Genomic DNA, 56,670 nt, shown 5'->3' with positions numbered 1-56,670 from the left:
AAATTCAGGACGACAGCAGTGACTGAATAATAACACTAATGACATTTTTAAACTGGCGACCAGTCAGAGCTCCCCTTGACTATTTTTTTTTTTTGCACACAGTTTTTAGAAGTTGGAAACACACGTGACACTGTTTCCCCTTCCCTTAGCTTGTATTTACAACGTCACGGCTTATTCCATGAATCTCTGTCTCTCTCAACACGCTCTCGTCTGATCAGCTCCAAACTCGCTGGGTACGTTGAGCTCCAGGAAGTCCACTGAGTTTGTTTTTTCCACACGGCTACGAATGACCTGCCTGCTTTGAACGGGCAAAACAGTAAAACCTAGCAAGTGTCCAATCATTATACACAAACTACAAGTTGAATAACTATCCGGAGTGATGTTAACATTGTGTGAATGAATGCAGATCATCAGGTAGATAAGAGCTCCTAAGTGCAATCAATGCCTTTGAAATAAAGATGTCAAAGCCTCGGTAAAACGGAGAACACTAATTATCTCTTAAAATTGCCACTGGCTGTGCAGCCAACTGTCATTTCACTAAATCTGATGTTTTGTATTTTTCCTATCAGTAAAACATATGAATAAATAATATCCTTGTCTTCCACTCACTGTGCTTTAACAGACGACGTGGTTTTTTTTCTCCCCCCCAAGAGAAGATAAAGACGCATGATCTCCCTCTAATAAATAAAATGGATTTCTTTATTCTCTGTCAGTATAATCATGTATTTGTAATTGTGTGACATACACACTAGAAATAGAGCAACTCAATTAATTCACCAGTTTACACTAATGTGGAGCTGCAGCATGTTATGCCACTAAAGTAATGAGTGAATGATTTAGACAGCTCTAATTATTTCCCCCACCGTAAGATACAAACATCTCAATTCTATATCAGTGATACAGCGTTCCCATGAATAGTGCTTTCCTCGGGAGTCTTCGATTGTTATTGTACAGGATGGCCTTATTCCTGTTTAAGGCCTAAAGCCCAAGCTGGGACACAGTCTCCTCTTTAAATCAGCTTTGGAATCTCATAGACTGCGCTGATTTCCTTGTAGGCCTTTGTGCTCTTAATAAGTGATCATCCTCCTTCAATGCCCCGTGGATTAAACGGGGCAGGCCAGTTCACTCCTCGCTCTCGCTCCTTCTCTTTGCTTCACAACGAATCCACCTTTGTAGCCAATAAAAGACTAACTAGAAAAGAGTGAAGCGACGGGAGAATCAATCTACTGGAAGTCTCCCCGCAGTTGTCTCATCATTTCTGGTGTCGCGTGTCATCTCGGATTGGAGCACGGAAAAGCAGCAAGACTCGGTGTGAGCGAGGTTCTCTCGGCGTTCAGAGACTTCAGAGGGGTTTTCAGGAGAAGTGCGAGGTAAGTTATGATTAGTGAGTTAAGTGCAGCACCAATCCAAACATTAAAAAAAACATAAGAATCCATTATAATTCATCCTGTGCCACCAAAATTCCTCATTCATTCTTCAGATTCTCCAGCTATAACATGTATTGCATTGTTATCATTTTACCTTCAAACATCACAGGCCAAAATTGTGAAAATAATGTTATAGCGGTTGAGTTAATGCAATTATTCATTTAGATACATTTATAAGAGTTTGTACACATTAGAATAACTAATCGGTCCAATATTATCTTTGTTTACATGCTTTTATTCCCCTGTGTGCTTGTGTCTGTGTTTGTATTTTTGGATTTAAAAAGGATCCGCTTCTCAATTATTAGCAGTTTACAAAAGTCTTTAAGGGCAAAATGACTTGATTTGTCCTTACAATACAATTCATCCATTACTGAAGTTTTGGATCGTGATCTGGCTGGCATTAAAGCACTTCCTTTCCGTCTGCTTGGTTTCTGCGATGTGACTACTCCATATCAGGGGATGAAGCTGTCTGTTCAGGTGATTGACACAAGCCCACATTAAGAGGTGGTTTTGGAAATTAGTCCGTGGAGACCCTTTGGAGCTGAGCTGAGAAGGAGGGCTGTCTCTGAGAGGAGCCGTGCCTTTTTAACCCCACTCATTGGTATGCCGATGCGCGAGTGGCAAGCTGCTCTCTAAATGGCTGAGGCATCCTGGCTGGTACCCCCTCGACACGTTCCTGCACAGACAGACCCCGTGGAGAGCTGCCAACAATATGCAGCACAGAATCCTCAAATTACAATGGGCCCAATTAATAATCACATAGTTATTTCATATCTTCTATCTTATCGAGCACTCAGCAGAACAAAGCGTCCATCGGAAATTTATATCCCCCATCCTTTTTCCTAACATGGCCACACTTTACCTCAACACTGTGAACTTTGTGTTTTCTTTCCCTCTTCATGCAAAAATGTTGGAATTTTTTTTTTTTTTTAATGATGTGGTAGCTTGACCATTCGTTCACCCTCCTTTTAATTCACTATTATGGGCAGATGTGTAAAAAATACATAATAATAGGGCCACTAAGGGATGGTCATGAAATTTGAATGAGTCTGTCTTGGTGAAACACACCATGAAATGAGATGTACTGTATACCTAAATCATTCAGGCATTGATTTAGAGCCAGTTTCTGACCAGTTAAGACCTTTGCTATATATGCATTAACATTTTTGGTTTGGAAAGTGTGGCCAGAGGAAGCAACACGTCCATCTCCATCTGCATTTTCCATATAGTGCACATTTTCCCATGAAAATATTGAATGAACCAGACACGGAGGTTCACCGCAATGTGACAGATACACACACACACACAAGCACACGCCATCATCGTAATCACAATTTGTGTTTCATGTTTTCTTACATCGCACCTCGCGGTAACAGAGTCAGAGCGCTTCTCTCACTGTCACGTGTCTGTAACGGTTTCCAGTTTTTGACATGTTCATTTAAAAAGTTGTTAATCAGATGTAAATATGCACAGTGGCTTCCCAGGGGCTGCCTTTGAAATGCAAATATGGGCGGCAACAAAAGGTGGGATGGGTATAGTGTAGGTTCTGGTGGTGTAATACTGTTCATGTCTGATTAAAATATGAAAGACATCATTCTAACACCTTTTATTAATGGGCTGTGATTTGGGTGTTTTGTGAGGAAATAGATCTATCTATCTATCTATCTATCTATCTATCTATCTATCTATCCATCTATCCATCCATCCATCCATCCATCCATCCATCCATCCATCCATCCACTGAACATTAATAGTGGATCTTACAGCATATGCCGCTGAGAAGCGTTTGAAACTGGATGGGACATTAGTGGGAGGACTTAAGTGATTGTATGAAGGCAATTTATGAAAAGTGCCGCATTACGTGTTATGCATTATATTAACCTATCGCTTGTATGATCTCTCTATATGGGTTCATAAATTCTATTTGAGGGAATAAATATACCCTCCTAGAAATGTTTTTACACTCGCGCGCGGTGAACTCGGCTGCGGGGGGAAAAGCCTTTAAAGTGTGGGTATATCTCTGATTCTTTAGCGAGGTGAAGGATGAATGTTAAGTTTACAGTGTGGGTTTGATGGTATCAGTGTCATTCTTCTACAGAGAGAGAGAGAGAGAGAGAGAGAGAGAGAGAGAGAGAGAGAGAGAGAGAGAGAGAGAGAGAGAGAGAGAGAGGGTTTTCTCTCCTAACAAGCAGCAGCGCCGACTTCCCGTTTTTCAAAACTCTCCACAAAGTCAGCACAGCAGCAATCAGCGTGGACTGAACCTGAGTGTGCTTTTTTTTTTTTTTTTTACTTTTATAACTCCACTCTCATTAAAACTCAATCTCAACCAAAACCTATTACCATTTAACACTGACTGCTCATTATGGTATACACGTTGTAAACTACAGGGTATGCAATTTAACTGCGATGCGTACGCTCTCCAAACAACCACATAAATAAAATGAGCACATAATACACACGCGATAATTATACACATAATAGATGCAGCAAGATAGCATGTAACATGTACACATATAGTTGAAATTTTACTTTTAGTTTTTTGTTTAATTTTAAACAAAAAGAAATGCACTCAAAATCAATAATTATGTGAACACAAAGTGTGCTTTAACTGCACCAATTGAGTTTTTGTATTAGAGCTGCTGCATAACAACACTGCACCAGTCTCTGGTTCTGCTGCATCCACTTATAAAGTCCATCTCTAATATCACTTTGGTATTGGGGTGTATAATAATAATAATAATGATAATCTCTACTTCCACCAAAGCCACACTGGCATTTTCATTTCAGCATGTAGAAAATGATTATATGTGGCAAAAATGTTTTGCATAGTAATAACCAGACAGAGATTATGTGGTCAGGTGGATCTAGCACTGCACCCTGCCACTGGTCAGCCAAAACTTTGCTGATGATTTGCATCTCACACTCATGTCTACACATTTCCAATTTCAGGAGTAAAATTGGGATTCCTGAGTGTCTGAAGTGCCATTTTCTGACTCTATGGAGTGGAAAATAGGATTGAATTCCTGTTGAACACCTCTTCATTAACTAACCGGCAAATGCCAGCCACAAAAAGTGTCATGTATCAAAGAACTTTGACAACTGCATTTCCATGCTTTTCCCCAAACATCGCAGGGCATATTTCACAGATACTGTATGTTAATGTTTTGTTAAAAAAAAAAGAAAAAAGCCTGAAGCTTGAAAAAGCCAAGTTTTATGCAATTATTCACAGGTAAACGCAGTTTTGTTCTAAACACAATGACCCCGGCCAATCCCTCTCGAGAGGTGTTTCGGCTCCACATGTGTGCAGCCACTTAACCAGACTCACAGACATTAGCCACCCATGACTTAACTGCCAATCCACATTCAACACCCACTGTACTCACCCATTTAACGTTTACAGGTCAAAATTAAAAAAAAAGGCAGTGATAGAAATGTTCTTCTTCATTGGAAGTGACAAAAATGATTAGGTCAGCCTGCGGTGTAATAGCATTTTAATTAGAGCCTTACACTTTGATCAAGTGTGAATGTGAATCAATGCAGGACTAATAAATCAATATTTTAATTATTAGTCCTTGTAATGAACATTTTTTTGTCAAATTCTCCTGTATCCTGCTGCCACACTGGCCTCCACTGTAATCATTAACAAGAACTGTGAGGTTTACCGGGTTAAATGTGCCGTCATTCCACGAGTATTTGCTTTGTAAATCAACTATTTGCTTCTTCTTTTTACTTGTAAAACATTTTTAACTCAGGTGACAGACTGAAAATGACACAGAAGTGGGGACCTACAGGTGAGAAAAAGTACAGCTATGTCACATTTAAATTATATTCTCGGAAATGGCTCGAGGATTGCAAAGTGTTTTGGAAATTTCGTTTAAAAAAATAATAATTTCTCGGTGTGAATCCCATTTTGGACGGAGCCCTTTTACCCCTGTGTCTACGACGGCTTCTCTGGGAACTCAGACTTCCCTTCACAACCCAAAGACAGACAGGATGAGGAAGGCCCTGACCTGTCCAGACTGTGACCTGCCTCTCACACAGTGTCAGCTGGGATTAGCTCCAGCCAACGGATGGATGGATGGATGGATAAATAAATGTCACGCCTTACTATTGTGCAGCTCATTGTACAACCATTCACCCACAAATGAAAATCATCATAAGCTGCTGTATTTAAATTATTTTTTGTCATGTCAACAAGTCAAGAATTGCCAGAAATGGGCAGTCCGATGTTTCTGAACTCTGCACAGAGATGCCTACATCTACTAAACCAAAAGCCCTATAAAGGAGACACGATGATAAATTCAAATAGGCACTGGGTCAAAGGTTTGCATGTGATTACCCAACCAAAGGTAGTTCAAATGCAAAAAAGAGGAAAAGGGTTAATTGTAATGAGCACCAAAGACTAGCCTCTGCAGTTGCTATGGTAGCCAGTACATAGGGGTGTTTCTGCCCATTCTCTGGTACGACTTAGCAATCATTTCATGTAGACCGACATAGAACTATTTTCCTTCCTGTAGATGTCACTCTCTTCTTTAACTGTTCATTCATGTTTGTTGTGGTGAGAAAACCACAGTTTACACTGTTGATTCTCAAGCAAGCACAACATGACACTGAGTTAAGCAAATAAACTCACACACAACACTCAATGGGTTCTGGTTGCACAAATCTCATATAATTAGAAAATGTGGAATAAACAACACTTGACACGACTGCAGATACTTAGTGATGGTTTCCTCATAATAGTTTCCTTCAGGTACAAAAATATTGACTGATGTGAGACGTTAAAATAAAGTAATATCAACTGAAAAGTTCTGCTTATGGGCAACAGCTGCCCAACTTTGTCACAGTATCACAGCACTGCATGGGACAATGCAACATCCCATCAGGTCAGTCGGGGTTTTGAGCCATTCAGCTTTCCAAAATAAAAGTGAGGACGTCTGTTTGCCACCAAGGCCAAACAATCCAACACACACCTACCTGCCTAGCTTTTTTTTTTTTTTTTTATAATAGAAATGTAAAAGTAAAAAGAAAGTAGCAAATCTGCACCTAATTGTGTCGAGCTCTCCATACCACAAAAAAGTCTCATTTCTTTTACATTAAGACACAGTTGGTTGGAAATGCATTAGAGTTTGGTACAAATCAGCTTTTCGCCAACACAAATCTAACGTTTTATCACAATAACTATGGTGAGCGACTAATGACAGAACTGTGAGCAGATGTCAAGGGTGAATTTGCAGATGAGCTAACATACTTTATTACTATTACTATTATACCACACAATAACTGCAGGTATTATTTCATGTATGGTCCCTATGTTCAATTTCGGTGAAAAGCATTTTATTAAAGCATCCTCTTTGTTGGCAAACCAGCATGTTCGTTCGTGTTCTGAGTTTTACCGTCACATTATAATTTCTGCTTTCTGAAGGACAGTCGTGGTATTTTTCAGCCTTTTAGAAAACAGTAAGCTGTTGTGGAAAAAAACATGACTGAAAATGTCTCTTATCACTTAACGCTAAGAGATTACGGCAAAGTAATTTTAGTGAAGTCAAGTCTCCACTTTCTCCACTAGATTTCTCCACTTACATTTACTTCTCTTTTATTTACATTTCTGCAGGAAGCCAATCACTGCACAGTTATATTGCAATGGAAATCACCTTCCTTTGGTTATTGAAATGGTTGTGGGGGGGGGATGGGGGGGGCTATTAGCAGTGCTATGAAGTGGAAGAACAAGCAAGGTTAATGAGCAAGAGCAGACAGAGCAGTGCTGACACGAGTGAAAGAAGAAGGCAAACAGAGGTTAAAAGGAAAAGCTTTTGTTTTGGGTGATTTAAAGGAGGACAGCACCTGGCAGAGAGAAAAGTCACCACTTTACCGACAGCACGAGATGAAATGTATACTTTAATATCCACGGTACAGATCGCTCTGGTAACATAACATTTGCCTGTGGGGTGTGCTATCTAAATGAAAGATTACACAACACTTCTGTGAATGTCAAGCTACATTTTAACCACAACTGGAAAAACTGTGTGGGGCTCATCTCCACTGAGGCAGAACTAAAATCTGGAAATAATCAGCTAGTGGGGAACATAAGAAATTCTCAAGAAAACACTTTAACGCCACTGGAGCCCAGTGCTCCTCGAGATTGGATTCAGGTACCTAATCCCAGGCGGCAGCTACCCCACCACCACCACCTCCCATCCCCTTGCTTTTCTTTCATATGGTGGAGCTGAGCAGCCATGGGGTGTCAAAGGGGACAGAGGGACTGCTGAGGCTGACACCTGCTGGGCACTATAAATATAAAAAAAAAAACCTGGAGCTGCCACTATTAGTTTGTACAGTAGTTCTCTCTCTCTCTCTCTCTCTCTCAGGCTGAGGTCTACTCTAATGCAGACTGAAGGTATCTGCCGTCACCAAACCATTAAATAAGCAAAGCATCCAAATGACTCAACGGTTTCTACCCAACAGCAAAGATCTTGTCCTCGAACCACAAAGGAAATCTGTCACTGTAAGATAAGACATTTACCGAATATCCCATAAATGTAACATTTAACAGTGGTTGCAGCAAAGGAAAGTGTTCATTATACTTTAACATTAACAACAAAGCGCATGTGTTGCGTTTCAAATATCAAAGGTGTGGGTAAAGGTTATTCTAGTTGCTGTGCTTTTAACACAATCTAAAATGTGACCAACGATTACAGCGGCTCAGCCGACGAATCGCAAACACCAAATGTGATAATTGTATCAACACGACAAGCTGTAAAGTAGAGATCACAGTAATTCCTCTGAAATCCCAAGGTAATAGGTTGTGATTGAACGAACTCATAGCGTGGGATTTCTGCTTATAGAGGCCAATATGTTCCAAAAGAAAAGAATGGCTTCAATGCATGTTGCCTGCAATCTTTGTATATGACCTGGTCAAATTCCTTCAGGTAATGCAATTTGCTGCACATGTTCCAATAAACACGGGAATGCTGGTAAAAACTCAGCATCCCAGCAGATGTCACATAGATGGACGGTTTTGTTTGAGGATGGAGACGTGAACCACACACTGCGGACAAACAGCTGAATGGCCACACGTGACCCTTTCAATAACCTGCTCTATTTGTGAAGTTCTCCAGGAAACTGCGGCGATTCTTCTTTTTGTTGTTGTTTGGAATTTTTCGTTTGGGATTTTTTTTTTGGTGTGTACCGCTGATTATTGTCTGTTAGCTTTCTGGGTTTTTCCCTCAACTCCCCTCTGTGGCTCGGTTGTATCCTCCACCACCAGTGGACGTGTTCTTTACAGATAATCTCCTCTGGATTTCCAATTTGCAGCGCTCTGACTGTTTACAGGCGGCGGCAGCAGCAGCAGCAGCAGCAGCAGCAGTGCTTTAGCAGGGCTGTCAAAGCCCAACTGCCCCCACCACTGTCTGCAAGTGTGACACCTCCATTCCATGCTCATGTCAGTTTATAGAAGGGGAAAAAAAAGTGGATTAATGTCAGTTTCTGGGAGACTCACAAAGCAAATGTAGCTTTGAACATGAGAGTGATTCTTGTTGAGATGGTCGTCTGCGGCATCTGTTGAGGGGCCAGGAAAATAGAAGGATGGGGTGGGTGAATGGAGGGAGAAAAAGAGAGAGAGAGAGGGAGGGAGGGGGGGGTGTTGGACATGCAGGACGAAGACATTGGGAGTGTCATCAGAAATAGCCTGGTTAGAGGCCGAGGCTTAATCACATGTACGCAGCATCAGAGCGGACACCTTGATGTGTTTTGGAGACATGATGCCTGGGTGTGAGTGTGTGTGTGTGTGTGTGTGTGTGTGTGTGTGTGTGTGTGTGTTGTGAGGGACCCTCCCCCCATGGCCTACCCCTCCCCTTGATTTTCCCAAGAGACACCCTGTTGAGAAAACGACAGGGCAGCAAAAATGTACAAAACCAGCGCTCTGCTGGCTTCCTCCTTTCTCTGCTTTCAGAGAAAAAGCCCAAACCCTGTCAATAGCATAAGAACACACACACCGATAAGTCACCTTGTTCACTGTCAGGCAAATAATTTCAGTTTGAATACACACAAACATAACGTGTGTATTTGTTTTCTTGTTAAAAAGCGATCCGGTCATATAACAAAACACTAAGAGAATGAGGGTATTGCATTTTGTAGAGGTTGTAGTAGTTATAGTAGTAGCAAACATCCCACAATCACCATAAAAACTAATTTTTCTCTGTATAAATGAACATATAAACAATTTCAATATACGATACACATTACAAAGAGTGTAGGAAAATAACAGGGAATAATTGCACCACTGCTTCTAAAATGCACAAGTGAGTAGGGCTACAACGAATGATTATTAATCAAATACTAAATTAATTGCCAACTATACTGAATTATTAATACTGAATACATTTTCTATGTGGACAAAACAAGACAAGACATGTGAGGACATGGTCATTTTGAGGGTTGGGGGGAAACCATTTTTAGCATAGACTAAACAACTCATAAATGAATCGACGGATTAATCAATTATGGAAAATAATAGTTAGCTGCGGCCCTAAAATGCAGGATCTCCTGGTACAAAAGGTCATTTCATTCCAAACAGATTATTCCACAAACATACTGACATTAAAAAACAAAGGAAATACCGTATGTATCATATTATCCGGTGATGTAAATCGTGCATTCACACCAGTGATATTGAAAGGTGGGATTTTCAATTATGATCAACTGATAAGGTTAAAACAATTTTATTTTTTTTTATTGTAAATTCATGTGGGCCTACTACTCTATGCCAGTATACATGTCAATTCATTGATCCAAATGTATTGATTGGGACCATAAATATCACCAGACTTGTAAAGGATTAGAAAATGCCTGAGACCCGAGGTTCAGTGACAGTGGAGGTGAAATGTGCCAATAAATATGTATTAGACTTTGCCGCTGTCTAACAGGTCATACAGTATGTGCACTTGTGTTTAGGCCCCCCCCCCCCCCCTCCCCGATAGTGAAGCACATGGGCAGACTATTTATATCCTCCCGCACAGTCGGGGTGATGTCGGTGACAGCTGTATAAAGATAACTATTCATTTCTAATTGATTAAAAGGACGTCTTCGTCTCACGCGCAACACTCTGATGTGTATTTTTGTGTTGGATTTGTTGTGCTGTTCATAATTAAAAGACTGCAGAGCATGTGTGCCAATAAAAATGACATGTGAAATGGGATAATAATTATCCACTGTACACGTATTAGTTCTTCCTCGCTGTCTTCAGTCAGACATTGTTACATTATCAAGCCGCTTGTTCTCAGATTCAAATGATCTGTTTTCACCAACACCGGGGTCCTTGAACATCCCACCATGCCTCACCATTAGGACGGGTACTGCATGTTCTGCAGCTATTCTTCACTTCATATTCTTCAAAATACAGACGCTGTATAATAAGTTTTATAATAATTATTTCAAAGCAGAACTAAGAGCGGCAGACTCCCCCCTGCATAATAATCACCACACACTATATGAAACCATTAGAAGTGGTCGATTTAAAGTTGTGACAGTTCAAGGCAACAGGGAGCCATAAGATATTCAGAATGGTCCAGAGCAAGGTCAGTGTTTTAGTACCTCTCCATGTCTATGCAGTGAAGCAGACAAGGATGCAGCACATTTCATTTGGGACTGCCGGGGGAAGACAATGCAGAGCCATGACTTGTCTAGACGCCTGGTACTTGTCCTTAGCACGATGGCTCAGTAACCACCCCGCGCTGAAATAAATCTGCGACCCAGTCTGTGTCTGTATCAAAGAATCAGCACATTTCTTTGCACCTGAACTGAGCAATGCAGTTCATCTGCTTTGTAATGCATGCACTTTACATCACGATATGTAATATTGGCTCGGTCTCGCCTGATTGACCTGCATTCCAGAGCCAGCCCCGCACCGCGCTCACCACACCTGGGGCCCAGAGCTGGCATGTGGCTGTCACCGGCCATCGCCACACCATGCGATTGATGACAGCTATTCACTGATGAAGCTGTATTCATCATTCCTGTCCAGGGCTGCACTGACCAGATGGACCCTGAACATCCATCCTCTGTCAGGGACACATCTGTTCCCGTTGTTGCTTAGAGTACTAACAAGTCACCTGCTCCCTGAAAGGCTGGTGTCAGCCACAGAGAGATGGACGCGGCTACATGCTGCCTGTTAGAGACAGAGAAAGATCCACAACAAAACAACTGGATCTTTGTTCCACAGTTGGAGGGGTCTTTGCTCAGCATGACTGCACAAGTGAGGTGCCTACTTCTTATTGTCATTGGAAGGAAATCCCGCCATTTCACTGTTTATTCCACATTACCAAATTACCATTTTTACCTCCGTGCGTTCACATTATGAAATTAAAAAGGTTTTGTGCTATAAATAAAGTGGATCTTCTTCCTAATTCCTCCGTTTTGTTGTCCGACAGGTGAAAATGATGTATAAACAAAAAAATGTTTAGTAGAAAATAGTTTGATAGGTTTAATCTTGAACATTGCCAGTCCTGGTTTGCCATTTAATTTCAACAAAGTAAAACATTTTTTTCTTTCACTTCAGAGATCCTGTTTTAATTCAATCCACAGACGTTTGAAATACTAGGCATAATAAAAAACAAAAAAAACACTGCGTCTGTCTACTTAACCAGTTGTCAAAAGGAGAAAGAAATACCAGTGGCTGCTTTGACTGTGCTATGAATATAGTGAAGGAAGAGGAGCTATCATTCTGTCAGGTCTTCCTGCTGTTTCTGATCATGTAACCTCCTGCCGGCATATAGCTTCCTATTGCAAACTCCACACCGTGGAAAGAGTGATTTGGGTAAGGGCACCATGCAAGGGTTCAGTGGTCATCGGAGCTGTTTCTTTTTCTCTTGTTATGAAAGGTTGCACATTTGCTGCACCTATAGCCTGTGTGTGTGTGTGTGTGTGTGTTCATGAATGCAGACTGTACATGCTCCCAGTCTCTCAGGATCCTTTGCAGAAGTGGTTTGGAGGCCTATTTAGCAGGTCTGAGTCCATTACACTCCCTGCGAGGAGAGTGATTGTGCCTGAGGAAGCCCCATGAAGTTCTTCATTGTCTTAAGACTCAATTGTAATCACCTTACTCAGTGTGACTGACAGAGGAGCTCTCTGGAGTGATTGAAAGTATTGATCTTTCAGCGGGTCTCTCTGGACAACTTTGAGATGCACAATCACAGCTCTCACTTTACAAAAAAAAAAAAAAAAAAAAATCTCTTCATCTGCCTTAATCATCTGATCGATAATTAGCGTCAGGACAGCGGGGGCTTTGGTCACGTGCTCGCTTAGGTTGCTTTCAGCCGCCTGCTGCCTCGCCTCTGTTTCCCACCAGAAAGGAAACTGCTGAGTAAAGCTGATCTGGTGGACTGGGGCAGTGAGGGCAGGGTGGCCCAAACAGCAGTGACTTTCATATTCATAAGCTCCATCCAGTCAACTCTGTCCATCCCCCCCATCCCCCCTCCTCCCCCCTCCACCGCCGTGCAAGATCGGCAAGATTTCTGTCACCTTCAGCGATGGCAAGCAGCCAGATTCTCTTGGTACCAACATTCATTCTCACAGCATCCTGTTGTAGCAGCATGAACTTGTTAATCTTGTGATAATTGCTGCTTTAGGGAAATATCACAACTCAGGTGGTGGGAGAATGGAGGGTGTACTTGAACACAGCATGCCGTGTTAACAACCATCTTTCTACATCTAAGTAGCCTCCATGTGAACACAATGGAGTCAATATTTGATCTTTTTTCATATATATATATATATATATACATATATATATACACATATATATATACACACATATATGTATATATATATATATGTATATATACACATATATATATGTGTGTATATATATATATATATATGTGTATATATACACATATATATATACACATATATATATACACACACACATATATATGTATATATATATATATATATATATATGTATATATATATATATATATATATATATATATATATATATATATATATATATATATATATGTATATATATATTTATTATGGACAGCCAGTGTTTTTTGTTGTCAGGACATTTGTTTAGAGGCTATAGAGCAGTGCAGCTATCTGGCCCAGTTACTGTAGCTCACTCGGCTTACAGCGCCGTACAGCCTCGTTAAAACTGTGTGTGTGTGTGTGAGACACATATTTTCCATGGCAACAAAATAATGACTACCCAACTCCTCCTGACCAAGACCTCCACAGCGTCCGTTGGTGCCGCTACCCCCAACAGTGCTGCCCACAAAGTAAGCACATGGTGACAGACAGCGCATGGCAGCATATGAGTGTCGAGTGTGCAGATCTATGAAAATGAAATATTAAATCTTTTATTACAAGCAAAATTAAGCCTTTGATATGAACAAAACTCTATCCCTGTACAAACCTAATTGCTGATTTAGTCCATAATGAGTTCAGCACGTCCCTTTTGTCCAGGGGCCATTACAGTTGCCTGAAGGTGCAAAGCACTAAAGCTGGAAACAAAAGAATAATTTTTTTTTTTCTTTTTACAAAAAGCCTCAGTTCTCAGATAATTCGTTATAATGACTTAAATGAATCCATGACTTTTTCATAATTATATCATAGGTCACATTTAAAAGTGTACTTTTGACCAAAGACCTATAAAACAAATGACCTTCCCATCACTCTGCAGTTACTGTTCAAATCCTGGACCAACATGCCATACTTACTAACATTAGCAAATGCAGTATTGTGTCATTTTGAACTTTGTACTTTGAAGAGTTAAGACTCTGAACTACAAGTATTTGCACATTTCTCGGTTCCCATGCACAGATTTATTTATTAGATCTATATGGCCACAATGAATTTCTCTTTTTGCAATGACTAAAACCTCATTATACAATATTTGCGCAAACTCACCTTGCAATGACTGCAATTACAGTACGTGACAGTTTGTGCTATCGGAAAAATTCCAACTGTTTTTGAAAGCTGAGAAGCTGGAAGTCAAAGTCAACGTGTGGTTATTACGGTAATTTCCCTCGCGCTGTTGCAGGAAATTGGTGAATCATCTTCTTTGTCACCAGGGAGAAGAGAGTTGGAAAAACGCCTGCATATAGTTTCCATTTTTTGGCCTGCTTTTGGACTCAAATAAATGTTATTTTTAATATGTTTTATACTGTTCAAATTTCAAATTTAACACGCACAATCTGGTGTTCATATACAACTCCAGTGTTTTTTTTCGAAATACAACTTTTAGTTTTTCTTCATTTTTAATTGTTAATACTAACAAGCAGTAAACTGTAAATAACTGCCATATATTGAAAGTTGTTCTGGAAAATATGGGCAAAAGCACATTTTCGGGTCCTTTTTATGATTAAAATAACCAGTAAAAAGGATTAATGAATGAAAGGATTAATGTAAAAAGGATTTAGTAGCAAATACTAACATACTTTATAAGTCTTTGGATAACTAACCCTGATGTGAAACCCTAACCTAGAACAAAGCATTTCGCAGGAGGGAAAATGCATTTTGAGTAAACACACTCAACATCACAATTACAGTATATGATTCATTCAAAATGTATATAAAAGAAACTATTTTGTAGTATATACAGTGTGAACTCAATTGTTTAGGGAATCTGGTTTGTTTGTTGCGTTCACATTACTATTTGTGTCACTTTGCTTTGCCGTTGAATGCCCGAGGGATCCTCGTGGTTCCAGATGTGGACCTTTCAACACACGACCACTGCGGGTTTTGCTCCCAACAAGTTCTCGCTGTGAGACTTTTGAAAAAAAAAAAAGAAAGAAAAAAGTCTACTGTTGTCTTTTGATGGCCGCCGAGGTGCGGATAATGAATATGTGGGTGATTATGCCTTGCAGAACACTTGAAATCACACTCTTATGGGCAGATAATTAGAGTGATGAGAACCTTCCATCTAAAATTCAAGCTAATGATTCAGTTGCACTTCTTGAATGCTGTGTCTAGGTTCACATTTGTTATGGGCCTCCCCTTCATCAAACACCATTTGATTATTGTTTTTAATTAAAGAAAATGCACTAATGTAAGAGTGCTTGAATGCCATACTAGTGCCGTTTCTGAAAAGCCTCTTTGTGTTTGTGTTGATTACAGCCCAGTGATACTGACCCCAGCACAGACAAACTCATCAGGTAATTGCTAAGTGTCTATAGAAAGGTCACTTAACAATTAAAAGAAATTGAACCTGCAGGAGACTGTGAGTGCACACAGCAAAAAAAAAAAAAAGAAAAGAAAAAGAAAAAGTATATCTTACAAATAAGATGAAGTAGAATGTTATTTCAAACCTTTACCAAATATTTGCAATGTCGTTGTATCATAAGGGTTTTAAACAGATTAATGTACATAGTACAACTTGTGTGAGACACAAGCATTGCTACCGTGATGACAAACAGCAGGATGACAACTAGTAAGTTGTTTTTTTCTCTCTCTTTTTACTCTTGTGATTTTTTTTTCGACGAGGAAGCATTTAGCAAGAGATTTTCTTTTGTTTGCATAATTGTAATTCCCTCGTAGCATTGCCTTCTTTGGAGCCGTGTCTCTGAGATCTGGAGATTTGCCAGTTGTGCTTCAATTGTTGAATGTATTACAATGCTACAGCTAAAAGCAAAGCACCACCAAGCACACAGACGGTATAGAACCAGCACAGACAGCATTGTCCCAGAGGCACAGAGAGCTGCATTGTTATTACCTGCTATTCACTAACTACAGACCGCTACCGTATAGCTCTCAGTATCCTGACTTTGTCGAAGTCTGTTCCGTCATCACACTGTTGACTTTTGTCAGCAACCAGTAACTGCTAATGCTGGGAACAGCTGGATATTCGTCTGATGACTATATTAAAAAAAAATAGTTAATACATAGTTGTATGCCTTCTTTTGTGTACATTAACACATGTTCAGAGCATCTCCTTGACGCCTGTTCCACAATAGAGGATTTGCAAATCGGACTTGTTTTTAAAAACGTGGGAGACCACAGACACAGATCCAGTCAAGATGCAGGACCACACACTGATCAAATGTTTCCAGGGAATTGGGATCTCACAGAAACTTGCAAGATTTAACATGACTTCAGAATATTAAGGCAGACACTGTCTCCGCTCGGTTGTGATACATCTTGCAGGACAAATTAAACAAACAAGCGTACTGTTGCCATAACAAGTTTGTCCTCTTTCTCTACCGTCCACCAGGCTTGGGAGACAGTCTTCACATTCATCCTCGTCGCACTCTGGGCAGCCCGGTTCTCCTCCTGCCCCCAATCGCTGTTCAGTCGTAAAAAATCAAACATTGTTTAATACATATGATTTGAAATCAGGAAGATTCTGATGCATCCGATGACGTTAAAATCACATACAGTATGTTAACCCCTCACACTATAGGATCATTTGGCCAGATAATCAGTTCAAACCAGCTTTAAAATTGAAAGCATCAAAGATTGTCGGAATATAAAGAAGATATTTGTCTAATCTTAGTGTTCGGTCACACGGTAGAGTAGTGGCTAGTAAGGTTGCCTTACAGCAAAAAGACCTGGGCCTTACTGTATGGAGTTTGCATGCGTGTTTGCACACTGTATGTGTGTGTGCAGGTTTTCTCTGGGTATACTCCAGTTTTATTGTATTGGCACTTTATCTCCACGGAAATGGCATTTTGGGAACCCTGAACCGTTATTTTCATGTAGACAACCAATGCGCTATTTTGGGAAAAGATAACATCATAATCCCTTATCTTGATCGAGTTTGTTTGTTCTGTTCACTTTGCGATAGCTTTTATTTTCTTTCCTTAGTCTCTTTTCCGGTGACTGCATACATTGTAATGTATATAAATAAAGTCGTACACAGTGCACATGCCGTAGCCTCATGCTCACTGTCCCCTTTGTCCGTTTCGTTGTATCAATGCTACAGCACCACGTACAGACCTGGCATATGTACTTCAGCGTTTAGAGTCATTTTGGGGGCTCTCTAACGTGCATTTTCGGAAAAAATGACGCTTTTACAGAAAACTACAAAAAGACAAGGGCTGTTCATGCTTCATAGCTTTGCGTTTCCGTGTGGCTAGCGCCTCAAGTGACCGTTGTTGTGAGAGTGAGTGAGAATGGTTGTGTGTTTGTCTTGTGTCAGCTGGGATTGGCTCCGCCAGCCTCGCAACCCTAGTGTGGAGAATAAAGCAGTGGACAAAGAATGAACAATCTTAGTGTTATGATTCCGCACATTATTATAAAATCAAAATCATGCATTAGCTGCCATGAGCTAAGTGATTACATCAGTGAGTTGTTCATGTATTCAAGTAAGATGTTTTCTTATTTTTAGATAAAAAAATTTTTTTTTATCTATGTTAAAATGCACTAATAATGTTACGAGAAACATACAACAAAAAATGAATGTAATGAAGTGATAATAAACTGTTATAATAGCTTTAAGACACATTGCGGTAAATGTGTGACGATGCATTTGTGTGTGTGTGTGTACTTGCACTAGTGCTTACAGTGTGGCGTCATTGTCATGTGTGTGTTCCAGCGCATGCACAAGTGTGAATAGGTGCATGAGCTTGAATACATCCGTTTGTGTGTGTGTGTGTGTGTGTGTGTATGCGTGCAGATGTGTTTGTGGATGTCCACTCTGTGCTCCTCTGCTCATGCACAGGCACTCCAGAGATGTCTCCACTAATGGAGGCTGAAGCTGTCGTGGCCGTATTGATTGCTCAGACCTGCAGATTATTGCTCTGAAGAGTGACCAACAGCAACCCACTAAGGTAAAAACTTCTCCAACCAACAGGAGTCCGGCTGCTCTACCCTGAGAAGCAACATGTTTAATTGTTTGTGGTGTTCTCCAGCCCCTCTTGTTCAGAGCCCTGGGGGAGAAAGGCAAGTCCAGGGCCTGACCTTTCCCTTCCATAGCAAGCCTCATTCACACACAGACTAGGAAATGTATCAGTGCGCCTCTCTTCAACACCGCTCCAATTACCAGACACAAACAAAATTGGAGGCCTTATCAACTGGAATAGGAACAGTGTATCCTTTGGAGACAGTGAGCTTATGCTCTGAATTCAACACAAGTGAGAATGAGACACTGTTTCTGACTTTATACACTCTACCGCGACAGCTTCATCATGTTTGCACTGCGAGTGTGTGTTATGACTATTGTATGTTAATTTCTCCTTACCACCAGGGTGTCATGAACTTCCTGATTGAGTGGAAAAATGAGTAAAAGTCAGACTGGGTTACAGACATTTTCCTAAACACCTCCATTTATTGTTGTGCAGATGCCATGAGAGATACATTAGAAAAGAAAAAAAAAAAAGAGGCTCGTGTTCGCATCTGAACACACTCCATCAGCATTCAGCTCAGTGGTTTGCAATTATAATGAATATTAATGACTGTTTTCTCATACATAATATTCTCATAATGACTCTACAAAGTAAATGCAGCCCTCCTAAAACAACCATTTATCATAACTACATACCAAAGCAGTAACACTGTCAACCCCTGAAAAGATAAAGCAATCAGCTCCACGCTTTAAACTCCACAGTGCACGACAGAGAAAGCGGCTATTATTTTTGAGGAGGAATTAGCGTTTACAGTACGTGAATTCATCTACTGTCACAGGAACGTCCATCCTATTGTTCCGCGGTATTAACCGCAGGATCTGTGAGAATTCTGTCACTGAATCTGGACGAAACAGTAGATGTCCTTTTAGTGCAACAACACGACTGTCAAATAATATACACACTATTATAAACACGATCCAAGAAAGAGCAAATGCATTACGTCGACTGAAATGAAATGAAATCCAGTGCTGTGTATGGGTTGAAGAGTCCTTCTTTACTTTCGTCAAATGCCTTTTCCCGCGGGCCATTAAGACAGCAGAGGAGAATTGGCTCAATCCTCACAGACATTATCTGCGAGAGACTGAACCCTATTTGGGAATTGGTAAAGCGTACAGAGAAATCGACTTGGAATAGGACACCCTGGCAAATTCCATTTCACATCTGAAGTGGTCTACTTGTGAAAGATCATTTGGTTTGGAGTGAGTAAACAGAGGGGACTCTATCGCTCTCAATGACTTATGTGTGAAAGCTGGGGATTACAGTCGATCAGGAAGTCTTGGCTTGCAAAAGCATTGGCTTGCAAAATGAATCCAACTCCAGGCACCGTTATTCACAAGCCTCCTCTTCTCTCACATTTGTCTGCGCGGTACTCGGCAGCACATATGGTGATGTTGCTCACACAGTGTCTTTTTTATATTGTACATTAATGTTTAGTTTCACATAAATACAGCACTGTGTAAAAGTCAGCATTGCTGTTTTTATGTCTGTCAAACTGGAATGATGTGACTGAAAGTTGCTCTTCTACAGCAAACTGTCAATGACTTTGACTGATATAACGTGTTTAAGTACAGAAATGCTCAGGGATGATTTTTTGACAAAAAACACGGGTGACTATAGTTCCAGTCCAGTTTGAAGAGAGCCTTGTTTGTAGTACTGTTTAAGTTTTTTGGACTTTTTGCCAATATCCAATATGCCAATATATCTGGATTGTCTGGATATATCTGGATATATATATACATACATATACATTTACATATATATATATATATATATATATATATATATATATATATATATATATATATATATATATATATACATTTACATTTTTCCCTGCACCTTACTGCAGAGGTCATTTAGTCACTTCTGTAGTAAAATTAACATTAACATTTTTCCTATTCATGTCGCAGCAGATACAAGGAGGGAGTGGCCTATTTAGCCAATACTGTTGTAGTCATATCGGCACATCCTGGGTTTTTTTGCCCATATCCGATAATACACTTTAAAGCCAGTATCTGCCGATACTGATACTGCGCAGATAATATTACTAGTTTGAGTACAAGGGTAGGTCACAATCAATATTTCACACTCCTATGTGTACATATTTCCCATGTTGAGAAATAATTATACTGTACAGTAATTATAGCATTGCTAATTCTAATTGTGACCTTTTGCACAATACTGTATTAAATGGAAAGATAATCCATTTATATTTCCTATGTTGATTGATCAGACTGATATTGGCTCTTATAAACAGTCTTGCATAACAGTACTGGTTAGCCAATAATTAGACATACAATTAAGTTTTTTTTAATTGAGTATATATACATATACATATATGTATTAATATGGCATTGACTTTACAGCTCATATAAACTTGTCATACTGCTCACGTCAAATTGCAACTGATATTTACCACACACACACACACATAGATCCGTGTTAAATATGAAATGACACTCACCAAGTAAAAGTAAGTCAGCGTAGTAATAATAAATCTCAAATACGCTATTGGACTGTGAAGCTCATGACCTCTGATCTCGCAGTCATACACATTCTCCAACTTTTCTCCCTCTAGATCAGATTGAGTTGCTCTGCAGTGAACCTCATGTTACTGTGAGAACACTCATTTTATCATTTTTGTTCTCCCCGCCCCCAAAACATTACCTACTACCCAACTACTAGTTTATTTTCCAATTAAAACTCTTGAGTGTGACATGATGGGACTTCATTTTACACAAAATACTTGATTGATAATAATATTAAAGTATATGTGGTAATAGTGTGTGTGTGTGTGGGGGGGGATACTGTTTTTATACTTTCATCAACCAGCATAATGTGGGCTTCCGTCACAAAAGCACTTGCTTGTGTGGGCACTGTGTTAAGTGAACTTACTTCACTATAAATGGCGTACAAGTGGGGATAATTGTGTCTAGGAGCCTCACATATTATTATAACACTAAACTGTATAGAAAAAAACAACTATTATTTTAACAGAGTTGCTACAGGTACATCGTCCTTCAAATGCACCAGTTAAGGGGGGTAAAAAAAAAAAGGAGAAAAGATGGACTAAAACTGGTAACGTGTTAGTGGTGGTGAATATGTGAACCCCAGCTGAGGGCAGACACTGGCTGCTATCACAGATCCATCAAATCAGCAGAGGCTGTCTCTCCTGATGTGGACAACGGCGTGAGCTCTGCCTGCTGCTGGGAGCTGAGGCCTGCTCTGCATTGTCCACTGGCGCCGAGCCAAACGGCTCCTGTTCCTATTGTCCTTCACCCTCCGAGCGCTGAAGCCCGCTATTCAATTACTACACTGTAACTTTGAGATCCAGCGCTTTCGAGAGACGCTTTGGACACTTACAGTGTTTTGGAGTGTGCATCCGAGTGAAACGAGCGAGTCACTTCAGAGGCTCTTTAAAGTTAATTGTGATGAGGAGACATCACGAGAGGCTTTATAAAAAGTGTTTTTGCCATGCTTTCTTGCGGACCATATGACACCGCGCCGTACAGTATGCCTTGGACCAGACTTTCGAACAGTCCCTGCATCATCTGGTGTATCTGTCACATCCACAATTACATTATTGCTGTTTCACTCACACGAGCCACTGTGTCAGAGCTCTCGAAAACCAAACAGATGGAGCTCGTTGGCAACAGAAGGCACGCAAATCATGGATCATTTGATTGGAGATCTTATTTAATTATTCAACCAAGTGGCTGTCTTGGAGAAGACTCGGCGCATGCTGCCTAATGTGCAATATGTGTAAGCAACTGTTACAACATTTAGCTAATAATGAGTGATACAAAAGATGAAAACCAACTCTCTTTAAAGAGCCTGTGGAGTATACATGAAATATCTGGCGTAGGTGTTGTGTTCTAATTTATGAGCTAATAAATGCTGCTTCAATGCTGGGCATGCTGCCTTCACTTTTACTCTGCAAAACATGACGACGACGACGAGGCAGTGCTTTCTTTCTGGCTGCATTGCTTTCTGTGTAATATATTTATAACATACTTTAACGTCAACCATGAGTAACTCATTAGGTATCACTACAGCCACACTCAAATTCGACGTTCATTTCCTGAAACCTTGAAAAGAGGGACAAACACACTGGGAGCTGGAGAGGCAGCGCTGACAATGAACCAAAATTACAAAAATGTGGAACGAGAGCAGGGAACTCAAGTAGTGAAGTAAATTAAATGAGAATTCAGTGTTGGCTGAAATAGTTTTTGAAAAACAAAAATGGGCGGTGTTTAACATTCAGGCACAATGCTGAAAAGTGACAACTGCTTATCTCCATGGAGATCAATAATGGCTGCAGGATCATTGTGTAAAGTGTCTGCAGGTTTAATGCTGATAGGATGTCATTATTATTTTCTTTCTCCTAATGACCATCATTATGCATGGACACTGATTGAATTCCATTTGTTACCTACGTTTGAGCCTGAGTGGAATAATTACCATTTAAGTATCTCCATTAAAATTCATGCACGGATGTTCATACTCAGACTTTCTTTTAAAAATAACTGAAATATTCTTTGAATACAAGACACATCAGATATAACCCAGCCTCAGCTTTTTTCTTTTTTTTTTTACACCAAGTGTAATTACATGTGAGTGTTATTAAGGCACGTGTTCGTTTTTTTTTTTTTGCTTGTAGGATTTTTTTTAATGACGGCAAAGGAGAAGCAAGAAACAGTTGCCGCTCAGTTGCTATCAATGCAGCACACTCTCTTAATATTTAATTAAAATGGATCTGCTGGTAAGTGTGATCAATATCCAGTACCCCGTCTAAATTGCTTTTTCAACCTCTTGTGTCACATACAAAATAAATATGTTTTAGTTGCATACATGTCTATTGCATTCCTGTTTTAATATCACAAGGATGGGAGGCGACACCTTTTGGCTTATTTGCATTTCTGCCGTTAAACACATAGACGTGATCTTCTCCTCTCAAACAAACATCATTGTTAAGTCTGTAAACCTGTTGGTTTACGCACCGGTGCACAGACTCAGCACCAACAAGAGCATGTCACTTCTCGTTTCTCACGCAGATGCCGGTCGTCCCGAGTCTATAGTCGTCCCCCAAGTAGGAGTAATTATGTTTATGTTGCAGGTAAATAAAGCAGCCTCCTCCTAAACACAACCATCACTGGGTAAACACACAGCTGTAGCTGAACAGTGAACCGGCGGAGAACTGAGAGGGGATTTGGCCACACCTAATCAATCACTGACAGATTACTGCTAAAGCCACTTCCATACACATTAAAGAGGGACAAATGCAGAATTGCAACCGAACAAGTTCCAGTTTTAAGCCAACAGTGGGACTTCCTGGTGATTTATCAAAGTCACCGCCGCTGAGCAGCATGCCCGTGTGATTGTAGTTCACAGCAGACAGAAGTGAGGAGCAGCATTGAAAGGAGTGTTTATGCCCTCAGCTGTGGCACTGTCAGCCTTGTGGAATTTACTGTAAATCACATTGCTTTTATTGCAAGATTTAGTAGCTTATCCTCAGTGGGCTCTATTCACTTCAAGCTTGTCCCTATTAGGATTTTAACTCCGTCTATAGTGGGACTAGGCTGGATCTTGAAATAATGTGGGAAATCAAGCCTGTCATTTTTTTTTTTAAATATTTTTTTTTTTTTTTACACACATCTTTCCTTCTATAATAGTCTGTGCCCTTTCGTAGTAAAAAAAGACTGGACGACAGTCTCACGCCTCAGTGTCTTACATATTACATCTCCTCAGAGAACTCCATCCCTGATAAGAGCCGCTGCCTGGGTTCGCTTGGAGATAAGCATTCTAGCAAATTATGTTGTTTACAGTGTCGCTCTATGAAAAGCCCCACATCAGATTTGGTCAAGGTGTTTAATGATAGAAAAATATAAACACGGTTTGAATAAGTGAATCACTGTTTCTCAGCATCAGGGGGATTATTTCAGATTTCAGGTGAGGATTGACGCCATTGTTACACACAATGTCATGCAGCAGTCAGTGGAAAGAAAATCGGCCAAATACTGATCACTACTTACATCAAGATATGAGACACAGTGCAGCTGCTTTAACAAGCATTCAGGTGATCACACACAACATAAGTGTCTGTAGGCAGGAGTGTAAAAAACAATCCTCATTCCTGGGGAAATGAATAATGTTTCCTTCTCTCTCTCTCTATCTCTCTGCAGGACAGGAAATATTATGTAAGCTTTGTGAAATCATCCCCTTGTTATCTCTGTTTGCTTATTTTAAACTTTGTTATTCAATGCAACTTGATTTTCATCCCTAAAATACTGTCAAAGTCAACAAATGAGTGACTGTGTGGTACTGATACACTCCTAAACAAAAGGAAATAATCTGAAATTGCCCAACATGAACTCACAGTGCTGTGTCTTGTCCTCTCAAGGTTTGATCTGTGTCAAGGAGGATTCAAGTGTGCGACGGACATGAACCGTGATCCCCGTAGCTGTATGTGTGTAGGTGTCTGCATGATGTGTGTATTGACATGCTGTAGCAAGAGTTCAGGGAGGCAGCTGAGCAAAATAATTTAGAATGTCCTGCCTACTGACACAAGGACAAAGGCACAGACTGAACATGCCCATAAGAGGAGGGAGACAATGGATGTGGCCACACCTGGAAATGCTCTGCTGTTTTTTCCTTTTTCTTTTTTTTTCTCCCCACTGTGACCTCTACAGCACACAGATATTTTCACAGGCTGTACCGACAAGCATGGACAGTCACTGCTGGTCAAGTCAGCTGAGTATTAACACAACATTGTGCCACTGTGGCTAGAAAATGACCATTGGCTTCTACTGATTTCCAACAGTTGAAATTTTTGGTCGACAAAATCAGATTTACAACTGAATTTTGCGCATACGGATTAAAAAAATGTACCAATGTTTTAATCTGTCACTAGAGTATATGATCTTAGATTACCTCTGTCCACAGCAGCTCTCAGTGGCTGCTCCGTGTCCCAGCTTATGAGCAGGATTTCTCGTGGGGAGAGCTCGTGCAGTTGGAATTAGCATGTTGCAGTGAAGGGAGTACTGAAGGCTGAATCAATGCATCACTCCCAGGGCCTTGGGTTTGGATATGAAAGGGCATAATGGGACTTTTGGTGCTGATCCTCATATCATGTGTCTAACCAGGGTCTTCTTGCTCCCCAAAGGAGAAGAGCTTACCTCCCTCTCTCAAGGCCGCGTGCAGATAATAGAGGATAACATGGAAGAAAAAAAAAGAATGTCCCTAAACAAGTTGGCCAAGTTTTTACATTTTGGTAGATGGCACATGAGAGGATTCACAATTGTCTGCGAACAAATATTTAGCCTGAATTAAGCGTAAAGAGGGTAAAGTCATAATCCAATTTACTGGAGAGAGATATAGGTCTAGTATCGGTATTAACTTCTTAATCTTACATAAAAATGTCTTCGCACAGTATGACAAACGATTGCTTTTATACATTTTTATTACCGCAGACAAATATGCTGACCCCTGCAGTGAGAGTATGCAAGCATGGCGGTTTAGATTAATTCAGGATAAGTTGTTCCAAAATAACACAGCAGCTGCAGATCCATATATAGATCTATATGTGTATTACTGGGTTCTGTTTGCTTATTGTTTTTTCTTAATTATTATCATTCAAAATGCACCTCTGTTGGTAAACAGATGTTAAATTTAAATGTAACATATTATTATTATTCAGAAAAGAAAAGAGCTGCATATATACATTTGGTGCTTCAAATAATAATAATAAAGGCACCCATGCCTCTTTTTAGAAAGTAGTTTTTATATCTATATACGTATTTAGATATTGTTTATCATCTTCTTTTTTGCTTTTGTTCCTGTCGTCTTTTAGTAATATTTTGTTACTGACTTTTACTCCCATTATTTCCAACGTCCAATATTCATGTTCAGGTCAGGTGACCCAGATGTTTCCAAGAGATATGATTGATAAATGAATAACGACTCAATTTTATTGAATGCATATTATTTCAAACGTTGCATTCAATAAAATGCTGAAAACAATTCTTCGAGACCCTCCCCAAAAAAGAAAATAAATCTCCCTCAGCCCATCTGTGGATTCAGACACAGTCTCTGAATAATTGCCCAGTGTTTCCTAAACTTTTTACACAGGGACCCACTTTTTTTAAAGATGACGAACCATCTCGACCCAATTTAAAACATTTAAAACCATTATGTGTGCATAATGTACATTTCTGACATTTTTAACTGCCATTTCTGTAAAACCTCATAGACTCTTCAGAAAAGGTAAACAAGTCTTTCTCACGAGATATATTTTTGACAGATGTGTTATTTATTAAATATCACATGCACAATGTGAAGGTGTAATTCTTTTTTTATTTAATAAATATCTACTCTATATTATTGCCAGCTGGCATTTTAACATCAATTGCTGGTTGCATCGAGACTGTAAGATTGAAACTTTGCTTGAAAAAATGTGACTTTTCAAGTTGAATAGCAACTTCTTTTCTTTCTACACTGTGCATAATTGAGTATTCAGTATATAGCTATTATATAAGTTATTTTTTAATATGTTATTTCAATGCTAGAGTTCAAATAACACAAAAGTATGCAAGATGTTCACGCCTCTTTCCCCAAGAGTGTGGTTTTATACTAAAGTGTTAATAGAAATGCAGTTATCATAAAAGAGTCAGTGTTGATTTATAAGCATTTTGTTAACCTTGCTTTTACCATTTAGTGTTGAACATTGTGTCACTGTTGTTTCAGCTTTGACACATTAACCTGTCGTTATTTCATTATCAGTGTTGAATGTATTGGTCAAATAGCAGGAAAAGGTTTTGGTAATGCTGCTGTGACGCATTTGTGGGTCCTAACCACAGTTGGGCCTTACTGCATTACTAATTCATATATTACTGTAATTAGGGCTGCTAACTAACGACTATTTTCTTAATCGATTAATCTGATTATTTTCTCAGTCCAGAAATGTCAGAATATGTTGATCAGTGTTTCTCAAACCTGGAAAGGACGATGTTCTCAAATGTCTCATCTTGTGGTCTTGTCCAAAAACCAAAAAATACTCAGTTGTAATGGTTTCTTTAGATTTAAGAAGCCAAAATATCTGAAAACTTGCTTTAATTCCTTAAAAACACTCAGACCGATTAATCAATTATGAAAATAGTTGACGATTCATTTAGTAATCGATTAATAATCGGTCAATCAAGTAATAGTTTCAGCCCTAACTGTAATATCATTGCTTTACCCAGTAATGAGTGTAAGACATTTACAAAACGACAATAATAATACAATTATTTAAAAAATAAAGTAATGCTGAGTTATTGTATTATTATACTTCAATTTGTTTTGCAGTTATACCAGAGACTTTTAGTTTTGTGACCAACAAATGAGTTTTTTCAGCCCTTAGCCCTTAACCCTTAGTGCTCAGGTGCACCCTTAGTACATTGTCATGGGAATAATACACAACTCCTTATATGGACATCCTAGGGGGGTTGTTTATAGATCACATATTCAGGCTTTAAAAAATGTGTTGGGGGTTCAGAGTCAAAGCTACTATTCATTTTATACTGCATTTTTAGAAGTGATATACAATAGCAATAATTGTCTTTTTGTTCATAAAATGAGCCAAGTGAACTTTGAACTATGACATATTGAGTACTTTTTGCTCTGGTGTGTTTATATAGTTGCTGAAAATGATTTTATGCTTTCCATTGCTGATACAAAGGATATAAGACGCTCTATATTGCACATTCTTATAGCCTCTGTAGTGTATGTTTTCACATAGTAAGATCTGTGTTATAAGGGTTACACTGGTGGTAGAAGCTGGGAAGACAGTGAGAGCATCTTTACTTGGGTGTGGAGCACTGATGAGACTTTGATTCTTACCACTTATTCCACATGTGTGATGAATAATTAGTGAAGATTTGATTTATTCATTGACTTTAAAGATGTTAAATGTAATAAGTAACTTCCTGGGTCGCTTGCCCCTAACACGTGTCCAGAACACCCCAGAATTTGGGCTCGACTGCGCCGCAGCAAGATGTCGCGTTACTTGTGTGACCTGCTTTGAATTTGGCTCCGGCCGCAGAGAACATGCGCAGTGCGCAGCGTGCAGCTTTCAGTCAGTGGAGCAGCTGTCCAGGGTTTGGAATTCCAACATGGCAGAGGCTGTGGTCAGTCAGTCCTCCCCTCACTAACTTGGAATGGTTTCATATCGCGAGCAGCCGCGTTTCAGCCCGGGCGAGCCACTCATCTGCGCACTCACCGGATCGATGCGACGGTAAAAGAAAAAAAAAAAACAACAACAACAAAAAACCCGAAACAAACCTGACGCTGCCCCGTCACCTACACCGGTAAGTGTGATCCAGTGTGTCAGTGAGAGACAGAGACGCGGAGCAGCAGCGGGTCTGAACGCGCTGAGGCTGCGTGTGTGTGTGTGTGCGTGCGTGTGTGTCGCGCATCACGGAGCTGCAGTGCAGCCAGCGTGTGTGTGTGTGTGTGTGTGTGTGGACAGTCATTCTGCTCCAGTCTGTCCACACTGCGATGATTGCCCTTCCCTTCAGTCTTTATCAGCCGTCAGCGAATCTGCGTATTATTATAACAATAACAATAATAATAACAATAACATCGGGCTCACGCAGACGTTTGCAGTTGAGGCGCAATGAGGAGAAGGTTGCGCACACACGACAGCAGCAGCAGCAGCAGCTCCATTAAATAACTTTCCCCCCTACAACGAGAAGTTTTTGCATGTCAGCCTGAATAAAACTTAACCGCGATAACCGCAGGCGGGAGGTTAATAGATGGGTTGTCATTGCGCTCTTAGTGGGACAACTGCTGGCAAGTCATCTATTTTAAAAGTAAAGGCAGCAGCAGGAGGAGGAGGAGGAGGAGGAGGAGGAGAGGAGAGGAGGAGGAGGAGGAGGGGAGCATCACGCTGCTTTAGCCTCTTCCTCTAATGGGCGGCATGAAGAATGTGTGTTTTATGTCATCTTCGTCTCTCGCACGCTTCCTATTCTCTTGTTCCAACTCGCGCAAGAAGTGACAGGCTGTTGCCGCGCGCGTCCGTGTGGCTCTCGCGTCTCCATCAGTGGCTTTTTTTTGTTTTCTTTTCTTCTTCTTCTTCTCCTCCTTTTATTTTTGTTCTTTAAATACCACTTTACTCCGACGCACGGTTCTCCTGCTCCGCGCTCTGCAGCCTGAACGAGCAGCCGAGGAAAGAACATGAAGGGACCGAGCGTTTTTAATGTTGTGAAATCTGATATCTGAGGGAAGAGAGAGAGCGACAGAGCGAGAGAGAGAAAGAAAGAGAGAGAGAGAGAGAGAGAGAGAGAGAGAGGGAGAGAGAAAAGTGCCTGTAATGAGAAGCAACCTTTGGAATTCCTCATCGTGAAAATTCCGTTTCTGCTGTTTTTTCCCCCCTCTCCTCTTGTTTTTAGGCTTGAAGACATGATCACTAGCACCAGTATTTATGGTATGTGGATTTTGTCATTCTCTTTGATGTCATGATATTGTTATTGTTGTTATTATTCCATATATGTCCATGTTTGAAAAAGAGATGGTGTTGTTGTTGTTGCAGCAGTAATTGTGTGTTTTGTTTCTTTGTGCACGCATGCCTCACCAAGTTCCCATTTACCTACATTTACCTTATGACACGTCGATGGCCGCAGTTTAGAAGTGATTTCATTCTGACTTAAAGTTGGGTTTCTTCCTGACTTTTTTTGTGCACTTAATCTTCTGCTTTCATGGTGGGTTTTTTGCATGCTTCACGATAATATGGCAACAATTAATGTCATTCAATAGGCAATGGATTCTAAATAGTTATAATAATATCACCCAAATATGTAATATTTACCCTTAAGATAATTTGAATTTAAAAAAAGAAAATGGCATTCAAATTCAAAATTTGTGATGTGTTCATATCTCGGCGATCCTTGTAAATATGAAGTCCTTTTTAAAGTAAATTGTGTGACACATATATATATACATATAATTGCAGCTCATATAAATTTAATTTATCGCAAACATTTTGGGTTCAGTATAGTATAGTATAGTGGTACAACAAAAACACACAATATTGACACATTTTACATTGTCTATATGTGCACAATTCAGATTGTGTTGACAATATTATTGTATAGATTTATCAATATAATAATAACAATAATGATGATAATAATCACAGCCTATAGTCTGTGTGACAGGGAAACACACGCACACACACTTGAGAGCTAAAGTTTTAAGTTTAATTCTGAAGCAAAGTTGTCACTGTTGTATTTATTTGTCACAGTTTGTAACAACTCACACGCTAATTTGCTCACAAGCTGCTTCGGCGTCAGAAATAGCTGCGTCTCGTGTTGCAGTGGAAACGGCTTGTGACAAGCCAGTAAATGTGCTCCGAGATAAAGTCAGGAGAAATAACAAGTCGTGTGCTGCTGTCGCTCTGTTGCAAACACGTTGTCCCAAGTTAACCTCTCCCACCTCCGTAGAACAATTTACTTAATTGTGTTCACACATTTCATTAGCATGTTTTGCTCGGAGAGGAAATTACCACCATCAGCAGTGAGCTGAAGTATGTTTTTATTCCTCTTCAACAAAAAAAAATAAAAAAAAATAACACCATTGCAGCATCTGTCACTCAGCGAGAGGAGAGAGAGAGAGAGAGAGAGAAAAAAAAAATGTACATTGCGACCACATTCATTATGTCTGAGTGTTTGGTTGAAATGTGTGTGTGTGTGTTGTTGTTTTTTTAAGTGGTTATTAAATTGATTTCATATTTCGACCCACTCCCCCGTGCATGTGTGGACAAAATAATTTTAAATTTTAGTTGCAAAGACGGGGACAATGAGGCGATTTGTCTATAAATATCTAAATCCCGACACACTGCTCCAGATCTAAATTTTAAATTCACCATTTCATTTTAAAGTTTGTGTGTGTTGCGTTCACGTCCATCTGTAGTGGAAGTCGTTGTTTTTTAAACGTAGCGTGCAAAAGAGAAAATGTATCTGCTGAGAAAAGAAAGACACAAACACACAAACAGATTGCAATTAGGAAAGCATTATCTGCGATATTTCATTTTCAGTATTGTAATGATTAACCCTAAGGATCACTTGATGACCTGAGGGCGTTCTGTGTGGGAGCTCCTGCAGTGTGTGTGTGTGCTAGGTGATTTTTTTTTCAGGTCCTTACTTAACCCCAGACACTGCTGGTGAACATGGAAAGAAGCTGACAGCTCTATTTATTTCTGATTGGGTCACACTCGCGATGGCAATCTGAGCTGTTGCTCGACACAAATCTCGGAGTTGAATTCAATGACAGATGCTGTTTCCTCTGTGTTTTTAGCCACAGGAGTGGACGGAATAATACACGTGTTCCAAATCACTTTGGAGTGATTGTAAATAAAGAGCCAGGAGTTTTGCGCGAAGTGAATTCAATATTATCCATTTATTTCACAAGCGGCACAATTTGGGGAATGTATAGAAATACACTCGTTCAATTTAGCCACGTTATTATTATAATAATAATAATAATAATGACGGGAGCTTGGCTGCTTTGTTTTAGCGAGAGGAATTAAAACATTTATTTTTGAAATTTTCTTTTTGGTGTGTATTGTGCGCATCACATATTTCTAATTCATTATAACATTTATATCATTAGTAGTTGACTGACTCAAGGCCCATTAGTGTCACGACGAGTCTGCGTGAAGTCGTTTAGCAGCTCTAAATGCTACGTCCATAATCTGAAGTGTGTCACATCTATCAGCGATCGCTGCAATTGACAGCACGACTTAATCCACAGTGTCAGTGGTGTGCGGCAGGACTGACACGTTGTACATGTCGGCTAATGATGACAATTAAAGAGCTGGCTCCAGGTATCCAGGAGCCAGCTCTGGGTATACACCCCCTGGGATGTCTGCAGGGCTGCTGTAAATTGATGAAATGTTCCATCTTTACAGAAGAAGGTTTCTGTTTGTCAGTAACTATCAGACAATCCCATTCAGGCCCCCCCGACCGCGTTGTACGACATCAGTGCAGGATTGGCATTTTTAAGCAAATATGCTAAGTGGTGTCTTTTCATATAAAAAGCAGGGGCGTCCCCAAAGGAGTCGGACTCGAATGTTAAATTGTCTGTGTGTGTGTGTGTCTGACTCCCTCTCTTGTATCCACGTCTCTGTCGTTTCCCTCATGGCAACTTGCTGTTATCTTTGTGTGTTTCTCTCGACGCTGACAATTCTTGCAGTGATCTAAGTTAGACTGCATTAGAAAGTGGAGGCAGCTGTCTGTTGCTATACTGAGGGACATGTTTGCTTTACTGCAAAGATGAAGGACCATGAATCCTTGACATCCTCCCTTTCTCTCTCCCCCTCCTCCTCCTCTTCCTACCATCTCATTTAGACACAGCAACTGTCTGCTCAGACTTGTTTTTTTTCCCCTCTGAGTGACAGCATATGGCATAGACATTTTCTAAAATGCATGTGCCTACCATTGGCTGCTTGTACTTACCCTTCATATGTCTCCTAGCTACAGGCCTGTCATCTTTTCCCTCTAATTCAGACAAAACACAGTTTCATTTTGACGCACAGATTGTTGTGGATACAATATTTACCTCAAATCACCTCACATTCAAATGACTCTTTAGATTTATTTTATTATTTTCCTTGTTTTTTTTAAAATACAGTTGGCTTGTGATTGTGCATGTATGCATCTGCCTTCCTGCATTAGTCCCCCCCCCCCCCGCTGTGTGATGGAAGACCCCACTCCCTTGTTCTCTTTCTAATTCTTTTTAAAGTAACTAATCCTTCCCATATACATGCTATAACGTCATTACGATCCATACTATAATGCACAATGTGCTTATAGACCTTCGGGGTCACTAAATGACAGATTATAATGGAAACACTCTCATACGTCATGTTGTCGGCGCTGGTTTATTCAGGCCATATGTGCCAGGCACATTATTTATACAGGGTGTAGCATTTGCTGCCACAAACTCCTTGTTCCCCTCATTTCCACACATCGAAGCAGAGGCTTTGTTTCATCTCCTTCACATAAAGTGTCTCTGCACTCATGAGGAGACAAGGCAGCTCCGAGCCTGTTGGGGATTGGCTAGAATAGACAATCCCCAGGTGTACGAAACTAGGTTTAGCACTAAGGCTTTTAATCTGGACTTGTAGGAGATTCATGTGCATTCATAGATTTGCCTCTGTAATTATCATTCCCCCAGTGGCAGGCGAAGAAATGTTTGCTTAAATCACTGATGTCCTCATTATACTGTTTACATTTTAATTAGATGTGCAAAATTCTTGACTTTTTTTTTTTATTTATTTTTTTAACCAATAATTTTGGGAGGTTTTTCCTCTCATGAGTTCAGCATAGACTACACTTAGAGCATTAAGTCGTTGCTGGAGTCTGAAAAAGAGTTGCACGTAATGCGCTCCCATATTTTGGTTGTAAAAAATATAATCGGTGGAACGAGACCCGAGTGGAAGTGAACGTCTATAGAGCAAACTGTGAAACGGGAAATCATACAATACTACATGCTAATGACAATCTCTTCCCACATTTCAAATGATGTCAGTGAATATCCAATGCTCAAGAACTATGATTTAAAAAAAAACAATTAAATATCTACCATTCCATGACTTTTGAAAAGAGCTGGCACTTTGAGCCGCCATTGTGTGCCTGAGAGCCGTTGCTTATCATTGAATAACCTTGGTGAGGAGAGGTGTTTTTTCCTGTCCCTCTTTCCAAGGTGTGTGTTTTTTTTTATATTATTATTATTGCGGTCTGTTGGTGACTTTTGTGTTGTGAGAGAGCAGCGAGCCTTTCACAAGAGGATAAGAGAACAACTGTATTTGCTCTATTGAAATTCCTCCTGTGTTCTCACAAAACAGTGTCTGGCTAATCTGGTAATAGAGGCCATTCTAGCTCGACTGAAAACCTATGCGAGGAGACAACCTTGAAGTTCACCACACCACATTTGTCGCGTTCATTGGTTAAGTGCTACGCGTTTGAAATGCCCAGTTTTTATGCAAGTCCTCAAATCCGTCTCGATGCTGAACCGTCGTTATCAATTCAATCTCTTGTTTTTAAATAAAGCTGCAAAAGGAGTATTTCTAATTTTACTAATAGATCAAATATAGAGGAAATTCTCTCAGAAATAAAGGATTATTGAATTATTTTCGCCAATATGGTAATGATAAGATAATAGTGTTATTATTCATGTATTAAAATACATGCCAGCTAACTATGACATGTATATTCAAGAGCATGCATTGATTTTTTCTTATTCGTCGTCTCCTACCCAGATCGCCTCAAATTGATATTTGAGGCCATTAGCTAAAATGTCAATCAGATTAAAAAAAAAAAAAAGAAAAGAAAATGTGAGCTTTCAGTGGTTTTTCCCAAAGTTTTCAGCGATGAATTCACCCCTCATGCTGGCGACGGATGGCTGACAGGTTGGCATTGGGCCAGATGATGGTGGAGGCAGCCTTGAGTGCCAGGATGGCAGAGAGGATGAGTCGAGGTCTGCCTGACAGTGTGGAGAGGAGGGGTTGAGAAGGAGCAGAGGGAAGTGAAGGGAGGGGGGGGGTGGTAGAGGGGGTAAGTACATGTTACCATGCAGGGTCAAGGTTTCAGGCTGCGGCAAAGCAGTAGGTGTCTGCAATGACACGGTATAAATGACCACAGCGGCCTTTAAAGAAGTGAGGCGTCGTGGTGTTTGGGGATCGGTAATGATGTCGTATTGCTTTTATTGTGGCCAGCTGATTAAAAATGTGTGGCGTTGCGTTAGGTGGCGGCATAGACCACAGATAACCTTTGGTCGCATGTGTAAGTTTGGCGTTATGACTGGAGGAGAGGGGGCTGCTCTCAACAGTTGTAGTAATTAAACTTGGAATGATGACAAATGTTTGTCTTTGGGAAAAGATAAACTGCGTGGAATGAGATGAATTTAAATCCCAAAGAAAAAAATACCGAGGGCTGACACCTCTTTTGTGTTCATTATCGGGACTCACCTTCGGGAGTCGCGTTGACTTTGCATGGTCTAAAATAGCTGTTAGCGTGGACTGCCCCGCGCTCGCTCACTTTCACTGTGTGTCTGCGTGTCGGGAAGAGCGAGGTGGAAGTGCCGAATGAAGGTGTCGTCGTTTTGACTTCCACTTTAGCAGAGAAAATGAAGCTGCGCGTCCATTTGTGTTGCTTTGGACATTCTACTCTAGATTCTGTTTAATTAGGCACAACTTCACTGCTAAATCGACACTATTTTATCTGCGTGCCGCTGAAGCGATTTGCACTGTTGTTTGCACCGTGTTCAACTTGACCACAGATCATTTCTTTTTATATTTTCACACTAATGCGCTCTCAATTTAAAGGTAAACGTGTCATCGTCGTAATAGGCTTGCACTCGGGTTCATAGCTGACTTTCAGCGCGGTGCCGAACAAAAGTCGATTCATTTACTTGGAGCGTGTTGGTTCTACAGCCCAAACCCTGACTGCATCGCCTCTCCCACATCTTTAAATGGATCCCATGAGTCTTCAGCTCTGTTGTTTCCATTATTCATTTCAAAACTTCCATGCGGCATGGAGAGGCTAGAGGGGTGAAAAATTATTTTGTGTCTGAGAAAAAAAAAAAAAAAAAAAAAAAGAAGAACTGATGTAGAGCAAAGTCACTGTTTTATGCAAAGTGTGCCATGCCTTGGGAGCATGTGAGCTGGGAAGAGCGAGTACTTGGGCAAAAGATGGACTGCATGTGTGTGTGTGTGTGCGTGCGTGCATGTATGTGTGTGTTCCTGCCTCTGTGTCTGTACGTTCCTGTCAGTCTGTCAATAGGCCTAATGTGGCTCCCAGGAGGTACCTGGGGGAGACCCATCTAGCACCCAGTCAGCCTCCGCTGGCAGCCAAGTTGTGACAACGGGTTCCCGCAGAGAGAGGAAGTGTCATAGTATGTATGTAAACTAGTGACAGATGACTGGAGACGTGTGGCCTGTAGACACCGGGCCTGAGAGTAAAACAGTTTTGCCTGCTCGACTTCTTTTCTCCCTCCCCCCCACACTTGAGACTTCAGAGAGTGAGCATCAGGCTCCGTAACAGCCAGGAATACATTGACAACAAGTCAAAGAAGTGAATAAAACGGATGCAAATCATTTGGCATGAAAAGACACAGGGTATGTGCAAAGGTTTTGTTTGCCTTTGAAAAACTGTAGCAAAGGAGAGCAGATTTTTTTTTTTTTAGTGTGCAGAGCTTCAGGCAGCTTTTCTAGGCCACAGGTCATGTGGGTCAGTGTTACACTCCCTGCAGCCTCACTTCAACCTTCGGTCTGGAAATAGAACATGCAACGTCACCCAGCCAGGAGGGAGGTATATTCCAGACCTCAGTGGCCACAGGCTGCACATGTGGAATCTGCTCATGTAGTTGACCCCAAGTGTTTGAATCTCAGAATGTTCCCAGAAGGATATTGTTGTTTTTTTTTTTTTTTTCATGCATACCTAAATGAGCAGTACTTTTACGAATTGCCTCATACAAAGTGGACCACTATACGTAGACTTCACTGCTGGCCGTACACAATTCATCGAGGGAGCTCACTAGCCAGAGGCGTATTTGTTAACAGCGTGCACATAACCTGCAACAGAAGCAAGAACTGTGGAGTAGATGCTTTTTTTTTTTTTCCTTGCATAAATTTTAGCCAGTAGTCGATTTGCCTGTATAACTCTTTTAAGCATTCAGTGTAAAAGACGGAAAGCTGGCACACGTAGACGTTCAAACACCCTACGGTTAAGAATCAAGTCAGCTTTTCAAGGATTTGAATCAACGCTTAATCATAGTCTGTGATTTACCTCGGTTATGAGGGTTATTGTGGTTTTGATACAACAAATTATTGTACACTAAAATGAAACTAAATTATTCGTCAAATTGCCTTTTAATGTTATGACATATAAATTGTATGTTTATACTCTAGCTGTATTTTAAGCGCAGTAGGGGAATTTTCAGAAAGAATAAAACAATTATTCTTTAGGTGATAGTATAAAAGGTCAACATTTAGAACTAAATGCAAATTTATATATAAAACAGAACATTAAAGCCCTTCACATTGATATTTCACTGTGTATTTCTACCAAATAAATCAGATGTATATGCTGATTTATTTGATTTTTTTATTTGTTTACGCAGAGCAAACATGGATTTGATTATTTTTTTATTTGACCACAGTCTTTGTGCAGAAACGTGAGTACTGTACAGAAACGTACAAGCATTAGTTACGAAATCCAACACTGAGCCTTTATCCTTAATAAAGACCGTTTGAGAGAAAGCCGTGTGTCCAAGTGACGCCTCCTGCTCCTGATACTATCGAGGGAAGTAAAATCTATCATCACTGATGAGTTCATGCTCCATCGAATATATCTGTGCCAAACTGCTCATTGTGAGCTCCAATAGTGCTATTGTGCTATTCTCTAGTCCGTGTGGTGCAAGGAGCCAATTCACATTTGAGCAACGGGTGACCCTGGGTTGTGTATATTGATGAGTGGGATTTGTTTCTTAATAGAATTGTGTCTAATTAATTAGCTTTTAATTGGTCGAACTCTGAACATGCAAATGCAGCACAATGTAGAACAATCATTAAACTGCGTAAAAGAACTGCATATTGAGGTCAACATAATGGAAGGTGGGAAATGTTTCGCGTCTGCTCCGTTAATGATAATTTATGCTTTGATGAGTAAAAACTTGCTTCTTCCACACTTACCTGAGGAAAGGATTAATAAAAAGCTGGTGTTCATTGAACAAAGTAAATATAGAAATGTTTTAAGTGCGTACCTCTCAATTTTCTAAGATACTAATAATCGTCCCTTTCTTTGCCACGGATCAAACTTTAGCAGATTACAGTTGCTCTCAATAGACGGTAACGTTTCTCCCTCACGTGTCTTTCTACTTTCCTTAGAAAACACTAAGAGGCAGTTACGGTGTTGCTGGGCTACAGCATGCATATGGACGCATCGTCAGTAGTTACAGCTATTTATACAAATGAAAAAGGCCATGCCAACAAGCCATGTGTATTTATTGGACATTTAGCTCAAAATGACAATGCCTACATTTCTAGTGTACTATATTTTCATGGACCATGTTATTGCAAATATTCCTGCATTTGGTCTTTAGTAAATGTATATATATATATATATATATATACTTCATAGACAATTTAAGACCGCATCAGGATTCCTGCTTTTTTATATATATATAAAACATTTTTTAAAAAAATCAACGGTTTCGCGGTATACAGCAGTATTTATTTATGCATGAGCATGAGTGAGAGTTCCAGTGAGAGAGAGTCAAAGTTGAGTGTGTGCATGTGTGTGTGTGTGTGTGTGTGATCGTAATGCTCGAGAGGGAAAGTGGGAGCGGTGCAGCCCAGCACTAATTTTAACATTTTGTCACCTCCCTAAAAAATGTGTTGTGGTAGATCATGTACTTTAATAGTAAAAAGCTGTAATTTAGCCCCTTGGTCCTGCAATGGCCATCACGCCACCGTAGCTCTGAGAATCCATTGTTTATCAGTGGGCGAAACCAATCTTCTAGACAGCTCTTTCCTTGTAAAAGTTCCCCTTTATGGCTCCACTACTTCACTTCAGTAACTTTATTACAGTATAGCTGAGAGATTTCTATTTCATATTGACCTAAGATTGCTTCAGTTGTCTCATTTCACCTTTTGCCTGGCCTGTGTTGGAGAAGTGACCCTGTTTGAGATTTGCAGTTGATACCATAGAAGGCTTCAGAATGCCTCAACCAAAAGCTAACAACAGTCACAGGCAAACATCCATTTTTCTTTTCACACTAGCAGTTTCAATTAGAGTTAAAGTGAATCTTTTGCCGTCTTTAATGTGGAGGAAGCAATGCGCAGATCGACAAATGGTCCAAGCTTTTAATAAAAGCATTGGCTTTCATTTCCATTTTTAAAAGGGCAGAATTGAGAAAAGGCATTTTTCACTGTGAATAAAACAGTTTACCACCTGTAGAAAAATCATCTCTCTCTCTCTATTTTAAGAAATAGAGAGAGCATTATGTAGCATTTTAACAAGGAAATCATTTAATCTTCATTCAGATTTGTGTCTCACAATAATATCTCACACCGAGAACGGTGGGGTTTCTTTACAATGCAATTTCTTTCCCAGCTTTACCAGGTTAACACAGCTGTAAAGCGTAATGGTTGGAAGTGTGGAGTAATCACAGTTGTGACTCGGACCAGTGAACAAGAAAATCTGTTAATTTCCAGTGGGGCCTGGTCTGTTGGTTTGTAAATCAAATGCCCGCATCCTGGTGAAAAGTCAAAATGTGCTAAACGTAATGAAAATTGAGTAAATCCTCCCAAAATATTTTCTTCATGTACTCTTTCCATTTTATTTTTTTTTTTTTTTTACACATGCTCTGGTATGTTCCTCTTTACTCTTGACTTTTCCTTGGGGTAACAGAATGTAGGGGACTGAAGATGTTAGTGAGCAGCTTTTGGTCAATGAGCCTTCGTGTAACAAGGTCACATTCAGCCTTTTTTTTTTTCTCCTCTGAAGTGTTAAAGTGATCCCAGGAGAGGCAGAGAAGCTAAGTTCATAGAGACTTTGCAAAAACCACTGCCTCTACTGTACGTGTGCTCCACGTTTAAACAAGTTCCGCCAAATTCCAAACGCCTGTGTTCTTTTTCAACTAACAAGCCATTTGAGTATTCATCGGTATTATGCGCTACAGAACACCATGAGGCCTGTCTCCTGTAATTGTCTTAGTTTTCTTCTATGTACAAGTCTGAGTTGTGTGTGGCACACTGTTAGTTTAGCATGTGTGTGGATTTAGCTACACTTAAGAGTTGTAATGGAAGATGTAGCCTCGGGGGCCTTTTGGCCTGAAGAGTCATGGTTTAATGAGCATCACTGAGACAGAGATCTGACAGCTCGGAGAATCTCTCAACCTCACAATTTATGGAATTACGGGCAAAAATGAGAAATGCATGTTCCCTCCGAGCCAATATAGTTTATCATTAGCTCAAACCAAAGACCCTAAGGGATTAGAGAAGATCCAGGGTATGCAGCAGGAAAATAGAAAAATGTTGTGAAATTGAAGTTTGTCCAAGAAGGTTTTGTTATTATAATAATAAATAATAAAGACGACTTATGATGCATGCCATCTTTATTATGGGGGAATTAAAACATTTTATTTTGGGTTATTCTGCTACATTATTGATGACATTTAACAAATGCTGATTTAAAATGTTAATTATTATTAATAGTATTTGGTCTAATGCATAAAAAGTATACACATGCAAACAGTGCAGGATTAAATGTTTATCTGTTGAGGCCTATTTTCATCTGTCAGATAAAACTAATCCGGGCACAGCAACAACACTTAAAAAAAGTCTTATTTGAAAATGTCAATCTCAACTTCCATTCCTCAATGCTGGTTTACACGTTCCAGTTTCTCTACTCAGATACTCTACACACCAATACACAGTCATCATTTTGAAAGACGTGCCTTAAAATGGTCATTTCAAATCCAAAGTGTGCATCTGCATAGTAATAAATGAATAAATGCTTTCTGAGTGGGAACATTTATGTTTCAAATTAATTATTGAAATCATTAGCAGACATTTTATTTGGTGACAAACACCAAAAAAAGAAAGTGCTGCTGTATAAATTAAACACTTTTTTTTTACATTTTTACACCTACTACCTTCTTACAGGCAACACAAACACATTTGCCACATTTACTGTCGCTGCCACTGAAACAGAGATTCTTTTCAGCTGCTTCTATTCTATTATGTTCTATTGTATTTCATTTAAACCAGTATAAATGCATCTTTCTCCCAGGTGACAAGTCTGTCATCATCAGTCAATCATCGTGTACACTGTCCCAGATGCTATTCATCCTACAGCCTAAGAAGCATGTACACCATCTTGCTACAACAAAAACTAAAGCTGCTACTGTACTACCCAGCAACGGCACAATTTAAAATACTGAACGTATGCGAGGTCTCAGTCATGGCAGAAGACCAGGAACAAAAAACAAACAAAAAAAAAAGGCTAAAGATAAATGCTGGAAATTAGGGAATAATCTGTTTTTGTAATCCTTGAAGCTAAACACTCACAATTCACTCAATTAATTGCATATATTCGCATGCATTGGTTAACAGATACTGCGATACAATACATGAAATGCAATCATAATGCATCTAATTGTATTTTAATATTTTATCTGGATCTATAGATTTCTCTAATGTAAAGCCATTGTTATTAAATATAATTGAGTTATTAAATGCTTTATTAGTCATTTCCATGTGTGGCCCATTTTCACAAACTCAAACAATAAATGCTAGCCTGTTATCAGGCAATAATTTAAGTAAGTCCAAAAACATATATTAGTTTGACTGAAATTGTACTAAAAATCTATTTTTTTATTTTATTTTATTCAAAATTGGACAAACACACCCTCAATTTGAACTCGTTCCAATACCGACCAGCCAGTATCGTCAACATCACTACAGATAACGATAGTTTTTACAAAGACCCTAAACTCACACTTTTTTACAGTGTAAGTTTATGTGTTCAACATATGTCTCATTATGTTGGAGAGGAGGAATTGTTGTGTATTCATGGATATTCTAAACACAAAAACAGTTGAACACCTGTTCACAAAACAACAACAGACAAAGCTATAACTTATGCAACTCACCCATATGGCACTAATCAAAAAATATTACAGTTATGAATACAGTTTGTATTCTCAAACATGCACACAATTGTTGCTTATTAATTAAGTATTATATATGTTTTAAAACTTACTCTCCTCTTTCCTTTTTTTTGTGTCCAGAAACGACAACAAAATAAAAAAAAACTGTAATTCTGAGGAAAATACTTTATTTCTTCCAAGTTATTTTTTTTTAAGAAACTGTAACACAATTTCTACCTTTTATTGCACTTGTTTTTTGCTTGGGGAAAAAAATAACGTTCACAAAGTATTACTGAAAAACAAAGCTTAAACTTTTTCACCTCTATAATTATGTAACAAAAAAAACCCATAAACTCTTTAATTTAAGTTAGGAATTTTGTTCATGAACAATAATATAGAATAACATAATGAACAAAGGGCACAGAAAATTACTAATTGCAAATTACTTTACGGAACAAACACTATTACTGCCTCCTTTTTATAGAACCTCCAATCAAAGAAAATATTTCCTGATTTGTGTTGAGAAACAATAATATGTTAAAGTGTTTCCCTTTTATTGCACTTTTTATTGTTTACTAACTATCCTGCCCATAATTTATTATCACCATTACGACACTGTGTGTGAGCTACCTGGATACTCATTGCTGCTTTGAAATGACTCGGCCAGAGTCTTCCATCTCTGTGGCCACAGTCTTCTATCTCTGTGGCCACAGTCTTCCATCTCTGTGGCCACAGTCTTTCTCTGAGATTTGCCTCCTCCTCTTTTTCTTCTACTCTTTCTCATGAAGTTTCATGTGTTTATAGAGATTAGTTGTGTTGCCACAGTACCGGACAACTTTCTTACAAATATCGCATTTTGTGATGTCATTTTCTGGCATAAAACATGTCCACGCGATGCTCGCTCGGCTCCGCTGAGTCCCGTGACAAAACAGAGCCAAGCAGGAGAGGAAAGGGGGGAGGAGAGAGAGTGTAGGTAGGACTGAGAGAGGAGCTATTCACTCGCTCAGACTGTCCAAGAAAATGTAATTATTTACTAAATATAGAGAAGAGAACATTTAACAAAAGTATCAGTCTCATCACGCAAGTATCGATCCAATACTGATACCGCCTTTGGTATCGATAGTATCGATATTTAGATCGATCTGCCCACCCCTAATGGAAACATACAAGTTGTCTGACTATCATTTTAACTTATTCAAAGACATTGTAAGTATTTGCCTGTACAATCATATTCTTCTACCCTTTTTATCAAAGCAGAACTTTGTTTTGCCTATTTCTCCAGGGAGCCCCCCCCCCCGCGTGACTGCCGCTTTATCCTTACTGTCGTGAAAACGAACCAGTGACGCTCCTCCCTCCCTTTCCCCTCTCCTGGCCATGTGCATTTGTTTTCAGCAGCGCTGGCGGTCACAAGCGGTAGAGCCATGTGCAAATACACATGAATACATAGAGAACAGAGAGTTTATCCCAAATCCCGTTTTTCAGTTCTTGCCATTCAGAAAAGGCCAGTCCGATGTTTACATCTAAAATAACACTTGATCTTATAGCTGGTACCTGGCTGGGAGGGGTGTGTGTGTGTGTGTAGTGCCGTGTAGTGCCGTGTAGAGACCCGAGACTTCATGAGACCTCTGATTTCGCCAGGCTTTCTGCTAAACCCCCCCAGTCTCCCTGCAGCAAGCCATTTAGCCATTACAATGACGCCAAAGCTGTTAAATTAGTGTAGAAATCCTGCATAGTTCTGCTTTAAGATTACTACAGAATTCACTGTGACTTTTTTCGTGTGAATAAATGTAATAATGTGTCGCCATGTCGGTCAGACTGAAATGTATGGGCAGTTGCTCTGAAAAAGACAGTGACTGAAGAGGGCATATCTTTTCTAAATGAGGGGTTAAATGGCACCCTGCCATGTAAAGATTGGAATTACTGCCACATGAAGCTCTAAATTGAGTTTAAACAGTCGTAACTTGATGTGTTGGATGAATGGGACTCCGCAGCCTCACTGATTATCATTTCACATTGCGTTAGAATGTTTTGCTCCACCCCTACTTAGAATATCTCCAGTAAATTTAAATATGAATATGAGCCGGGGTTGTGTATTTGTCAGTGTAATTACGTTCCGTCTGCAATATTTGCACGCTTGTCAAGTAGCATGCTCCTTGTGTGTGTCGAATAAAAGCCAAAGCTTCCATAATTATGTTTACGTCCAGTGGCGAAAATCCCAGGGTTGTAATGATCAGTAATTATAAATACTTTTCGGCATGTCTGCTGCCTCAGCTGGGACTATTGTGTGGAGTGAAGTGCAGAGTTTGTGCAGCTTAATTATGACATTCTACAGGACTAAATGTACCAGCCTGCTTTGGTTCGGCAAAAACACTTCCAGTGCATAATCACACTCAAGTCTGACTTTAAAGAGCTCATTACAGTTAGTTTTTTAAAGAGTGGCTTATTAAACACAGTTACCTAATAGGCATCTTTGGTGGTGCAAATTGGTAAAAATGGTAATGAGGCTGATTAGGCCACGTTTCAATTACGACAGCTTTCACTTCCATCCCCTCAACCCCCAACACACACTCCCCTCCCCCAAGCGAATAAGAGAGGAAGGAAAGTCCAGCTATATGCTTGGGAATCCTCCTGGAAGGCATTTTACTCTGTCTCCCTCTCTCTCTCACACACACACACACACACACACTCCCGCACAAACACAGAAAAAGGAAAAGAAAACCACTCTGCCACCTCTGTGCTTCCTTTCAGCAGCACAGTAATGAATAGAGAATTGTGCAAGCGGCGGTCCAATTTACGCGCTGGGAAATTGGATGGACAGAGTGGAGGCCCACTCTTGTTTGCTTAAAAATGGCCTCGGCTACCAGATTAATAGTTCCCCAAAAAGGTCAGCATCTCTGTTTCATCGATGATGATCACTGAACCAGAAATTAAACACCACAGCGCAGCATCACACCGTGGTATCATATGCCAAATGCTTCTCAGCTCCACCTGCTCGTCTTTTCTTCAGCGGCTCTAAGATTACATGAAAAGATATAACAAATATTATCAGTGACACTTCTGTATAAATTTGTGCCGGACAGACTAAGTCTAAAAGACGGGATCGTTCAGATGTGACTCCAGTTTACCTTAAGTTTACCATAAAGGATTGTACAGATCTATGAAAGGACAAACAAGGTAGTCTGACAAAGGCCTTATTTGTTGATGGCTGGTGAGTGGAATTTGAGCTCGAGCCCCAGGCAATCTGAAAACATTCCACTAATAGAGTGCTCTGTAATTGTACCATTTCACAGAAAGACACCTACAGATGCTGGATTTCAATTTCAATGCAAGTGGAATAAAGGGTGTTTTATCTTTAAACCAAGTACAGGATCATTATGCTAATGTTCTCTCTCTCTCTCGCTCTCTCTTGCTCTGTGTGTGAATGTGTGTGTATACATGGATTTGTTACCTCTTTAAGACTTTTTCTGGCATAAACACTGACCTCGTCAGGACCAGGTTTTTGGACTCACATGAGGCAGAACCTAATTTCTGAGGAACTGGTTAAGTTCAGATTTGAATTGTGGTTCAGTTAAAGTTACGGGTTATTCTTAAGGTTAGGGATAACACATGTTTTGCCCAAATGAATGGAAGTCAATGCAATGTCCAAAGAAGAATTGCTGTGTGTGTGAGAATTATTTGACAGTGGATGCATCCACACGTTAATTATACTACTAAAAACCTTGTTGTTTAAAAAATCCATCCACCTCTTCTGTGCAAGATAAATATGAATAGAATTTCCTTTTTCCTGTATAGAAAGTGTGTGTCTTTCCCATGTGGTTTTAAATAGCATGCTGCACACAGATAATTGTCAGAAATCTCAAGCACACTTTGCAAGTAGTGCTTCTTTGATTGTCCAAAGTGGCAGAGAGGATTAGCAGTAATAGAAGAATCTCACTCGTTGAGTTGTGTGCAATTTTGTAATTGACAAAATGCACGTTGAGTGTTAACGAAAAAAAAACCATTTTCCTGGTCCTTGGCCTGCAGTGTCTGTAAATGCTGTGAATGCTTAGTATTATTTTTTTTTTTTTAGCAGACATTGCACCATTAGTTGCTGTTGTTTTGGAAATGTTCGCTGGAATAAAGCAGAAATAATGTCATGTTTAAAAGGTCTTTAAATGGGTGTTTAGTTTAGGGGGAAAATAACAAGGGCAAGTTTCACTGATTCTTTGTTTTAGAATTATTTATATTCAGATTAAAGATGTGAATAAAATAAGCAATTTGTTGTCATTGTAGTAGGATTATGAATTTGTTTTCATACTCAATTCTACCATGATGATGAATGAATGATTATTGTTAGTCTGTTCTGGCTTTCTGCCACATGCTTATTTCCCCCCCTTAATCATTCACTCAGATAGTTGACAACCGCATGAGCCATAGCGTAGATCTCTTTGACAAAAACCTTGTAAAGTAACACAATTAGTGCAGCATCATCCTGCTAATTAGCTGCTAGTGTCTTGTGTGGTGGGTGGGCAAGTTGGCAGGGAGTCTCTTTTTTTTTTTTTTTACTTAAATGCTGTGAAATGGACAGAAACTACCAAAGTATATCGTATATCAGCTCTATCATCTGCCCATTAAAGGCAAGGACCATTGTAACAGTCACTGCTACATGCATTTTCCCTCACATCATCATTTAGCTTTTGTGTGAGATTAGTACTGAAGTAAGATATTAGGCTCTAGATCTGATTGTTTTGCTCATAATCTCTTTAACAGTCCAGGTCTTTGAAACAATATACATCTGATAATCCCAAACAGAGTAAAACATAAAAATGTATTCATTTACCTAAATTATTATGCCATTTAAAACCTTTACAAAGAGGCTGCAGAGAAAAAGACAAGTGAAGCAAGTTGTTTCTCTCCTCCCGTACTGTGTGCAGCAGGAAGCAGCAGACAGACTGGATGTGGATGTAATTCATGCTGGGTTGAGGGGTTTGTGTGATGAAAGCAACGAAGCACTGCCAAGGAAGATTGCTTTGCTGCTCTCCTCCAAGCAGATTTGAAACTGTCTCAGAATGCCTCAGATGAGAGTTGGATTATAGACTGACCTGCAATGTCTGTGTCACTCTGCTGTGTGTTGGGTGGATCATACCAAGCTAACCAGGTGTTGGGGCCGACATCCTCATACGGAGCGTAATGTGTGTTCAGTCAGTACTGTCTGATTGTCATGTGGCACATATTTGACATTGTGATGGCAGAAAAATAGAAAACAAAAACATTGAATATTAGAACATCAGCATTTGTGTTGCAATTTTTTTCACATTTTCCTCAACTAAGCATTGGGGAGAAAAGTGCATAATGAAGCATTTTCGATTATCTGAATGATTTACTATATAAGAACATTTTTATGTATTTTTATTCAGTGATTATGAATCATGATGTGATGCTTACTTTGACATATTTCTCCCTTATGTGGAATATCTAGGTCTAAAGATGCAGTGGACCCCAGAGCACACACAATGGGCTGAGCAACACTTTGACATCTCATCCACTACCCGCTCACCAGCACACAAAGTAGAGGCCTACCGGGGGCACTTGCAGAGAACGTACCAGTATGCGTGGGCAAATGATGACATCTCGGCACTGACTGCCTCCAATCTGCTAAAGAAATATGCAGAGAAGTACTCTGGGATCCTGGAGGGCCCAAATGAAAGAGCCCTGCTGTGTTCCTACTCTGACGGCACCACTGGACTCATGAATGGACGAAAGTCAGAGAATGAGTCATGGCAAGAGGGGATTTACCCAATGAACTGTGCTCCAGATGTTATATCTGTGAGCAAAGCTGGAATGACAGCTGCCCTACCCCCTACAGATGTGTCGGCTAGCATAGGCAGCTCCCCGGGGGTGGCCAGCAGCTTGTCTGAGCCTAGCTATTCCAGCAGTAACTGTGGGAGCCACACAGCCACTACTCTCCACTCGGGCCTCCCCTCTCAGGAATATACTGCCAGTTACAACAGCTCCTACCTACATTCTAGCTACAGTGGGCAGAATACCCCAGCCCTTCCCACCCCACATCCATCTCCTTTGCACAGTGCTGGGCTCTTACAACCGCCACCCCCACCTCCTCCCCCTTCCTTAGTGCCGAGCTACAATGCTGGGTCTCCAAACCTTCCAAATTACAATTATCCTCCAACAGGGTATCCTTCCCAGACTACTGTTGGCCCTGGTTATAGCCCTGGGGGAGCACCCCCTCCTTCTGCTTATCTGCCGTCCGGTATTGCAGCTCCCACACCAATCCCTCCCTCCACACTGCCTGGCTACCCCTACCAGTCCCATAATCATACACCAATTGCACCAACACCTTTGAATGGCAGCACATCCAACTCATTAAAACGAAAAGCTTTCTACATGAGTGGACATGGAGATATGGACTCAAGCTATGGTAATTTCAATTACAACCAACAGCGCTCTTCACAGAGCCCGATGTACAGAATAACAGATAGTAATGTCTCAGACTCAAACAGAGGCAATGGCTTTGAGAGAAATACAGAGGTGTCATCTTTAGCATTTAAGCCAACAAAGCAGCCAATGTCCTCTGATCAACAAAGAAAATTTAACATGCACTCCGGCAGAGCACTAAGTCCTCCATCCTATGGATCAACCAAAAGCTCTGTGGGTGATCTCAGAGCTGGAGAGCCCTACAGCAAGTTTGGATCTCCCATCATGAGTGAGCAAACTGAAGAGCACAGACAACACCTCCCACACTCACTAACAGGGCCTGACATTGGTACGGCTACCTCGTCCATCCATGCTGCGGAGGAGCAACTAAAGAACAGTGACTCCAACCTGGTGGAAATGGTAACCACAGAAATCCTTCAGCAGGGCCCTCCTGTGGACTGGAGTGACATTGCAGGTCTTGAAATGGTGAAAGCAGCCATTAAAGAGGAGATACTATGGCCAATTTTAAGGCCAGACATGTTTAGTGGACTTGCCACATTACCTCGAAGCCTCCTTTTGTTTGGACCTCAGGGAACCGGTAGAACGCTGCTGGCCCGATGCATGGCTAGCCAACTGGGGGCTGCATTCTTGCGAGTCAGTGGCTCAAGTCTGGTGACAAAATGGCTGGGGGAAGGGGACAAGATCATCCAGGCTTCATTCTTGGTGGCCCGGTGCCGCCAGCCAGCAGTGGTGTTCATCAGTGAAGTGGACCTGTTGCTGTCAGCCCAGCTCAGTGAGGAGAGCCCAGTGAATCGCCTCAAGGCTGAGCTCCTTATGCAGGTTGACAGTATTCTGACCTCTGCTGAGGACCATGTCCTCATAGTCTGCTCCACCAATAAGCCTGAAGAGATCTCAGAGTCCCTTCGGAGGTACTTCACCAAGCGACTACTAGTCCCCTTGCCTGATGGGACAGCACGACACCAGATAATCAGCCAGCTGCTTTCACAGAACAACTACTGTCTAAGTGACAAAGAAATGTCACTACTGGTTCAGAGGACAGAGGGTTTTTCAGGGCTGGATGTGGCCCAGCTGTGTCAAGAGGCTTTAGTAAGTCCTCTCCATGGTATTACTGGTACTGACCTGTCAAGTATCCATCCTAGTCAGATGAGACTGGTCTCTTACCAAGACTTTGATAATGTATTCTGCAAATTCCAGCCAAGCATATCACAAAAAGAACTCGACATGTACACTGAATGGAATAAAATGTTTGGTTGTAGTCAATGAAAGAGAACCATCAGACACACTTACTTTCAACCCAGTAATCAAACACAAACATGTATTTGGCCTTCACTGAACAAGAACAACAAACAATGGTGACATTATATACAGCAAAGGGATTGTCTTTGAAAGAGAGAAGATGGAGATCACACATGTGCAACGCTTTATAAGGCTGAAGCCAACTGCTCACTAAAACTCAAAGTTGTAGAAGATGCCCCCAGTTTATATATACATATATATATACTATTCTGCTGATTTTGAGATTTAGTTGCTATCAAGTGCCTGAGATGGTGCTGTTTTTTTCTTTTTTTAATTCTTTACTTTTTATTGTTTTTCTTGCCCCACAATCTTCATTGGTGACATGCTAATATAAAAGCTTTAAAATGAGACAAAAAATAGCTTTTTCTTGCCCATTTGAATGGTGTTCAACAGCTGTGTCCGTTTTTTCGTTTACTTACAGTAACATTTGACATTTACTTTTGTTTTTCAAAAGACTTTACATGATCTTGCTCTGCTTAACTAGCCTCTCCTGTAAGTAAAAATACAAAAAAAAAGCTAATATTTTACAATGTTCCTTAAATTTAAACAATAAATTACTATGTAATTGCCTGTTAAAACATTGTTACAGTAGTAATTCATAGTGTTTCACATACATACATTCTGCCATTTTTTTTCTTTCAATGTTGTGTATTTGCAAACTCAGGAAAGTGACAATGACATGTACGGTACCTCATATGCATGTGTCGAGGCACTTCAAACAACAAGAGCATTTGGCTTGCATTCAAGACGTTTATTTAAAAAAACACACACAATGATTCTTTGGTGGGGTCTTTACATTTGGATAAGTTCAAAATACAAAACTGTATTATGATTAGAGATTTGCCTTTGAAATTAGTTGAACCATTAGGTATCTAGAATTGTAAAGGCCATGTACTTTGGATCATAGTTTCATTTTCCATCGGGTAAAACCTCCAGTAGAAAACGATCTCTCAGTTCTTCGGTTCATTGTTTGCAGACCCAACTGTTCGGTTCATATTGTGGTGATGCAGAGCAGAGAGCATTTTGAAAGGCGCAGACAAACATCTTGGGGTGGAGGAAGACAACGGCCCTGAGCTATTTCATTCCGTGCTGCTGCTGTTTTATCATTAATGAAACCTAAGGATTATGTACAGCCTAAGTTCCATTCTACCTCAGTTTCTTAGTTATCTCTGAAAGACACATTCACAAAGACAGCACAATGTCAGCACCTATCCTGCTTATTTGAACCCTTTGAAAGAACAGCAAACAGTATTGTGCAGTTTGAAAAATCTATGAGCTTTACATTTTGATTATGCCCAAATAAATCATGTTTCTCAACCCAATGCACTTAAAGGGGAATGCCACTGAATATCAGGTTTGGTATAGACTATGTATTTGCTTTAGGACAGTTTGGTCTGTGTTAGCCAACATTCATCGATGAATCATGTTGCCATAGCACCCACCCCCACCCCTACTCTACCCCGGAATCTGATGTCAAATAGAAGACCTACATGTGAGAGCATTCCCAGTCTGATGATATGTACATATTTCCTTGCTTTAAACCATTTCTGTTATTTAAATTTAATGTACAGAGAATAATTGTTTTGACCTTCAGAGTCCATAACAGCAACATTCATAAATTGAGTGGCACTTCTTTTTAAGAATGTGTCTCAATGGCTCATCTCAGAAGGTCTATACATGAAAATGCAGCTGTTTTTTTTTTTTTTTTTTTCCCTCATCTTCACATTCAAACTGTTACAGTGTTGTCCACAGTACATTTTCATGCATCTTCATGGTCAATGAAAGAGTAGGTTTGACAGCTGAATTGGCAAGTTAAGTTATTGAATGTATTATTTCCTCCGAGCAGTAAGGAAAGCAAAGCACTTGCACAATGAAAACTGCCACTGAAGTAAATGGTACTGTATGTGTATAATACTGCAGAGGCACTAAAGGACCTTGCGTTTCTTTTCAAAAGGGGCTCCCTTCATGTTTGCTTTCTATTGCACATGTTTTACCTGTTTAGTATTTTATTAGATAGTGTGGATATTGATTAACGGCCTCCTGGTTTGGTATCATTCAATTCTCCCAGACCAAAATGTGGATGTAAATAGAGCATCCAAGACAACAGCAGAGAAACTGTCACTTACATGATTTAGTGAAATAGTAACTCAACCCAACGCAATTGAACTGTGGTAGGATCGTTTCATTTGTCAGATTACAAACGTTCACAAGGGAAATAAGTTTACACTACATGAATAGACAACAGTGTAGAATAGGAATTCCCATATCTGATCACTTTTGTCGTCTTTTGTGTCGCAGCAAAACTTCTCGTTTACATACTGTACATCCAAATTAGTAATTAGGCTAGTATTTAAATGAAATCACAGTATGTTTTTGCTTGAACAATAAAGGTTCTAGAATTTCTGTGCTCCAACTTAAACAGTGTCATAAGTCATTGTACTTTCAGGGGTTAATTAGTTGAATTTTGTCTGGAAGCCAAAGCAAAACATATTTCTTTTAAATATGGTGGAAAAACTGCCATTTAATGCCACTTTGGATAAACTGTGGATATTTTAAATTGGACAATTTATGGCACTATGACTGAGTATTGTTAAGTTGGTACTAAAATATCTTCAAGAGATAGGCTTAAGTATGTGAGTTTGGTGACCCATTTAGAGTTTTTTTAAGCCCCACCCTGTCAGATTTCCATAACAGCCAGAAAAAAGAGTGACGTAATACCAGATGCATTGTCACACTGGATTGTATTGCACGCATTTCCACAATTGCTAATTAAATTTGGTTCATTTCAAGATATTTGACAACAAAATTGATAAGATGCCCCGAGTGCCATTAACAAGCAGAATTTGTATGCGTACGAGGTTGACTGTTCGTGATCTTGCAGAAAGATGTGTGTGTAATCCCTTCACATAATCTCATCACATAATATAAAAAAAAAACAACCGTCTCCCAGAACATGAACTAAAGCACAGTGCAACAGATGACACATGGGTAAAAATGTCCTTTGGTAAATAGACAGTAAAAAGACTTGGAATATGAGTGTATATTTCACAATCTCTAGACGATACCATTAAAATAGTCATTTATTATTGAGGACGGTGGGATCAAAGAGCCTAAAGTCCCAAACAACATTTGAGCGGAACCTGTGATAAGCACATCGAGTCTGACAGTGATGCTGACTCAGTCACTTGAATTGCTTTTTTTCCAATGCTGTCCATGTTTCTCTGGCTACTGTTTTTTTTTTTTTTTGTCTGTTTTTTTGGAAAACTGCTTTAAGTGCTTTTTGATTCCATCTTTATGTAGTTTTATAGTCCGGCATTCTTTATAACCATTTCTACCTCATTACTACATATTGTACATGTAGTACTTAAGTCCTGTCCTTTGAATGTCATGCATTTGTGGATAAAATGTAAAAAAAAAAAAAAAAAAGAAGAAAAAAAAAAGTTAAAAAGAAAAAAAAAGAAAGAAAGAATAAAGCTTGCCCTGGAATTGACTGAGCAGTCTACCTCACAAAGACTGTCTTTACACTGTCAAATAAAGATTACAGAAAAAGAAGGCACCTTGAGGACAAAAGATTAAGTTATTTTGCGCATATAGGACCGGCGAGCAGTTTATTTCCAAATCGATACCATGTTTTCACTGAATTGTCGTGGACTGTGTAGCTTTTCTACAAGTAAATGCATTTGCCATTCCAACATTACAGATTGCTTTGATCCTTGTCCTTGTCAGTTGTTGTAATGCGCATGTTAACGTGTACGTATGTGCACTTGCAATTCCACTTGCAAGTCTGAGGGGCATAACATTACGATGTGACAACTTTGAATATTCACTTTTCATAAACGTGTACAGAGAATCAACTTGCACATAGCTGTATGTATTGTACATTTGATATACAGCGTACATACAAAAATGCACCACATACATGTTTATATGTGTGTATGTATTGCCATACTTACAGTACAGTCAATTTAAATGTATTTTGATTTCAAGGCACATAAAGGTTATAAAAAAAAAAACTGAATAAAGGTGTTTTCTTTTTTCCTGAATCACGGATGCTCTTGCGCCTTTATTTATTTGATCGAACATTGCTGTGATCGACACGAGACGGTGCGTTCAGGTGTATTGTTGGTGCAAAAACAATGTTCAGTATGAAAACTGAGATTGTATTTTTCTTAATTTCACTAATGTTCAGCCAAAACACGGGGACTGTAATTGAGCTCGCTGGAGTTTATTGAGGCTTAATTAAAAATGTACATTTTATTGCACTTTTCCTCTTATGAGCCACAATAATTCATAAAGCCATAATGGCAGCGTTTTCTTATGAAATCAAATGAACAGCTATGCTTTGGAAAATAAAAAAAAAATTGTCTTTCGCAAAACCATTAAGTAATGTATGCGTGGGAAGTTTATGTGCAATTAACATTAATGAGAGAAGACACTGCGTGTTGTTTCTGTAATGGTAATTCTCTTTTGATCTCATGCATGTGTATGACTATGGGTGCACTTTACCATCCATTTCTTCTATTTGAGGCAAACGCAACGTTGTTTTCACAGGAAAAAATAAAATAATAATTCACCGGTTATTTTTGCAAATGGGGGGAAGGGGGTGGTCGGATTTTCTCAGCCCTGCCAAGTTTCTCAGGATTCCTTCTGAAATGACTTAAATGGTACATGATGTGGATTAAATTCACAAAAACTTGGTAATGACATAATCAGTACATGTCTTAACACTCCCTCTCAAAACCACTGATAAGCTTGTCATGGCAAGAACACACTCTCACCTAAAACACTGCACTCTCCCAGACAGAAGAGAACAAAGTTCACGAGAAAATATTTTTTTATTAACCACGGGTATTTAATGCACTGGGAAAGAAGAGTGATCCAGTCATGTTGACTCTAAACTTATGAAATCTTACTTCTCCGATGCAGGTGTAACCACATCCATCATGTTATTTAGTCTTGTGTAAAACAACCGAACGGGAGACAGGAGAGTTTGAACTGATCGCAGAAATCCTGTTTCTTTGAGAATCCTTTCACACATTTGAGCAGGAGGAAGAAGAAAAAAAACAAAAAAACAATCAGGACTGATAAGAGAAAAATAAAGTTGAGTCAAACACTCAAGTTATTAGTGGCTATTTTGTAAATATCAAAGATCCACTTGTCCCAGTGTTCTGTGCTTCATTTGCATTCTGATGAAACTGGAGTGGATTTGTGTGAACTCCGAGGTTATCTGTGGAGTTGCAGTGCTGAGCAGTTGAATCAGACAGCTTCGCTACCACATGGCTCAAGAGGATGAGCCACGGACCTCTCTCAAATCACTTCCTTCATAACAATTAAAATATGCAAAGTGATAATTTTCCTTAAGTAGCCTTAAATGTGCAATCTATTTAAATGTGAGGGAAATTGCCTAAAGCTTGTGGTGTGTGTATGTGTGGGGGTAAGGTGGGGGATACATTATGCAAATAACAGAAAAGACTCTTGAAAGCCTAATTTTTCTGTAATAAGCATACTGTTTCATTTCATTTTTTTCGCCTCTTATTAAAAGTGACAGTTCTTTTGCTCCGTCTGATGGCTATATCTGACACAGGCCTGCAGAGCTGACTGTTAGACTAAATGGTAAAGCATTTTTGTAGCTTTTAGATGATGGTTACATTCACAAAGTAATTATGCACTAGAGAGTCCAGAAATAAGGTTTAATTACACAGTAATCACCTCTGATGGACACTAGGAAGTGTGAGCACTGCCAGACTGCAATCCATCAATGACAAACCTCTGGCCAGTTTTAATTCCTCCTCATTTGCATCATAACCTCGGCACCAAGTTGCACAAATGCTGTTAAATGTTAATAGGACCTGTCTCTCCACTCAAAATGGATGCTTAAGCCATTTCAGTTCTCCTTTTCTCTCCATCTCTTTCTTTCACTCCCCCTCTCTTGCCCTCTTTTCCCTCACACACACACACACACAGTCTATCTCGCACAGTCCATATCTCCCCTCTCTCGCCTCAATTCTCACATTCTCATGAGTCTTCACACAAATAGCCCCTCTTCAGAAGGGAAGCTGAGCACAGGAGACGGTGCACGGTCACTGCTGTGCTAATTGGGAGCAACATGTAAAGTTTTATCTCTCGAGTGCTAACAAACCATACAGACAAGTATAATTCTTTGCCGTGTCTGTGTGTGTGTTTGTGTGTATGTGTGTGTATGTGTGAGAGAGAGAGAGGGAGAGAATACAATTGAGAAGCTGCTTAAGTGTGTGTCTCACTTACACATTCACACAAAGCACAAGGGTTTGTTCACACTGCGAGAGGGAAAGCCCTCGAGTTATCCCCATCCTGGGGGACTGGACAAAAATATGTTTTTCCTAATTGAAAATTGTTGTTGTTGGTGCAGCAGCAGCATCAGCAGCAGCAGCAGCAGCATCAGCAGCAGCAGCAGCAGCAGCAGCAGCAGACACTTTTCTGCTCCACTTCAGACTTTCATAGGGTCGACTGCAGCCAGGATGTCTCATTATCATTATCTTCCTTATTGCAACGGGACATCCACTCGCACTGTGGTGTGTTCAAATACTCATGACAGCTTACCAGAGGTGGACATTAGACCCAATAGACCACTTGTGTAAACAGACCGGTCTCCTCTGTTTTTTTATTGTAATAACAGAAAACGGCACATTTTGTGCTTTACCGATCTCTCTGCTGTGCGTCCTAATCCCCACACATCCTGTTTTGATTTAAAGACGAGATATAAAATATGTTAAAATTGTATTCACACACTAATATTCAAGTACGATGAACACAGTATACGTGACACGTGAAGTATAAAGTGTAATCTTTTGCTTTCCCTTGCGGATTCAAAATATGGACAGGAGAAATGTGTAAAACAAAAGACAACATTCCGTCTTTATTGTGCCGTTAATCCTATTTCTCCATCGAGCTTGATAAGTTAATTACGACAAGATAATTCCTGGTAATTACGACTGTAAATTAAG

The 56,670-nt window shown here is 39.8% G+C and overlaps 1 protein-coding gene across 2 annotated transcripts; it reads left to right on the top strand.

The window, feature by feature from the left end:
- The first annotated feature begins 28,410 nt into the window (after positions 1–28,410).
- fign (fidgetin) lies at positions 28,411–53,704 on the top strand. 2 transcript variants are annotated; one of them, XM_058623277.1, is made up of 3 exons: positions 28,411–28,614; positions 29,698–29,732; positions 47,418–53,704. In XM_058623277.1, the coding sequence occupies exons 2-3, from the start codon at positions 29,708–29,710 to the stop codon at positions 49,652–49,654; spliced, it is 2,262 nt and encodes a 753-aa protein (XP_058479260.1). In that variant the 5' UTR covers positions 28,411–28,614; positions 29,698–29,707; the 3' UTR covers positions 49,655–53,704. The 2 variants fall into 2 exon arrangements, with proteins under 2 accessions (XP_058479260.1, XP_058479261.1); XM_058623278.1 differs by lacking the exon at positions 29,698–29,732.
- The last annotated feature ends 2,966 nt before the right edge of the window (positions 53,705–56,670 follow it).

Source organism: Solea solea, chromosome 2, assembly GCF_958295425.1.
Source record: "Solea solea chromosome 2, fSolSol10.1, whole genome shotgun sequence".
NCBI classification, from domain to species: Eukaryota; Metazoa; Chordata; class Actinopteri; order Pleuronectiformes; family Soleidae; genus Solea; species Solea solea.
This window is presented reverse-complemented; position numbering and strand designations above follow the sequence as displayed.

What these genes read in the sequence shown, in the direction of transcription:
- fign (XM_058623277.1), top strand. Translation starts at nt 29,708, where the DNA reads ATGATCACTAGCACCAGTATTTATG. An exon ending in CACTAGCACCAGTATTTATG is followed by an intron (nt 29,733 to 47,417) that starts GTATGTGGATTT and finishes TGGAATATCTAG; the next exon opens with GTCTAAAGATGCAGTGGACC.